Raw genomic sequence first — 72,089 nt, 5'->3', positions numbered from 1 at the left:
TCTCTTGCCTTGATAGAAGAACTCAGAGCTTCCATACATGGGAAACTTTATTTCTTTGTGAACAAGATTTTATTTTCTTTATTAAGGCATAAAGGATAATTAGAGATGTCTTATTTACTAAACTGATATCAAGCTTTTAAATTTTATTGGGATAATCCCTATGAGTAAACCTGTTTTTACTTTCACAATCTAAGGATTACATTGATGCTAATCTATTGAAAAGATCATTATAACAATTTTGGCCTTTACAATTCTTCAGAAAGCTTAACTTAAAAAAGTGAGAATAGCCACTGACCATATAACAAAATAGGTATAAATTTAAATACAAATAAGGCAGACCACAATGGTAAGAAACATTGCTACTTACTATATGGCTGAAAAGCACTCTCAAATGATTATATTATTTAAAGATGTAAATCTTAAAATGAACCAGTATCACTTTAACTTTTTAATGCTATGAAGAGAAAGTTGTTGAGAGAGGGGATACAGCTTTGCAAAAAATAACAAATGAGAATGTTATTAACTCTTGGTAAAAGTCAAGGACAAATCATGTGACAATCATGGCTAACTGGCTGAAAGTGAAAGTTGCTCAGTCGTGTGTGACTCTTTGTGATCCCATGGACTATACAGTCCATGGAACTCTCCAGACCAGAATACTGGAGTGGGTAGCCTTCTCCAGGGGATCTTCCCAACCCAGGGATCGAACCCAAGTCTCCCATGTTGCAGGCAGATTCTTTACCAGCTGAGCCACAAGGGAAGCCCAAGAATACTGGAGTGGGTAGCTATCCCTTCTCCAGGGGATCTTCCTGATCCACTGGGGTCTCCTGCATTGCAGGTGGATTCTTTATGAACTGAAATACCAGGGAAACCCTGGTTAATTGGCTAGTTACCTCCATATCCTCAGATGATCTGCTCCTGAATGTGCAGATAATTGAATATTTTGTTTCTTATCTCTAACTTGTAATCATTACTCTGGGCATGTTAAGTTATTTGAATCCTTATTTTTAAAGTCTTTATTGAATTTGTTACAACATTGCTTCTGGTTTATGTTTTGGTTTTTTGGCCTTGAGGTATGTAGGATCTTAGCTCCTTGATCGGGGATGGAACCTACACCCCCTGCATTGGAAGGAGAAGTCTAAACCACTGAACCACCAGGGAAGTCCCCTGAATCCTTATTTAAAACAGTATAATTTCCCATCAATTTCTCTTCAGAACCCAAGTAATGCTTAAGGAACTTCTTACAGTGGGACATGGACCTGCTTCTTTTCCTAATAAGCAGGCACATGTCAGAAATTTCTGGCAATGTAGATTTAGCAGGAATCCTCAGGATTTTATTGCTCAACCTTAAATTTTTGAAAACCAATCTTTCTGTTGCCTCATATGCTCTTTTAAAAAAATAGTTGGTATAAATCATCGAGTTAAATTATCAAAGTTCATGAACCGTATGTGTACATAATGAATCTATAAAGTGAACTCTAATGCAACCATCATTCAGGTAAGGAAAAAAAGGCATGCAATTTTGGGTATGCAATTTTGATTTAGTTCATCTAGGCAGTCACTTCAATTTTTATGCTTTAAAATTGTATACATTTAGGTACTGTTCAGATAATAATCACGTTATAGAGTAATATTCAACCCAATATTTTTGACTAGAATTTAAATCTCACCAAATTCTTCATTTCTATTCATGTGTTGGGATCTCTTGTAAATTTTCTATCTTATCATTTTTATAGTTTCCAGTCAAATTTTAATCTAAATTTTATCTTTGATATCTTAAATAGCATAGTAATTTAATTATTTCAGATATTGCAATATGTGTAGTATCTTCATTCTATTTCTATTAGTTTCTGCTATTTTTGGCTACATATTCTTATCTCTTCCTGTTCTTACATATCTTGATTTTATATTAGTTATCTTATACAAATATTATTTAAAGAAATAATTTGATAACTAAGGTCCTAATATTTTAGTCACTCCATCACACTCAACCTCTGCCATTGACTAAAAGGGAAATATGATCTATCTAAAATATAAAGGTACTAAGGTGCTCATCAGGCTTAGAAGGTCATTCATCTTGCATCCAATTTACCAGTGAATCTGTCTAGTCCTGGGCTTTTCTTTTTTGTGCCCACTGTATTTAATTGTTTGCTTTACTCTTTTCCTCTTGAAATTGTGAATTCTTAACAAGCAAGCTATCAGATTGTTGTTGTCTTAACCTCCAGGACCCAGTACAGTCTGAAACATATAAGATCCTAAAAGTGTTATGTGAATATAGGAAGGGGATCTATCCTTATAAAATTAAACAGTAGGATACTCTCACAGAGGTGACAAGCAGAGCACTGATTTTCATAGAAGGAATTAGAAAGTCAAACTCTGGATGTAGAATAAGCCCAAGACCTTCAGTTTTACAAAATACGATGAAGATGTTGAGTTGCAACTCACAGATTCCTTATTGGTTAAGTACTTTCTCATACTCACAATTCTTTCAGAATCTCAAAAATTCCAGCTTAAAAACAGCAGTTTTCTTGAGAAAGAACTGAGTGAGGAGAATGTGAATGTTAGTGTGAACCAGGCTACCTTTCAGAACATGAAGTTCAGTTGCAAGGCAACTATGATATAATTCTAAAATATGAATTTGGGACAAGAGGGAATGAGGCATATTTCCTGCACAAAGGTGATGCCTTATAAAAGTGGTAAGAGTCCTTGGGCCCTAGACTAGTTAAGAAAAGCCTGCAACAGATTACCTCATTAACCTAATCTTCTGTAAATTCAATTACTCACCAATATGCAATGAATTTTATTGTGCTCCTATAACATGCCAGGAATTGTTAAGAATAAATTTTCCTCCTGAATAATCTTAAGTTCAAAAATTTTTAATTTAAACTTTTTAAAGTACATTGTTCTAAAACATAATTTTCACTGTTTTATTTTCTTCATATTTTATTCTCTAACATACTAATAGTTAAGCATTATGATAACGGATAGTAGAATATTAACTACTTAACTGTGTAAATATACTCTAGATACTAATATTATTACCACTATTATTCTATTTTTTCTTATTTATTAACAACTTTCAATTTCATTGCTCAAGTAGATCATATATGAAGCCTTCTCCATTCCAGTAGTAGCTTGCTAACTTTTCCAAATGCCAATCATAATATCTGCACTAGAAAATCCGACAGCTTGAGATGCTAAATTATTTATTCAAAAATCGTCTTAATGGTGGTTTCTAGCTCCTATCAAGTACCCTGCAGCAATGGCAGCTCTGGGAACCCTCTGTCATCCTGAGTTTATTACTTGAAAATTTCACAATCTAATTTATTTCAGTTTTATGAATAAGAAATACTTACCTTTTAAGGATTGTTTTAAGAATTAATATTACATGACAGATGTAGTTTGCCAAGAATGGTACCTTGTCATTTAGTAAAATATATTTAAGTTTTCAAATCTCTTCATGTATTTTAGTTTTTTTTTTTTCCCTCCCAAAGAAATGTTATAATTGAATGGTAATGGTTGTTAGAAGTCTAACTGATAATGTCGTGGGCTAAATCCTCCTTTCAGTCTTACTACATCCTAAATTTGTTTCTTAGCTGATAACTGTAAAAGAAATGTGAAAGAGCATACACTATGGAGAACTAACATGTTTAACTGACTTGAGAACAGATTGAAATAAGTTGGAGAACAGATTTAAGTGGGGTGGAGGAAGTTTTTGCTCTCATAGTGCTACCTTTTTACCCAGTTGTTGATGTTCTTGTCCCATTAGGTAGCCTTGGAGACTGGAAATATCGCTTGACCATGGAGCAAAATTGAAACATTTGACAGGGTATTCCAAAGGAAGATGAAAGATTTTCCCTTGAATTTCATCTGGGACATAAATGAGGAATAGAATCAATGGAAAATAATCATAACAGTCTACTAAATTAGTGGGCATATTTTAATATACATTTTAATATGTACTTCTCAAGCTAATGTTGATGATAAAACTTTACTATTAAATAAAATTAGTGAAGAGTGCTGACATTCATTACCATGAATTTGATGAACATTTTGAAATTTCAAACATTAAAATGATTTGGGAGATAACCTGCTTTGGTAACCTGTATGATACAGGGAAAAACAGAAATTATGCAAAGTTAATTGTAAATGCCTCAAGAGAGTTTCCAGTCCTGTGTACTTTATCTACAATTAAATTTTGGATCAAAGATTAAAAATCCTTTCAACTTTCTAAGTGTACTTTATGCTTCAAGTTTTAACCAATGTGAATTCAAAATAGAGAATTCACATGAAAGGCATGCATCATGCTTTCTTAATCTTGGCAAAACCATTGCATCTGAGAATTATGCTCAGCAAATCAATGAGATACACCAAAAACTGCAATGCCTGCAGCCCGCATTAGTCAACAGAAAGGGCCCAATTCTTCCCCAAGACAACGCCTGACTGCACATCGCACAACCAACGCTTTAAAAGTTGAATGAATTGGGCTACAAAATTTTGCCTCATCTGCCATATTTACCTGACCTCTTGACAACTGATTACCACTTCTTTGCATCTTGACAACTTTTGACAGGGAATACACTTCCACAACCAGCAGGAGGCAGAAAATGCTTTCCAAGAGTTTGCCACATCCCGAAGCACAGATTCTTATGCTACAGGAATAAACCAACGTATTTCTCATTGGCAAAAATCTGTTGATTGTAGTGGTTCCAATTTTGATTAATAAAGATGTGTTTGAGCCTACTATAATGATTTAAATACACAATCCGAAACCACAATTATGTTTGCACCAACCTAATATTTTTGTGGAAATTGAGATCAGTTCAAATCTTTAAAACTCTTTTGAAACAGAATCAAAATAATCATATTCTATGGTTTCTAGGAAACTTCTAAATTCCTATTCAACTAAATTAATTTTACACAATTTAAACGTTATCTTCATTACATTTACTTGTTAACTAACATGCTTCCATGCAATTGCCTTATTTTTATTGCACAAATGAAACATCTTTTTACATTTTGTGGAGAACATAAGGCTGCAGTTCTGTCTCATTTTAGAATCTTTCTGATGGCATCCTGGTCAAGCAAAAATTTTTTTTTTTTTTTAAAGAGTAACTTACTTGTAACTAATTTATGCAAAATAAGGTGATTCATCAAAATGATTCATAGAACACCAGAAAAAAAGAATTGTCATAAACTTCCTGAAGAACTAGAACTAAGAAGTATGAGACCATCAGGGATATGCATATGTTTTCATCTTTTTTTTTCTCTCTGTCTCCTCATCTTAGAGTTTTATGTTTCTCACCGTGAGCTTCAAGTGCGGGATTCATTTTTCCTTCCTTAGCCTCTGAAAACTGGATTTACTTTAACACTATGCCAGTCATACACTATGTCCAAGTGACCTCACTTCATACAACAAACAGAGATAGGTTGGTGTTGTGGAATTCAAATTTAAACTGTGAAAATAAAACCTTAATGGTGTAGGTTAGGTCTCTTCACTTCCTGGAGCAATCTACCTATTGTCAAGGCAAAAGAGTCATGGAGTACGAACACATTACCAGAACCTGGAGTATCTTTGAAATAATGGGATAAGCAGTGAAAAAATCTATTATTCTTGATTTTGCTTCAATTAACCCCAAAGGATATGTTGAACTGTAATTCTCATTACCTCAAAATGTGACAGTATTTGGAAATAGAGTTATTGCAGATGTAATTAGTTAGATTCAGGGACTGGAATAGCATGGGCCTTTAATCCAATAAAATTGGTGTCCTTAAAAAAGAAGAAAGAGATACAGAAAGAAAATGGCCATGTGACAATAGAGTCTGAGTTTGGAGTGATGGATTGATAAGCCAAAGAAAACCAAAGATAGTTGTGAAGGAGGAAACAGACAGAACAGGCTCCTTCTTGAAAGCATGACTCCATCTTGGGCGGGACTGTGAACTTTGAGCTATACGTCCAGTATCTATGGAAACGACATACCAACTGGAAAACCAGATCCCTGGTAGGAAGAGCCCCAAGGCTCGTACCTAGACTCTCCATCACCTAAAAGAATACCCTAGTTATCTGTGTAACCGAGTAGAATCATACATTCTATTATGCTTATTGGGGTATGACCACAGGCCTATTGATAATTGTCCTCTGTTAACTACCTAGGCTTAAGGATTATGAATCAAGGGTTAACTTTGTATCTTTCTTTTCCTTTGTTCAGATTAGTTTCAGGGAATTTGGGGAGGTGGGTTTGGGCCCATAAACCTAGGGTATATAAGGTTTTCACAAAAACTGGCCGGGGTCCTTGGCTAAGAGGAGACTCTGTCTTGGCTGTTCTGGTGTAATAAACTGCACTCCACTATCTGCATTGTCCTCTTAAGCGAGTTTGTTTCCTGGAATGTGTGGCTACAACACTTGGAAAACACCAGACCCTAGAAGATGGAAGTAAGGACTCTCTCCTACAGGTTTCAGAATCGGTATGGCCCTCCTGACATCTTGATTTTGAAATTCTAGCCTCCAAATGGTGAGACAATAAGTTTCTATTGCTTTAAGCAGCCTGCATAACAGTATTTTATTACAGCAACCGTAGCAATTGAATACAGTATTCTCCAACTCAATTGAAGAATTGCTATTCTAAATCACAACCAATAAGGCAGGTTCTGGAGCCAAACCAAAGAGGTCAGTAAGGTAGCATAATGCTGATTAGCTCTGACTGCATGACATAAATATTAAAAAACAAAAAACAAAACAAAAAAACCCCCAGCAAAACTGTAATAGTAACTGGAGATTTAGCTCTGTTCTCATCTCTCTCATTAAGCATAGTACTGAAGAAAGGTCACCTGAGACAATACGTCAAGAGGAAATAAAAGCCATGTAGTTTAGAAAGAAGAAACAAAACCATTTCTGTTTGCAAACAACTTGATATTCTATACAGACTATTTCAAGGGATAAGCAAAACAAAACAAAAATTACTAAAACTAATTAGTGAGTTTGCAAAGTTGTAAAATATAAGTTTGCAACACAAAAAACTCAGTTGTGTCTCTGTATGCTAGCAATGAACAATTGGAAAAAATTAAAAACATAATACCATTTACAATTGCTCCAAAAGGAATCAAATATTTAGGTACACATCTAAAAAATATGTATAGGGTCTGCATGCTGATGAACAACAACAACAAAATGTTAATGACAAAAATCAAGAAAAACTAAATGAGAAAATGTATGATGCTCAGTGATTGTAAGATTTATCATACTAAAGATGCTAGTTTTACCCATTTTAAACTTTGGGTTTTGAAGGAAAGCTACACGGCTCAAAATAGCTTGGAGTTAAAACTCCCCTCCAGGTCCTCCCCATCATTCTATAAAAAGTTCTATAATGAACTTTCTCCCCCAGAGAAAGGAATGGACGTTAAGATTGATTATGTTCAGCTCCCAGCCGATCCCAGTCTCTGGTTGGTCTCAGGAATTCTTTGCCCCGGTTGTTGAAAGATAACTAATAAAAAATAATCATGAGGAAAAACAGACGCCCTCAAAACGATGTATCTCTGCATATATATGTTTTCTATATATACTTACTCTCTTCTTGACTTAGCGCAGCAACTCACTAATCTGACTGCTGCCCCTTCTCGCCTCATTAAAGGTGATCTGTTCCTGTAAAGTGCTGGTCTTGTTTATTATTTTTTTTTCTCAAACGTTGCCTTCTCTGACTCATTTACCTTACAGGTTTAATTAAATTACTGCTGCTGCTAAGTCACTTCAGTTGTGTCCAGTCTGTGAGACTCCATAGACGGCAGCCCACCAGGCTCCCCCATCCCTGGGATTCTCCAGGCAAGAACACTGGAGTGGGTTGCCATTTCCTTCTCCAGTGCATGAAAGTGAAAAATGAAAGTGAAGTCGCTCAGTCATGTCTGACTCTTAGCAACCCCACGGGCTGCAGCCTACCAGGCTCCTCCGTCCACGGGATTTTCCAGGCAAGAGTACTGGGGTGGGGTGCCATTGCCTTCTCCGTAATTAAATTACTACCAATATCCAAATATAATTCTTCGTAGCTATAGAAAAGCTAATTATCAATTTTACAACTTACTAAAGATCAGCAGCTAATGAAGACAGCATGGTGTTGCAGAAAAACAGAATAGAGGTTCCACACACAGAGCTACACAGTACACCAGCTGAATTTTGATAATGGTTCAGAAGCAGTCCCATGGAGAAGGAGAAATTACAGCAAAAGATGTTGAAATAATTGGACATTAATATACAAAAACACTGACAGCTGATGTAAATATCATGCCTTTACAAAGGAACTCAAAATACTTCTTGGTTCTAAATATGAAACAGCAATCTGTAATACATTTAGAAGAAAACGTAGGAGAAAATATTCATGACCCTGATGTTGACAAGGAACTCCTAGACATAATGCAAAAGGCATTAAAGAAGATATCACAAATTAACTTTATCAACATTAAAAAAAAACATTTATCAAAATGTAAAAACAATCAAAATGTTTAAAAAAAATAACCACATAGTCCTTGTTTGGAGATTAAAAAGGAAATCTACAAAATGGGAGGAAATATTTGCAAATCCTATATTTGATAAAGGAATTACATCCAGAATTCCCTAAACTCAATAGTAAGTAAACCAGTAGTCCAATTAGGGGGAAAAAAAAGACACTTTACCAAAAGGAGGATAAAGGAATGGCAAATAAGCACTTGAAAAAATGTGTACTTCCATTAATCATCACAGATATGGAAATTAAAAGTGCTGTGAGATTCCTCTGCATGTTTATTATAATAGATGATCAACTAATTAGCAACATGATGTGTGACAAAGATGTGAGGCAAATGGATCTCTCCTACATGGCTGGTGACCATATAAAATGGCACAGCTAGTTTGGAAGGCAGTTTGTCAACTTCTTAAAAAATTAAACATGTATTTAACATAGGATTCAGTAATCCCTCTGTTGGGATTTATCCTAGAGAATGAAAACTTATATTCACACAGAAACTTGTACATAAAATTTCAAAGTATCTCTTTAACATCCCCAAATATGATGCATCCCAAGAGAATAAAAAAAAACAAACAAACACAAAACTATAGGATATCAATATGGTGGAATTCCACCCAGGAATTCATTGCAAGGGCATTAAACTAAGTGAGGAAAACCAAATGCAAAATATCTCAGTGTTTATGATCCTATTTTTATGAAATTCTCAATGTGACAACATTATGGTGATGAAGACCAGATTCATGGTAGCTAAGTGTTACAGTTGAGGGCTGCAGTGATGACTAAGATGAAACACAGGAAGTTCCTTTGTGGTGCTGGGAGTGTTTTGTGTCCCAGTTGTGCTGATGGTTACATAAATCTGCATGTGGTAAAGTTTCAGTGAAGTATAATCAACTTATGCCTTCAAAATGCGTGTGTGTAAAAACTAGTGAACTGAAATAATGTCTGTATTTGGGTTAATAGTCTTGTGCAATGTCAACTTCCTGCTTTTGATAAAGTATTCTGATTATGTAAGATACATATTAAATATCACCTTTGGGCATGCAGGGTAAAGGGAACCTCAGGATTCTGTATTATTTTGCATCTCTTATGGCTCTTAAACTATTTTTCAAACAAATCTATATCATAAAATAGAGTAGTCAATATAATCTTGAAGAAGAATAAAGCTGGGGAATTCATCCTAGAGAGTCACCAAAATATATTTTAATACTTTTTATTATTAAATAAGAGATTACAGAAGATTTCCAAAGGTAGTAAAAAGACTTTCGACATTCCTTCTATCTCTCACAGTAAGAAACTAGTATCTACAATAAACTTGCTTATTTGTTCAGCCCAAGTGTGAAAGTGAAAGTGTTAGTCACTTGGTCATTCATGTCAGACTCTTTGTGACCCCACAGACTGAAGCCCACCAGGCTCCTCTGTCCGTGGAATTCTCCAGGCAAAAATATTGAAGTGGGTTGCCATTCCCTCCTCCAGGGAATCTTCTTGACCTAGGGATCAAACCTGGGTCTCCTGCGTTGCAGCCTGATTCTTTACTACCTAAGCCCAGGAGTACATGTAAAGTAACTTAAGAATTACTAAATCATACCAACTGGATACAGAGTTGACATTCAGTTTTGTCTTTAGCCTAAGAGTACCTAGACAAAATGCCAGTATCTAAAGTTCTTTAGATCAGGTATTTTTCCTCCATCCAATTCAGTAAGGCTATATTATACATCTGAAATACAGTTAGATCCATTTTTCACGAGTTGAATTTCATTCTGCATTCCTCTGGCAACTTGGTAGCTTTTAAAATTTACATTTGGGAACATTTAAATGTACCCAAGTAAAAGCCTTTTTTTTTTTTCAGTATGAAATGATAGGTGAAGTCATGTAACCTCCACTTCGGTATTTCTAATGGACTGAATGATTGTGTTCCCCAAAATTCACTCTTCTTTTGTTATTGGGAGGGACTATTACATAGCTTTTATTAAACCAGAATGCCACATTATAAAAATTTGGAGTAACATCCCATATAGCTGGCATCTAGTGATTGAGATTTTGGAATAAACAAATTCTTCACACCTGGGTGCCCTTTCCCAATAAAATCGCTTGCTTTGTCAGCACATGTGTCTCCTCGGACAATTCATTTCTGAGTGTTAGACAAGAGCCCAGTTTCTGGCCCTGGAAGGGGTCCCTCTTCCTGCAACAAATGCCGACTCTGGCGGGGACTTTTCTTCACTGCGACTGACATCCTGACCACTTGGGGTACTCAGGGAACAGCTTGCCCACTGATGGACCAGACCCAGCAGCTGTAACTGGGACCCTTTTGTCTCTGGTCTCCTCCTGACGAGGACAACTGGCCAGACTGCCCCGACCCGGTAAGGAACAAGAGAGTTCATTGCCCTCTCTACCCTTCCCTCTCTCTTTCCTCTGCTTAACCCTTCCTATCCTTCCCCCTTTTTCTAGTCCCCCAGTCCTGGAGACAGGAATCTGGTCAAAGGGCCTCAGCGTGAGCTGAGGATGGGAGACTGATCATCTCCTCTTGGCAGAAAACTCTAACTCTAGGCTTCCCTGATAGTTCAGTTGTAAAGAATCCGCCTGCAATGGGGGAGATCTGGGTTCAATCCCTGGGTTGGGAAGATCCCTTGGAGAAGGGAAAGGCTACCCGCTCCAGTATTGTGGCTGGGAGAATTCCATGGACTGTATAGTCCACGGGGTCACAAAGTGTTGGACACGACTGAGCGAATTCCACTTCACTTGAAATATAAGGAGCACTGGTAACACAAAGGTAATGTGAAGAGGGCACATGTCTTTTACTCTTAGCCCCAGAGCATCCTATTGTGTTCCCATGCTAAGGCTGCTGTCAACAGCCACTATTGTTGCATTCTGTTTATTTTTTTGAAAAAAGAACGTGTTCTGTGTTCATATGTCTTTAATAAAACATGAACATGAGAGACTGAAATAGATAATAAAAAAATAGTAGTGATCAAAATTTTCTTATGGAAGTAAAGCATCTTCCTATGGTTTGATTTTGTACATATACAAAAACTTCTCTCTTTGATAAGTCATTTGCATTGACTTTTCCACCCCTGCACTAACTTTTTGTCTGTGTTCCTTGCTGGCTCAGTGATATCTGATTTTATTTTAAAAATGTAAATGCTTCTGTAAAATACAATGATATTAGCCTAGAACAAAATAGTGATCTAATTTGTAGTAATTTTCTTTTTTCCAGATGACTGACAGCTGAGAAGATGGGGCTAATTATATCTAATGATTGTATATTTGCAATGTTTGCTTAATAATTGTCATAACTGGGTGAGTGAAGAGTCATGACTATCTGGTGGAGTACGTAAATGGGGAGAAATATAATGAGAAAAATATTGTTTCTTCCAACACTGAGTTCCCAGGCCCTTTCCCACCCCCAAAACTACACTGAAGTAATTTCTTTGGTCTTCCTTCCAAATACCACTGGAGATTGGGAAAAACACACAATTGTGGAGCAAAGTAAGAAGTTTCACAATATTTTCCAAAAGATGAAAGGTTCTCTTTAGATGTTCATTTGGCATATAAATGAAGAATAGAATTCTAAACCCAGTGTAAGAAATCCTAAGAAAGCATTTTCAGAAAAGGAAAAAAAAAAATATATATATATATATATATATATATATGTATATGTACACTTTAATCTTTGACTGTCAATGTATAATTATTGATAAATGTTATTGATACTGTTATTGATAAATGTTAATATAATATCTTTACAGCATCTGCCATCTGTGCCTGTTTTCCATTTCTTGGGATTCCTCTTTTCTGGTCAAAAGAGGATTCCCCTTCTTTTCAGGCCTATCACTATGGAGTCATTTTTTAAATTAATTTTACTTTCAGAAATTCCTAAGTTGTCAAGCAAAAGAGGGAGATTGTAACAGCAGCTTAGACCTGGGAAGTGCACGCAACCCAGGGCCTACTTTAGACAGTTCCCCTGCAGAGCAGCCTGGAGCCTGAGCAGTGTGGACTGGGAAAGCACACGCTGTGAGAAGGGGCAAGCGCAGTGTGGCTGAGACACTGTGAGCACTCCCCACACACGCCAGTGATATTTGCAGTGTTCGTCCCTCCTCACAGCACAACTGAACAAGTGAGCCTAAAGAAGTGACCACCTTTGCACCCTGTGTCAGGGTGGAAATTAGACACTGAAGAGACTTGCAAACAGTAGAAGCCAAAATAAACAGAGTGAACCGCTTTGGAAGTGACAGGTGCAACAGATTAAAACCCTGTAGTTAGCACTGACTATATTGGAAGGGGCCTATAGATCTTGAGAAGTATAAGCTGGAACAAGGAACTATCTGAAACTGAACTGACCCCACGCTGTCCGCAACAGCTACAGAGAAATTCCTAGATATATTTTTACTATTGTCATTTTTTAAATTAAAAAAAATTTTTTTTTAAATTTTAAAGTCCTCTATTACTCCTTTAATTTTCATTTTTATAACCTACTATTACCTTGCAAAAAAATAAATACCCTGTTTTTAAAGCAAACTTCATATATATTTTTTATATTTTTTGTGATTTTTTTTTTTTTTTAATATTGTATTTTTGAGAGTCTAACCTCTACTCTAGATTTTTAATCTTTGCTTCTTGGTATTTGTTATCAATTTTGTACCTTTAAGAATCCAATCTTCAGTACCCAGTTTTACCTAGGAGTGTGATTACTGGATTGATTGCCCTCTCCCTCTTTGGACTCTCAATTTTCTCCCCTAGGTCACCTCTATCTCCTCCCTCCCCCTTCTCTTCTCTACCCAACTCTGTGAATCTCTTTGGGTATTCCGGGCTGTGGAGAACACTTAGGGAACTCATTACTGGCTAGATCTGTCTCTCTTCTTTTGAACCCCCCTCTTCTCCTCCTGGTCACCTCTATCTCCCTCCTCCCTCTTCTCTTCTCCATGTAACTCAGCGAACCTTTCTGGGTGTCCCTCATTGTGGAGAATCTTTTCTCCATTAACCTAGATGTTTTATAATCAGTGCTGTATGGATGGAGAAGTCTTGAGGCTACTGTAAGAATAAGACTGAAAACCAGAGGCAGGAGGCTTAAGTCCAAAACCTGAGAACACGAAAGAACTCCTGAATCCAGGAAACATTAATCGATAAGAGCTCATCCAAAAGCCTCCATACCTGCACTGAAACCAAGCTCCACCCAAGAGCCAACAAGTTTCAGAGCAAGACATACCACGCAAATTCTTCAGCAATGCAGGAACATAGCCCTGAGCTTTAAAACACAGGCTGCCCAAAGTCACACCAAACCCATAGACATCTCAAAAGTCACTACTAGACACTTCATTGCACTCCAGAGAGAAGAAATCCAGCTCTACCCACCAGAACACTGACACAAGCTTCCCTAACCAGGAAACCTTGACAAGCCACTCGTTCAACCTCACCCACAGGGAGGAACCTCCACAATAAAGAGGAACCACAAAATGCCAGAATACAGAAAGGCCACCCCAAACAAAGCAATCTAAACAAGTTGAAAAGGTGGAGAAATAGCAGGTAAAGGAACATGATAAATGCCCACCAAACCAAACAAAAGAGGAAGAGATAAGGGGTCTACCTGAAAAAGAATTCAGAATAATGATAGTAAGTAAAAAATGGTCCAAAATCTTGAAAACAAAATGGAGTTACAGATAAATAGCCTGGAGACAAGGATTGAGAAGATGCAAGAAATGTTTAACAAGTACCTAGAAGAAATAAAGAGTCAATCAATAATGAATAATGCAATAAATGAGATCAAAAACACTCTGGAGGGAACCAGAGTGGAATAACTGAGGCAGAAGATAGGATAGGTGAGGTAGAAGATAGAATGGTGGAAATAAATGAAGCAGAGAAGAAAAAAGAAAAAAGAAGTAAAAGAAATGAAGACAACCTCAGAGACCTCTGGGACAATGTCAAACGCCCCAACATTCGAATCATAGGAGTCCCAGAAGAAGAATAGAAAAAGAAAGGCCATGAGAAAATACTTGAGGAGATAATAGTTGAAAACTTCCCTAAAATGAGGAAGGAAATAGTCACCCAAGCCCAAGAAACCCAGAGAGTCCCAAACAGGATAAACCCAAGGTAAAACACCCCAAGACACACACTAATCAAATTAACAAAGATCAAACACAAAGAACAAATATTAAAAGTAGCAAGGGAAAAACAACAAATAACACCCAAGGGGATTCCCATAAGGATAACAGCTGATCTTTCAATAGAAACTCTTCAGGTCAGAAGGGAATGGCAGGACATACTTAAAGTGATGAAAGAGAAAAACCTACAACCCAGATTACTGTACCCAGCAAGAATCTCATTCAAATATGAAGGAGAAATCAAAAGCTTTACAGACAAGCAAAAGTTGAGAGAATTCAGCACCACCAAACCAGCTCTCCAACAAATGCTAAAGGATCTTCTCTAGACAGGAAAAGCAGAAAGGGTGTATAAACTCGAACCCAAAATAACAAAGTAAATGGCAATGGGATCATACTTATCAATAATTACCTTAAATGTAAATGGGTTGAATGCCCCAACCAAAAGACAAAGACTGGCTGAATGGATACAAAAACAAGACCCCTAAAAATATTGTCTACAAGAGACCCACCTAAAAACAAGGGACACATACAGACTGAAAGTGAAGGGCTGGAAAAAGATATTTCACGCAAATGGAGACCAAAATAAAGCAGGAGTAGCAATACTCATATCAGATAAAAATCAGATAAAAATTAGATAAAATAGACTTTGAAATAAAGACCATGAAAAGAGACAAAGAAGGACACTACATAATGATCAAAGGATTAATCTAAGAAGAAGATATAACAATTATAAATATATATGCACCCAACATAGGAGCATCACAATATGTGAGGCAAATGCTAACAAGTATGAAAAGGGAAATTAACTATAACACAATAATAGTGGGAGACTTTAATACCCCAATCACACCTATGGACAGATCAACTAAACAGAAAATTAGCAAAGAAACACAAACTTTAAATGATACAATGGACCAGTTAGACCTAATTGATATCTATAGGACATTTCACCCAAAAATGATGAATTTCACCTTTTCCTCAAGTGTACATGGAAACTTCTCCAGGATAGATCACATCCTGGGCCATAAATCTAGCCTTGGTACATTCAAAAAATTGAAATCTTTCCAAGCATCTTTTCTGATCACAATGCAGTAAGATTAGATGTCAACTACAGGGAAAAAAAGCTATTAAAAACTCCAACATATGGAGGCTAAACAACACACTTCTGAATAACCAACAAATCACAGAAGAAATCAAAAAAGAAATCAAAATATGCATAGAAACGAATGAAAATGAAAACACAACAACCCAAAACCTGATAAGAAAGCTGTGGTGCATATACACAATGGAATATTACTCAGACATTAAAAGGTATGCATTTGAATCAGTTCTAATGAGGCGGATGAAACTGGAGCCTATTATACGGAGTGAAGTAAGTTAGAAAGAAAAACACCAATACAGTATACTAACACATATATGTGGAATTTAGAAAGATGGTAATGATGACCCTATGTGCAAGACAGCAAAAGAGACACAGATGTATAGAACAGTCTTTTGGACTCTGTGGGAGAAGGTGAGGGTGGGATGATTTGAGACAATCGCATTGAAATGTGTATATTGTCATATGTGAAACAGATCGCCAGTCCAGGTTCAATGCATGAGACGGAGTGCTCACGGCTGGTGCACTGGGACAACCCTGAGGGATGGGATGGAGAGGGTGGTGGGTGGGGATTTCAGGATGGGGAACACATGTACACCCATGGCTGATTCATGTCAATGTATGGCAAAAACCACTACAATATTGTAAAGTAATTAGCCTCCAATTAAAATATACATTTTTAAAAAGTAAAAAAAAAAAAAAATAAATAAACCTGGCTGAGTGGAAAGCAATGCAGTTTTCCTGAGGCCCACAGTAGAGCAGATGCTGCCACCTCCAACCATCAGATTCTGCATCCATTGTTACCTCTCTCTTGATTCATGCCCAGTGTAAAGTTGCTGGCTACCTGACTTGCTTTCATTTCTAATTTATTCATCTCTCTCTTCATCTTTGCTAAGAAACAGGATCATTTCTTTCATAATTTGATCCTTTCCACAAGAATATAGTGGCTTCAGTTCTTGCATCCAGAGAGGATTTCTCATTCCCCATGCTCCCTTCTGGTTCACAACCTTCTGCCTTTCTGAACTCCTTTGCTTTCAGGAGCTCATAACTTCCATGAGGCTTGGGAGAGACAGTCAGAAGAGAAGTATTCCTTTTCTCCTTTCTTCTTTCTTCTCCAGCAAGGGCTTGGGTTACTAGTGGGAGAGAAATCTCACACTTTAAAAATGTAAATATTGGCACCTTATGCATACAAGAATTCAGTTTTAAACTGTATATGAATTATCTCTTCTATTAACAAAAACTTTATGAGGTAGGTACTGTTTCATAAGTGAGAGAACAACAAGTGTAGAGAGGTAAAATACATTTTAAAGTATAATATTTGGTGTTTGTTAGCTTGTTATAGTCACGCTTTCTGGGAAACAAACTCACTCAGAAGGACAATGCAGATAGTGGAGTGCAGTTTATTACGCCGGCGGGCCCAAGGCAGAGTCTCCTCTTAGCCAAGGACCCTGACCAGCATTTGTGAAAATGTTTTATACCCCATGTGTACGATGTGTACGTGTCCAAACCCACCACCCCAATTCCCTTGAGACTTACATAAACAAAGGAAGGGTAAATACAACTACAATAACCCCATCATTCACGTGTTATGTGTTCAAACAGTCAATAATCAATAAGCCCGCAGTTACATTCCAAATAGTTAATAACTGATAGGCCTGTGCTTACATTCTGACAGTGTCCGGAGGCAGGGGTGATTAGTGTCTGTTTTCTCTTAGGTGATGAGTAACCTGGATATGATCTTCAAGGTTCCCCTGTCCGGAGGGGGTCTTATCCTTCCATTGTCATTCCCACAGGCGCTAAGCAGAGAGTTCAGAATCCACTGGAGAGGTGGCCGAGCACGATCAGCACAGACAGGCCTGAGATGGAGTCCAGGCCCTATGAGTTCCTTCTTCATTCCCCCCTCTTGATGCTCTTAGTTTCCGTAACAAGCATCATTCATTGAGACATATTGTACCTTAACCCTCCTGCCACCCACATGAGAGAATGCTATCAACCGCTGCGTCACAAAATTCACAAGGCATTGTAAGAGGCAGGGCCCACAAAGCAGTATGATCAAGAACACTATAACAACAGTTACAATGGTTTTCCACCAGTCTCCCTTTACCCAGGAGAGGACTGAAGTCCAAAAGGGAATATTTTCATTAGACATGGCTTTCCCTTGATTTTGCATATCCTCCAAGGCAGTAGATACATTTCCAGACAGGTCAGGGATGTACACGCAACATTCGACTTTAATTATGGCGCAAGTCCCTCCTTGGGCTGCTGTGAATATGTCTAATGCCATCCTATTTTGAATTACTGCCTTCCTCATCTGAATTTGTTCCTCATTCAAAGCTTGAATGGCTTTTGTACTGTCTAAGAGGGCCTGTTTAGTGAAATTAGTTAAGGCCTCTACCTTAACCATGATATCCGTTGTCCCTACAGAGGGTACAAACAAGGGTACAAACAAGGCAGCAAGACAGTCATACCATTGGAACACAGATCGTGTCCATCTTGCATGCAGATAAGGCAGGTTTACTGGAGGCTGGGGTAGGCTAGGCTTAATTCTGCCATGGGTGAAAGCAAATCCTAATGTGCAACGCCGCACCCAGCCAACTGGTAACCATGGCCATAAGTTAAGCCCACAGAGCCACTGGGTCCCACTGGGGGCTACCCAGCGGATTCCAGGATTATATTTCCAGTCAGAACCGGGCCACTGAACAGACTGATTGGGGTGATAGGTAACTTCCAAGATTTGTTTACATTGTTCAAGGGACAAATAACCCATATATTTTAATTCTTTTGGGTCTAGGGGGTGGTCTCCAAATCCAACTTTCTGTTCTTTTTGTTCCCAGCAAATAGTAGCAGGGGTAATCAACTGTCCTTTCTCAGGAGTCATTCAGAAATATTCATCCCAGACCTGGTAGTATTGCTCAAGGTACCGGGAGGCCTGTCCCCCTTTTGTTAAGGGAGCCCTTTTCCTCTTTAATTTTCATATATGAGGTATAAGCCTTTGTTATCTCCATAAGGCTGGTGTTCATGTTAAATGTAACCCTATGTCCCTGGCCCATTGATGGCTTCTTCTTACACCAGGAGAGCAAAGAAAGGTTATGGTTGGTGAGAGAGAGGAACGGAGTGGCGATACCCAGCAGGGGAGTCTGTCCATGACTGACAGGGGCATAGCCCCACATACCCAACAGTTGGCAGAGTTGTGGCCCACGAGATGAAGACGTTGTCCTGTGCAGGAGCAGTGGTCAGGTTCAGAATTGCATTGGTGAGGCCGAGCAGCAGGAGTCGTTTACCCAGCTCCATCCGGTAGAGGGCTCGTCCAGGACCTCGTTTTCTTCTTCCTCCTCAGAATGATCTTGGTTTCCTGTGGGTCGGTGGGGTCCTTCTGGGTGGTCCATTTGGCGTCCTCCGGGTCAGCGTGGTATGGCTTCTTTGCTCTGGTGTGATGGATCAAGGGACAATACCTGCAACTTTAACTGCAGTAGGGGTAGTTAGAATAACATAAGGGCCCTTTCACCAAAGGGCTAGCAAATCATGTTCCCAACCTTTGACCCATACTTGGTCACCAAGTGTAAACTCATGAATCTGTTCCCCAAGGGGGAATGGCACCCTTTCTTGCACAAACTTAGTTACCCGATTTATTACCTTACCCAGTTCCATCTGCTGTGAAATTCTATCCCCCCTTACCTGAGGCAAATTTGTTGACATCTGTTTTATTATGGGAGGAGACCTCCCATACACAATTTCGTATGGAGAATAGCCTTGGGACTGTGGGGTCATCCTGAGTCTGAGCAGAGCCATCGGAAGCAAGTCCACTCAGGAGCAGTCAGTCTCTCTGATCCACTTGGAGAGTCTCTTTAAGTGTCCGGTTGGTTCATTCCACTATCTCAGAACTCTGGGCCTATATGCAGTGTGCAGTTTCCATTTGATGTTTAAAGTCTTGCTTACTTGTTGTACTAAATCAGCTGCAAAAGCCGGGCCATTGCCTGATCCAATGCTGGTAGGAAATCCAAATCTGGGAACCATTTCCCTAAGCAGGCACCAGGCTACTTCTGATGCTCTTTCAGTCCAGGTAGGAAAAGCTTTTACCTATCTCAAGAATGCACATATCATGACCAGCAGGTAATGGTAGTGTTGGTGAGGTTTCATTTCAGTGAAGTCTACTCCCAGGTGTTCAAGGGGCAGTGTGCCTTTCAGCTGAATACCCAGAGGTTTTTGTCTGAATACCCGAGAGGCAGCATTAACCTGTGAGCAGGCAGCATGGCCTAGGTGGGTCGCTTGGTGTGTTTGGCTTACCAGAGTGTGTGCCAGCTCCTCCGGTACCAATAATTTGTCACTTGACAATTCCCACCATCTCTTTTCGGTCTTGATGGCCCCTTCTGCTCTGGCTAACCCAACAGCTGTTGTCCTTGTTTTATCAGGCTAGTGCCATCAGTTTATAGGACCCAATTAGGGTCTGGAACCTTGAGCCCTTCTTTAAAACAAACCCCAGATACCTTACCTTCTCTTTGTAGATTGCGCCTTCTTTTTCAACACCTGGTAATCTGCTTCCATCAACAGCTGGAGCAGTGCATTTGTCCCTTTCCAGCATTTTTTCTTGGTCTCAGGCAGCCAGCAGCAGTTCATCCCCGTATTGTAGGAGCTGACATCCATACTCTTCCGGATGGAATGAGTCCAGTTCAGAAGCCAAGGCTTCCCCAAAGATGGCTGTGGAGTTGGCCTTTGTTATCTGGTGCTCCCGACTGAATCTTCCCATTCAAAGGCAATGATGGGCTGTGATGCTGGGGCGAGGTATATGCAGAAGAAGGCATCCTTGAGATCTAGGCAAGTGTAAACTTTAGTCCTTGGCAGGAGGAGGCTAAGCAAGGTATAGGGGTTTGGAACAGTGGGGTGTAGAGTCACAGTAGCCTGGTTGACTAGCCTGAGATCTTGTACAAGCCTATAGTCCTGTCCTCCTTCCCTTTTGACTGGCAGGATTGGCGTATTCCAAGCCGACTGGCACTCTACTAGAATGCCTGCTTGTTTCAATCTATTGATGTGGGGCAATATGCCGGTTCAGGCTCCATCCATAGCGGGTACCGGCGCCCTCTAACCGGGATGGTACCTGGTTTGAGTTCCATTATCACTGGGGCGTGATGTTCAGCCAGCCTGGGGGGAGGGGGGGTTGTCTTCCACTCAGACCTCAGGGAATAATTGAGTTAGCTCCCTCATGTTCTTCCGGCCCACCCGGCTCTGCCTTCAGGGGCTCATGCAACCTCCACTCATCTTGGGTTGGCACTGAGAGAGAGGGCAAATAAGTCATAGAGTCCGTCCAGAAGGTGGGCCTCTCCTCAGGGGAGAAAGTCACCTGTGCTCCTAGTTTGGAGAGCAAGTCTCCTCCCAACAGGGGTACTGGGCACTCAGGAATGTCACTTGGTGCCCCCCCCCGCCCCCCGCATCTGACATTTTCTGGGCTGGCAAAACGATTTAATCATCTCTTCTCCCGACACCCCAGTTACAGCGGTAGTCTTTTTGGACAGAGGTGCCACAGGTTTTGTTACTACCGACAGTTCTGCTCCTGTATCCACCATGAAGTCAATGTTTTGGTCCCCCCCTTTTACGGTTACCATGGACTCTCAGGGACCTGATATCTCTTAGCCCTGGCAGCCCTAGTTAATTTCCAAGTCAGCAAGCCCCAAAACTGCGGGAGCTTCCTCTTCTTTCCTTGCCTTAGGGCATTCATTCTTCCAGTGGCCAAAAGCTAGCACCTGGCACAATGGTTTGGCTGTAACGGGGCCCAGGGCCTCCCTTGGGACTGGTTGAAGGACTGTCCTGTCCCTGGGGCAGATGAGGTTTTCCGGAGGCCCTGAGATAGACTTTTTTTGTTTTTGTTTTTTCAATTATTTTTATTAGTTGGAGGCTAATTACTTCACAACATTGCAGTGGGTTTTGTCATACATTGACATGAATCAGCCATGGAGTTACATGTATTCCCCATCCCGATCCCCCCTCCCACTCCCCCCCCCCCGATTCCCCTGGGTCCTCCTAGTGCACCTGGCCCGAGCACCTGTCTCATGCATCCCACCTGGGCTGGTGGTCTGTTTCACCATAGATAATATACATGTTGTTCTCTCGAAACATCCCACCCTCGCCTTCTCTCACAGAGTCCAAAAGTCTGTTCTGTACATCTGTGTCTCTTTTTCTGTTTTGCATATAGGGTTATCATTACCATCTTTCTAAATTCCATATATATGTGTTAGTATGCTGTAATGTTCTTTATCTTTCTGGCTTACTTCCAGAGCAGCAGCTAGCACTGAAAGTCTCTTGCCTGTTCTCTTTTATTCCCTCCGGCTCTCTGGCAGAGCGCAGTCTCTGCTTAATTCCAACATCTCCCTCCCTCTCTTGTCAGTACTCACCGGGAGAGGCGGGTATAGCTTGGGCGGTTCGGGTGGAGCCGGATCCTGGAAGTGTTGGCCAGAGGTTTCTGTCACCGGGATCGGAGCCTGCCCAAACGGCGGCTCTACGAACTCCGGGAAAGCTGGCGGAGGAGCAGTGGCTGTTGCAGAAACTTCACCTGGCCCTGGATCGGGCATTAAGGCGGCCTCCGGTCCTGGTGAAGCACTGGGAGGCAGGCGTGTCATTATCCAGCATGGGGGAGGGGTCAGGTCATCCCCGTCCAAATCCTGTAGAATTTCCTTTTTTATCATCAGTCAATTTTTGTGCCATTAATATTTTCCCCTTTCCCTTCTGGATACAGAACCTTGTCCAAGTAGGAGGGTCTCAAGCTAATCCTAGCCATGAGTCAATAGATGGATATTGATCCAAGTGTCCTGGCTCTCCTGTGACTACTGTATAGATTGCTTCCACTGTTTTTAAGTTCACAGTGTTCTCTGGTGGCCATCCTGCTCCCATAGGGGTCCATTCGACCTCACAGAGTATGTGGAGGCAGTTAGGCTTCATCTTCACCCCATAGTCTCCTCCTAATCCCTTCTTTAAATTTTTAATCATGCACGCCAATACAGTTGCCTTAGATTCACTTTCCCCCATTTTGCTTACCTTCTCGGACCTTCTTCTACTTTTCCTTTTCGTTCTGTCTACGAAGTTCTCAGTACCCTATGTACTTCTGATATTTCCACTCAGTGACACTTAAATTGCCATTCTGCCTCCTTCCTAACTGGGGTGAGAAGAGCCTTACCTGCCAGACCCCAGAGGGAGAAGAGGGATCGGCATGTCTTCACCTGCCGGTCAGCACAGCTGAACCAGAACATCACATGGTCCGAGACTGTTTCTCCCTTAAAGTCCATTCTGCCTTGGTGGGTTTGATCAGGTGCGGATGAAAACACGGATGGGTTAAATATCTCATGTCCCAGGCCATCTCCGGAAAAGCCAATTCATACTCACTTCTGTATCCCCCTCCTTCTAGCCTAACAATTCCGAGGGGGTCAAGAATTTCACAGCAGACAGGACACCTCCTGGGGGAGGACAGAATACGAGCATACATGGACCAGTTTCTTATCCTAAAAATCCCCTGGCGATCGCTTGGTCATAATTTTCCCCGAGACGGCGTGGACACACCTCCTAAATGTCCTTCACAAATTTCCTTCCTAAACCCTAGCACGCTCGTCGACCTGTGTACCAAGCAATCGCCGCCTGCCTATTCCAGGCTCCTGTGGGTCCCTGCTCCTTCTAGTCCCTCCCAGGGGGGTGATCAGGCCCCCTCTTCCACCCTTCTGGGTGGGTTCCTCCTCACTGGAGCGCTCAGTTCCCCTGCTGCCGTCCACTACCTGCCAAAGCGAAGAAACCGGGCTTTGAAAGGCTGAATTCTTCCAGAGGGGCGAGGCGCCTTCCCCCCTCTAGGAGATTCAAGCTACAAAGCCTCGGGGTGGCCTCAAATGAGACCTGTCTCCTCAAAGCGAGGAGTTTCCCGGCCAATGCACCAAATGTTATAGCCACGCTTTCCAGGAAACAAACTCACTCAGAAGGACAATGCAGACAGTGGAGTGCAGTTTATTACTCCGGCGGGCCCAAGGCAGAGTCTCCTCTTAGCCAAGGACCCCGACCAGCATTTGTGAAAATCTTTTATACCCCATGTGTACGATGTGTACGTGTCCAAACCCACTACCCCAATTCCCTTGAGACTTACATAAACAAAGGAAGGGTAAATACAACTACAATAACCCCATCATTCACGTGTTATGTGTTCAAACAGTCAATAATCAATAAGCCCGCAGTTACATTCCAAATAGTTAATAACTGATAGGCCTGTGCTTACATTCTGATAGATAGTGTCCGGAGGCAGGGGTGATTAGTGTCTGTTTTCTCTTAGGTGATGAGTAACCTGGATATGATCTTCAAGGTTCCCCTGTCCGGAGGGGGTCTTATCCTTCCATTGTCGTTCCCACAGGCACTAAGCAGAGAGTTCAGAATCCACTGGAGAGGTGGCCGAGCACGATCAGCACAGACAGGCCTGAGATGGAGTCCAGGCCCTATGAATTCCTTCTTTAAGCTCAGTAATTCCAACCCTGTTCTGACTCTAAGACTGAAAACTCTTTAATACTTTTCACTGAGCTTTTGGTTTCCAATTAGGGATTGAGATGGTTTGGGACTAAGTTGTTATTTAATATAATTCAATTTCTATCTCTGGTTAATCCCCATTACACTGAGAACCCAGAAGATTTCCTTTTCTTTAGGCCTTGAAAGTTGAAGTATTTAGTTTTTTTCTTTGAGGTTGTTGATTTTAGTCCTATACTGCTTTGTCCTAAAGTTTTAAAATCTGGCCTAAACGGAGAATTGGCAAATGTACTCAGGGAAGGAAATAAAAAATAATTCAAGTTTTTAAAAAAAGACTATTTTCTTTTTTCCTCTGGAATTTTAGTTAACTTAGTCCTATTGTTCCCAGAGATCAAAGGTCTTTAAAAACGTGACTTTTGTATGTTAACTGCTTTTTAAGTGTTTTGCCATGGGAGCATTGATATCTCATGACCTACTATATCTTTTTTACTCAAGAGAGATGCTTGTAACCTAGTCCTTAATGATATTTTTTATTGGAGTTTCTTACCACAACTCCTCATTTAGCTGCTGCAATTGATCAATTATAGTGGCCACCTTCAAATTCTGAAGAGTTCATGAAAATATAGCTAATTAAAACTACTTTTGGTGAGACTGTTACTTAGTCTCCATCATTATATTAATACTGTTTTCTTCCCTTTATTCAAGGCATATAAGAGGCACATAAAAGGAAAGTCTATGAAAAATAAACAAAGATTTGTGACAAAATTGAATTCAATTATGTTAACTTTCAGAGTTACTGAGAATCCTGAACTGAGCTACAGAAATTTCTTCCATTATTCTATTAACCTTGCTCTTGGGGATAAAAGATAAAGAAAGGAGGAATTTACTTCAAAATTTGGAGCTTATTTAGGAACCATATTCACAGTGAAAATGGTTGTTATATTTTGAGTTGTATATCAGATGCATTTTCTCTGGATTCTTTTAATGGCTTTACTTGGAAATTATTTACATACCATAAAAATTAATCCATTTTTAGTCTGTGTTTCAGTGATTTTTAGTAACTTATAGAGTTGTGTAATCATCACCATAATTCAGTTTTCGAACAATTTTGTCAGCTCCAGAATTCCTTAAGGCTGATGATAGTTAATCCCCATTCCCCACACCCCATACCCAGGCTTATTTCTACTTATTTCCACACTAAGCTACTTACTGCATCTATTGAGTTGTCTCTTCTGGACTTTGCAGTTCGTGCTGTTGTAGCATGTATTTTGTTTATTTTATTTATATCCCCAAAGAATATATCATTGTATGAATATGCCACATTTTGTCTATTCACCAGGTGATAGACATTTGAATTAGCTCCACTTCTGACTGTTATAAGTAATGATGCTATGAACAATCATGCACAAGTATTTGAAAGGATCTGTATTTTAATTTCTTCTGGGTAGATATCTAAAAGAGTTAGATATCTTTCCAAAGATACTGTACCATTTCCAGCCCTTCTACATGTGAGTATTCCCATTTATTCACAGCTTTGCAAGTACCTTTTGACTGTGGTTTTATCATTTTCATAATAACAGAGTTCTGGGAACTTTCCTCATGGTCCAGTGGTTAAGACTCTGCCCCTTCCACTGGCAGAGGGGTGCAGGTTCAATCCCTGGTTAGAGAACTAATTTCTCACATGCCCCACTGTGCAGTAAAAAACAACCAAAAACTTTGCAGATGCATTTTCCTAACAGAATAACAGAATTTCTCTGATAACTGAGTAAGTGTTGCATGTGCTCATTAGTCATTTGTATGTTTTGTCATAAATGTCTATTTAAATCTTTTGCCCATTTGTTAATTGGGTTGCTTATGTTCTTACTATTGAATGTAATCATCTGGCTTTGTGTTTTTTTAATCAATACATGATTTGCAAATATTCTCTTAGTCTGTATCTCATCGTCCCATTTTCTTAACCATGTCTTTTGAAGGGCAAATTTTTTGAAATTTGTGGAGGTCCAAATTACCCATTTTTAATTTTATGGACCTTGCCTTTTCTGTCTTAAGAAATTCTCGCCTATCATAAGGCCAAGAAAATTCTTCCCAGGTTTATTTCATGGTTTTATCATTTTAGATCTTGAATTAGGATCTGTTCATTCTGAAGTAGTTTCTGTGTTTGTGATAAAGGTCTAAATTCATCTTTCTGAGGTGGATATCTAAGTTTCAAAGCACCATTTGTTGAAAAGACTTTCCTTTCTCTCATTGAATTACCTCAGCAGCTATGTAGGGAATAAATTCAGTATAAGTACAAAAGTTTATTTCTAAAGTCTCAATCCTATTCCATTTACATATATGTCTACCTTTACACTTGTACTACACTATCTTTATTACTGTTCTTTTATATAAAGGTTTGAATTCAGAATCCAGTTAGGAAGAGTATGTTTTCCTACTTTGCTGCTATTCTTCAAAGCTTTAAAAAATGAACTATTCTAGGTTCTGCTTATTTCCATAAAAATTTTGGTATAAATGTTAACAACAATAGTAATTTTTTCAGTCCCATGAACATGGAATGCTTCTTTTATTTAGGTTTTCTTTAATTTTCTTCAACAATGCTACAGTTTTATGTGTATGTCTTGCATTTCTCTTTTTAAAGTTGTACCCAAGTGTTTTAGTACTTTTGCTGATACTGTGAATGGAAGTATTTTTGTTGGATTGTTTATTGCTTGTATGGAGGCATGCAGCTGATTTTTGTGTACTGATTTTCTTTTCTGGTGAGAACCTCTAGTAACATATTGAACAGAAGTTGTGAGAGTGAACATCATCACTTTGTTCCTACACTTGGAAGCATTCAGTTTTTCATCATTATGCTTACCAGTAGATTTTTTTTTTTCAGTAGATTTTTTTTTATAGGTGCTTTTTATCAGGTTGAGGAAGTTCCCTTCTATTCCAAATTTGGTGAGAGTTTTGTTTGTTTTTGTTAATCATGAATGGGTGTTCAGTTTTGTCACATGCTTTTGTACTGCATCAATTGAGGTGTTCATGTGGCATTTCTCCTTTATTCTATTAGCATAATGTATTATATTGGTTGATTTTCACACACTTAATCAACATTTCATTTCTGGAATAAATTTCAGTGGGTTTTAAATTTATAATCCTTTTTGTTTGCTGCTGGATTCATTTGATGGTAATTGTTTAAGGATTTTGTGTCTTTAATTACTAGGGACATTGGTTTATAATTTCATTTCTTATACTGTCTTTGTCTAGCTTTGGTAACAGAGTAATATCACACTCAGAGAATGATTTGGATTAAGTTTCATCTTCTTTATTTCCTCAAAGAATGTGGAAATTCTTCTCCAAATGTCTAATACTGCACCAAGGATGCCATATTGGACTAAGCTTTTCTTTGAGGGAAAAGTTGCTTAATTGCTAATTAAGTTTATGTGTTAAAGTCTTGATTCTTTTACCTCCACATGCCCCCTACACTGGTTTATTTGTTTCTTGTTGTTATTTTTGGCTATTTTTTGTTTGGTGATACGCTTTGACTAATTTGAATCTTCTTTCCTGCAATGATCATTGATATCCCTTGTGTTTATTTATTTATTTTTAATTCTCATTTTTCTTTGTAAGTCTGGCTTCCTAGGTGTCAACCCTGGGTCAGCCTGGCTTAAAGATAAGGCAGTAAGTGTCATAAGTTGTATGTGAACACCTTGAGTTAGTAAGGTTTCTACCTTTTTGCTGAGGTATATGTGGGTTGGTGTGTACATTCAAAGTTAAGACAGTTTACAAATATTCCATGGTTTTTACCTTCTTCTAGCACAGGACATCATATTCATGAGGGAAAAGCTGATAGAGACTGCTCAATCTTTCCTGTGTGTGCATATGCCCGTATCCATGTGTCCAAACTCCCAAATTCCAAGGAATATATATTTGATTACCAAAGTCCACTATGGCTGTCTCATTCTTTAGATTTTTCTGTTATGTTTCTGGCTGTTCTGTTGCTTAACCAGCCAGTATCACAGCTGCAATACTGACCTTCCCTGAATGGTTGTGACCACTGAGATGATGACTGTTTGACTGTTTTCAACAAGGCCACCGACCATGGGGCTTTTTCAAGCTTTATTCCAAATCGGGTCAGCTCCCTCAAGTCAGTCAGTTTTATGGAACCTCCAAGTTACAAAATTTTCCAGAAGGAATGGATCATCACCATGTTAAAATGCTACTGAATCATTTAATGTTACTGAGATTCAGTAGTTTTCTTAAAGAAATACTTCACAATTTGTCCTAAGCCTTTTGCCAATTTCCAGATGCATGAAATGGTTTCTTTTTTGATAATTGTGCCTAGTGTTGCCATTTCTTTGAGGGAGAGAATTTTCTGAGGTCCTCATTCTGATATTTGGAAGTTCTGCCTCCCTTCTCTGAGCTTTTGGAGTGTATGCTTTTATCAACAGATCAGCCCTAAAAACTGAAAGAAAAATCACCCTGAGTATCCTTGAGGATTCCCTGCTATCAGCCCACATCAGTAGAAAGAGTCAGTGTTTATTCATCTGTTTGAGTGTGCCATCTAGTTCCTGGGGGCAAAGAATATATGTGCTAAAATGACTGCAATCAGAGAAGTATTATTTACAATTCTCATTAAGAAACTCAAGGACTAAGAATTGCACAAATTAGGACTACGCTACAGTGACTTGCAGAATTGAAATTCAAACAACCCTAATGCGTAACATTGATCAGTTCAGTTCGGTTCAGTTGCACAGTCGTGTCCAACTCTGTGACCCCGTGAACTGCAGCACGGCAGGCTTCCCTGTCTATCACCAACTCCCGGAACTTGCTCAAACTCATTTCCATTGAGTCAGTGACGCCATCTAACCATCTCATCCTCTGTTGTCCCCTTCTCCTCTTGCCTTCAATCTTTCCCAGCATCAGGGTCTTTTCCAATGAGCTAATTGTTCACATCAGGTGGCCAGAGTATTGGAATTTCAGCTTCAACATCAGTGCTTCCAAGGAATATTCAGGACTAATTTCCTTTATCATGGACTGGTTGAATCTCCTTACAGTCCAGGGGACTCTCAAGAGTCTTCTTCAACACCACAGTTCAAGAGCATTGATTCTTCTGTGCTCAGCTTTCTTTATAGTCCAACTCTCTCATCCATACATGACTACTGGAAAAACCATAGCTTTGACTAGATGGACCTTTGTTGGTAAAATAATGTTTCTGCTTTTTAATATGCTGTCTAGGTTGGTCATAGCTTTTATTCCAAGGAGCAAGCGTCTTTTAATTTCATGGCTGCAGTCACCATCTACAGTGATTTTGGACCCCAAGAAAATAAAGTCAGTCACTGTTTCCATTGTTTCCCCATCTATTTGCCATAAAGTGATGAGTCCGGGTGCCATGATCTTAGTTTTCTGAATGTTGACTTTTAAGCCAACTTTATCATACTCCTCTTTCACTTTCATCAAGAGGCTATTTAGTTCTTCTTCGCTTTCTGCCAGCAATCTTGATTCCAGCATGTGCTTCCTCCAGCCCAGCATTTCTCATGATGTACACTGCATATAAGTTAAATAAGCAGAGTGACAATATACAGCCTTGACGTATTCCTTTCCTGATTTGAAACCAGTCTGTTGTTCCAAGTCTGGTTCTAACTGTTGCTTCTTGACCTGCATACAGATTTCTCAGGAGGCAGGTAAGGTGATCTGGTATTCCTATCTCTTTAAGAATAATGTTCACACTGGTCAACAATATGGAATATGCCAGCAAAAGAGATGAATAATATGTGGTGAATTACATTAGCTGTAATCATTTTCAGGAAAAACACAGTGATGTATAGCACAGGGAACTCTACTCAGTATTCTATAATAACCTACATGGGAAAAGAATCCTACAAAAAAGAGTGGATACATGTACATGTAGAACTGATTTCACTTTGCTGTACATGTGAAACTAACACAACATTGTAAATCAACTATATGCTAAAAAAAATTTTTTTTAAAGGGCAGTGATGTAGAATCTTTGTTGGTAACTGTTTTATACATTTGCAATCCTGTGATCTTATTAGGAGGATATGATAAAGACAATTGAATTATTTATTTTCGTTGAATAAGTATTTACTGGCTGCTCACTCTGTTCCAGACCCTGAGGTCACATGGGAACAAAAAACTGGTCCCTGTCTTCAAGGAAATTGAAACCTACACCTAAATTTATTATGCAGTCATTGAAATGACTATAAATATATATGAGAGAATGTGACAAGTGGGAAACTTAAGTGATAATTAAGGTATCATATTATGACATCCCAAATTTTTTTTGGTAATAAAATTTGGAGACACAATTTTGCAGTTGTGCTTAGAACTGATTCCCAAGGATTCTTGCTTTAGAATAGTGGGAAAGTGAATGTCCTTCTGTTGTATCCGACTCTTTGCAACCCCATGAACTATAGCCTTCCAGGCTCCTCTGTCCATGGGATTTCCCAGGCAAATCTACTGGACTGACTTGCCATTTCCTTCTCCAGGGGATCTTCCCAACCCAGGGATCGAACCCAGGTCTCCTACACTGCCGGAGGATGCTTTACTATCTGAGCCACCAGGGAAATCTTTGAATGCTGTACCTGGCCTTAAAGTTTATTTTAATTCCCAATGTTTTACAACTGTGGAAACTGAAACTTAGACAGATTAAATAACCTGCCATACAATTAGTAATTCATAGAACTGCAATTAGACACCAGGGCTCCTCTTCACATGAAGCCTAAGTAGTTCTTATCTTTTAATACTACATAATCCCAGCTCCTGAACATTCACAGCTCAGCCTCATATCAGTTGTCCAACTGATAGTTAGTCTCTGGACACTGCGCTTTTAATGGTGACATTGACAATAACTAAATCATTGAAGTGTGTTGAATAATAAATATAATGGACTTTAGTTTTGTATAACTACATAACACATTATCACAAGCCTATGGTTTAAAATAGCACCCATTTATTATCTCAGAGTTCTGTAGACAAAAGGTCCAGCATGATGTCTGGGTTCTTTGTTTAAAATCACCAAGGCTAAAATCAAAGAGTTGGCCAATTTTTATTTCTTTTTGAATACTCTGGGGGGGCGGATCCCACTTCCAAGTGCATTCAGGTTGTTAGAAGAATTTAGTTAGTTGTGGTTGCAAAACTGAAGACCCTGTTTACTTGACAAGTAGCCCCTTCATCTTCTAGCAAGCCATGGCCTCTTGAATCCCTCCTGTTCTTCAAATCTTGCTGACTTTCCTTTCACCTTCCTCTTCTGCCCCACAGGTTCACTGGATCACATTGAGCCCAAATGGATAAGCCAGGATAGTCTCCCAACTTTAATTAAGGTCAGCTAATTAGTAACCTTAATTACATCTGCAAAGTCCTTTTTTGCCATGGAAGGCAAACACATGCATAGTTGTACAGAATGGCGGAACTTCTTGAGAGAAGATTCGTAACTCTGCCTATCCCAGAAGGTTGATTTGATTTAAGCCCCATAGCAAGGGCTCATCAATTTCTATGAGGATGATAGAAATACTAAGCTACCCCTTTGTTCACTTGTCCTCTGCCTTTTAAAGGGATGGTTAGAGAAGGAAATGGGGAGAATCCCCATCTTAAGCAAACTCTTTCTCTCCATTTAAAAACTTTGAACCTTGGAGTAGAGGCATCTATGAAGGCAGTAAAGGCTTTGTGGAAAAAGTAGTCCATAAGGACCACTTCCAGAAAGGGGGAACTTTGAAACTAAAAGTGGCATGTCCTCCTTTAATGGTGGACCTTAGTGACTTTTTATTGGTCCAGGCTGCACAGCATGCAAGCTGTATCTTAGTTCACCAACCAGGGATCAAACCTGTGCCCCAGAAGTAAAAGCACATTCTTAACCACTGGATGGCCAGAGAAGTCCCCCTTAGGGATTCTGTAACATGGACTTCAGTGAAGGATTTCTTTGCAATAAAGAACACACAAAAAAGAAGTACTTAAATGAAAAGTGGGAAACTAGTCAGATATGTGCAGTCTAACCAATGGAAAACAATGGTTTGTGTGCTCAGAGGACCAGTGACATTATCAATAATCTGGACTATTGCCCAAGTATTGCACCTCATACAATACAGTCCACACTCCCAAGTGAGAAATGGGCCTCTCACCTGCACCCTGAATTCGTATCAATGGGAAAGAACCCAGGAATCTGGGGGCATGCCAAGAAGTTGGGATAAAAATGGTAATATAGAATATTAGGTTGTCTTTTATTATTTTAGTATAAAGTACAAAAAAATTGGTAATTCTATAATTATAAATAAGTCTACAAACTTATTTCCAGTTTTAGAAATAAGGTATTATCTCACCACTGTGACTTAAGTGTCCGTTCAAAATATTAACTAAAGGCAAAATGGAAGAAAGGGTTTAAGATTCAAATTGTTCCAGAACTGGTCAGATGCAATATTTCAAGGCTGGTTCTGGTGTCCTTTTGACATGTCTCCAAGATTGTTTGTATACCTCCTTTCTTTCTAGCATAATAAGATGATCCAAACTCATTTGCATTTTCTTTGCCCCATCTCTGTAATCTGTTATTTCTCCTGATTTCTGTAAATACAGATTGGTATTGAGAAAACAAGATCTTGGTTTTATTTGCTCACTGCTCTGACTTCTCATAGCTTTTTATGTCCCCCAGCAGACAGACATAGGAAATATAAAATGGTACAGTCTGAGATGATATGAAATAATGTGCTCCCACTTACCTCAAGGGACATAGAAAGAAAAGATGAAGTGATTATTTGAAGTGAGGAAGGGAAACCAGTTACTATATCACAACTATACAGGACTTTCTAAATCCTTTCTTCCATTTTGCCTTTAGTTAATATTTTGAACAGACAATTATGGTACCATCCAAAACCTTAGAAAGCTAAGATTTCAGTAAGCCTTGGAAAGTTCCATGGAAAAAAAGATTACTAATATTCTCACTTGCTACATGAACCATATCATTGTTTGGTATAGAAATGAGACAACTAAAACAATGTTTTTGATCACTGATGCAGCACTATTTTTTTTTAAAACTTGTGTTACTGCAGACTAATCTAGAAAGAATGGGGGAAAGATCTCAGAGCATCTCAAAAGACACCTAAAGTATTTAGTTTAATGAAAATTCATGTTATACATTCAGAAATTCTTGACTGAAATATTAATTTTAATAACAATTCTTTTATCATTGATTTTTATTTTTAAGGCTATGCCACTCTCACAAAATGGATTAGTGTTTGGTTTACAAACATTGTAAGAAACCAGATAAATGGAACATTTAGAAGCTTAACTCCCCCTCATATTAAACACTAGCTCATACCAGTGAAGATTTGTACATTGAAAGGATTAAAAATCTCCTCTAGGATCAAATACTGGGCTTAGTGGAAACCTGAGAATCATTATTGAAGAGCAGCTTATGCAGGTTAGCTAACAGAAGAATGAGTGAAATCTCCAAAGAGATGCTAGCACAGATCTGAGACAAATGTTAATTATGTAGAATATAGAAAAGATGGGCTGAATCTTCCGTAACATTTAATAAAAAAATAAAGAGAGGTGAAATGCATCATTTAAGTGATGAACAAATCTGGACACTTTGAAAAATGGACTTAATACTCAGTGAGTTTATAAGGCTTTTTTTTATATTTTCATAGCCAGTTTTACATGGGGTGATATAAAGAAATGAAGAATGCACATCTGCCCTCTGAGATATATCTACAAGATTTTACTAACCACGCTTCAGGCCCAACAAAGTTGTTTCTATAGCTTTCAAATATTATACATCCTTTTGTGTGTTGTACAGTTGTTAAAGTTAAGTAAATATGACTTACTGGCTACATATATTTCTCTTTAATATCTCCGACAGTTTTGACTACTTTATTGTTTCTGAGAAACCTAATATCCTTTCCCTAATGTTAACAGAATTACTCAATCTGTTTATCCACACTGGGCTACTAGATGACATGCGAGAACACTACTCATTGGTCAAATCAAAATTTGCAAGGAGTATTTCTTCCTCAGCAACACGTCAATCCCTAACACCCCTAAGGCTGTATCAGAGGGAATCCTGCTTCATCAGTTCACCTCTAACAGTGAGTAGTAACAGGGAAGACTTAGGCTCTTTCAAGCCTTACCCTCTTTTCAGGACACAAACACATTTAATTTTTTCTCCTCAGTTTTCTGGGTATTTTCCCCTCTCCTTTTATTTTAAACTTCAGTGCAAGAATAAGGAGAAACAAGATGTCCTTTCTCTCTACTCTCACTTTTTCCTATATTCATCATGAAGGTATATACAAGTCTTGCCAATGCTGAGTTCCTGTATGAATCCACCCCATAACCAACTCTTCTCTTGCATCTGTGACAAACAACTCATGATTTTCTCTTAAAGCTGTGCAAAACAGACTGAACTATTAATAGCAAAGAAGTGGTATTCAGAAGGTTTGTGTGGACTGCCTGATATGCTTTCAACTTTTCTTAGCATTCAGTGCCTGGAATCTGTGTTTTCTAAGTGGTTGTTTGGGGCATTGTGGGGTGTCAGGTGGTTTGTGATATTGACTCATTATCATCTTTGCTTGCATTTCAACTATAGTTTCTATTTGTGAACTTCTGCATTTGTCCATGTTATACAGAAAAAATGCTGCCACACCACACTCCACAGTATGAATTCTCCAAGGTTTTTCATGGAAACTTTGTGATGCCATGTCAAAATAGCTCTACAGATATTGAAACCATTCTTTGCAGGTTATCATCTATTCTGTTCTTGGTCCTCAATAGCTGAGGTTCTGTGGACTGCAACTTGAGTGAGAACTACTAGCAGGTTGGTAAAACTCTAACTGAATCTTCAATTGAGAGGTAAATTGTTGCTGTTGTTTACTTACCAAGGCTTGTCCCACTCTTTTGTGACCCCATGGACTATAATGCACCAGGCTTCTCTTTCTATGGGATTTCCCAGGCAAGAATGCTGGAGTGGGTTGCCATTTCTTCTCCAGGTGATCTTCCCCACCCATTGTTTGAACAAACATCTCCTGCACTGCAGAACAGCATGCCCCAAAGGCTTCTCTGAAAGTTGAGATAAAACATCAATTGAAACAAAGATAGTGAATTAACATTATTTTGATTGTCATTTTTGGAAAGGCTAGTTTGTTAAAATGCAGATTTCCAAGTCACACTCCCCAGAAATTCTGATTCTGCCAGTCTGAAATAGGGCCTACAATATGAAAGCTTGTCCAGACTCCCAGGTGATTCTAATACTCTTCCTTAGAAAACTAAGCCTAACTTTTATCTCCCTTTAATGATAAGGCGGTCTTTCTCAGGTGGTTCAGTGTAAAGAATCTGCATGCAATGCAGGAGATGCAGGTTCAATCCCTGGGTTGGGAATATCCCTTGGAGAAGAAAATGGCCACACACTCCAGAATCCTTGCCTGAAAAACCTCATAGACAGAGGAGCCTGGCAGACTATAGTCCATTGGGTCACAAAAGAGTCAGATACCACTTAGTGACTAAACAACAACAGCAGTGATCAAATGAGTTTGATTGTCTGAACGGATTAAATGTTTCTTTGTGATTAAGTGATATTTGCAAAATTTTTAACAAATTCATTTTCTTGGTGTGCACAGAAATTTTTAAAAAGTACATAACTGAAATATATGCTGGCTCTAAATATAATATTATTAGAACTTCTTGGATTCCCTCATCTATTTAACAATTAGGAATAGATTTCTTCCTAATAAAGGGCCACTGGACAAGGGCCCTGTCCTTTCCTCACCCAGACCCATCAGCAAATCTTACTGTCTGACAAAAATAATTATTAATAGTAAAGTCTTAGATATGGATTTAAAAATAGAATAGATTTCTCTTTTGGAGCTAATGAAGAAATGTTTGGCAGGTATGATTTTTGAAGATGCATCTTTAGACTGCTTCCAATTTTTGCCATTTTCTTTTTTAGACTTATTTCAGAATTCTGATTCAAAAAGCAAAACAAAACTTCTGTTGGAAAATACAATAATTACCAAATAGTATCTTGCAACTATATGAAGGAATATTTCCAATGTAAATCCAATTGGTATTTCTCCCACAGAACATATACCACAATTCATTTGAAAGAGCATATCAGATCCAAGAACCTCAAAAGCTTCTTTCAGGCATAGCAGATTCTTCATGTTCCAGAAGAAAAAGAGAAGTTAAAAGTACATTCATTAAAGAAATGTCTACTTCGAAAACAATGAAAAGCATGTAAAGTGTAAACATATAAGATCATAGGAAACTGTATGATAAAATGTTTAAGACCATGGACTCTGTTGCCAAATTGTCTGGCATCAAATTGAAAGGTTGTTGCTGAGCTGTGAAAGACGCTGGGATTCTTGGCCTCCAGAGGAGAATTCAATCCGGGGCCAGCGACAAAGTTTGATTGTTCAGAACTTTTGTGTAATAATGTTTTATTAAAGTATAAAAGAGATAGAGAAAGCTTCTGACACAGACATCAGAAGGGGGCAGAAAGAGTGCCCCCCTGCTAGTCTTTAGCAGTATGTTTTATAGCTATTAGCAGTCAGCTAATTAAAAAAAGGAAGCGTCTCAAAACTCAGAGAATAGCACCAGGTCCCTCACCCACAACATGCATTCTGAGATAACATTGGCACAGTGTGAGTTGTCCTGGACCATAAAATGATTGCCATGAATCTTGAAGAAAGGCAGGTATCCAAGCAAATACAGTCTCATTAACATGGCTTAAGAGAACATTTGCTTGAGTAAAATATACTGGTTTGTCAAAGTCAGTTCTGAGTCTTAGGCAAGAACTGACTTGAAGACAGAGTCTAGGATAAATAGATAGTTCATTAACATAGCTTAAGATAAACATTTCCGTAAGAAAAATGCATTGGTTAGCTCAAGGTTTGAGAAAAGTTAAGTTCAGATGGAACCAGGTGTCCTCCTTATGTCAACACAGAATTTTAAAAGAAATCTCTTTTTAAAAGAAACTCCTTTTTGAATTTGGATAGAGAAGGGGGAAATATCTAACACTTGTAGTTTGTTTCCTCCTGCTGCTTAAGAGAGAGATTAAAAATGTCTGACACTTGCAGCCTATTTCCTCCATTTGGAGACCCTGGCCTTTCTGCCTGTTGCCCTCTCAACATCTTGCAGCTCTGGTAACTGGGCCACCTTGAGCCATTTGCTGATTTACTCACCTGTATGTTTGAAATCATGATAATATTGCCTTCAAGGCAAGCACTTTAACTTAGTATCTTCCTTACCCCATCTTTAACACAGTGGTAATAACAATATCTCTAGAAACAAAGGGTTCCTCTGAAATTAAATGATATACTGTATGTAAGCTGGTTTCTCTGGTAAACAAGTTGATCCATATTGAAAATTCAGGAAGTCTTATTCATTATTGTAAATACTAAGAATTTTAATTGCATTCTATCTGTTTTTACTTGTAGGTGATAATTATGGGTGATGAAGACACATATTTATTGAAATTTAAAGGCTATAATTTTGAACGTTCTTTGGTTGATATTGACTTTCTAGAAAATCTAGATGACTTTGAAATTAGAGATGATGATGTCTTCATCGTTACATACCCCAAATCTGGTAAGTCTGAGGAGTGGCCACCTGTTTCATTCTTCACTCTGGTTTGGTAATACATGTGGACAGATGTACTCTTATCCAGACTTTGACAGTAGCCCAGTCAACAATTAGGTAACCATTTAGGATCAGAAGAAAAGTTAAACAAATCTCATATCTCTATCTTATAAGGTCATTTGAAATGCTTATATTGTCATCTCTGTTAGCACATATGAAAAAACCAAATAGGAAGTCAATAGGAGATACTTAGTAAATGCTGCCCTTGGTCTGAGAATGAAAAATATACATTAAAAAAGAAAAAAAAAGCAGGATTTTTGTTAGGAGCGTATCTCAGTCAGAACTAATTCACGATTTCGAAGTTCTCTAATTGTTTTGTACTTCCATATAATAAGAAACCCCAGTAACTCAGATGGTAAAGAATCTGCTTGCAATGCAGGATACCTGGGTTCAGTCCCTGGGTTGGGTAAATTCTTTGGAGAAGGAAATGGCAACCTACTCCAGTATTCTTGTATGGAGAATTCCATCAACAGAGGAGCCAGGTGGGCTATAGTCCAGAGGGTCACAAAGAGTTGGACACAGTTGAGCAACTAACACTTTCCATATAACAAGAAAATAAATTTCTCTAGGACAAATTGTCCTCAACATGAAATTTTTACAACTTATTTTTTTTATATATATATTGGGCTTCCCTGATAGCTTAGATGGTACAGAATCTCCCTCAATGTAGGAGACCCAGGTTTGATTCTGGGGGTGGCAAGATCCCCTACAGAAAGGAATGACTACCCACTCCAGTATTCTTGCCTGGAGGATTCCATAGACAGAGGAGCCTAGTGGGCTACAGTCCATGGGGTCCTAAAGAGTCAGACACAATTTTTCATATCAGACAATTTTTTATATTACACTGTTTAGAACATAAGATGACCGGGGCCACTGAAACAATGTTGTATGAAGTGAATAATGTTCTCAAAGACACATTGGAATCTAAGTCAATGGAAATAAAAGCATTCCTGATTTTTATGAAAATACTCCAACTCTTCCCTTTACCGTCTACTTTGAAATTCATGACCTTGTTTACTTCCCTGAAATAGTAATACATCCATTTACTCCTGGTTTCTTCCACTCTGCACAACTATTAACACCTCTGATTGGTGATTATTTTTCCTCCCTTAGTTATCAGTGGCATCTCAGTTTGCCTAGCTTTAGTTCAAACACTGAAGTCTATATCTAGTTTTTCCTTTATCGTTAATTTTTCCCCAAGTATTTTGTCAAGAAATAATAAGTAAGCAAAAAAAAAGTGAAAGAGGTCTTGAGCTCTTAGTTTGTCTATTCTTTTAAATGACAAAGCTTCTATATGGAAGACAGCAAAAGAGATAGATATAAAGAACAGACTCTTTGGCTCTGTGGGAGAAGGCGAGGGTGGGATGCTTTGAGAGAATAGCATTGAAACATGTATATTACCATATGTGAAATAGATGACCAGTCCAAGTTCAATGCATGAAACGAGCACTCAAATCGGGTGCCCTGGGACAACCCTAAGGAGTAGGATGGGGAGGGAGGTGGGAGAGGGGGCTCAGGATGGGGGACACATGGACACGCATGGCTGACTCATGTCAATGTATGGCAAAAACCACTACAATATTGTAAAGTAATTAGCCTCCAATTAGAATAAATATATTAATTTTTTAAAAAAGATAAGAGACTAAGGAAAGGGAAACAGAGTTAGTCAGAGAAAATTTTGGAAACAGACTTTACTTGAAGTAGGGGAAACAGAAAGAGCCAAAGGATGAATCTGTTTCACTACTATTAGTTTCACTGCTATTACGGAATCAGAACCCCCACAGCTCTTCAGAGTGAAAAAGGAAGTAAAAGCCCTTGATATCATCTCTAATAATTTTAATGTAAAACACAAACAAACAGAAAACTTGGACGAGTTCACTGACATCTTTAGGGTGGTAAAAAGAAAGAAAAAGCTCCAAATAAATTTGAGATGGGTGGCATTATTATTGACATTTATTGTTCAAAATTAATTCAAGGTTGAAAACAAGATATATATTTTTACAGGTACCATCTGGACTCAGCAGATATTAAGCTTGATTTACTATGAGGGACATCGTAACAGAACTGAAACTGTGGAAACAATTGATAGAAGCCCCTTCTTGGAATACAATCTACACAAAATAGACTATGAGAAGAGACCATCCCCTCGCCTATTTACCTCGCACCTCCCATACTATTTAGCACCAAAAGGTCTCAAGAACAAAAAAGCTAAAGTAAGTCACACAAATAGCTCATGAACCTTTTGAACAAACAAAAATAGTTTCTTTACATAATGTCCTCCCAAACCCACTCATTCACATTCCTTCTAATATGATGATTACCATCTTTTTGATATTGTTCTTAGTTGCTCAGTCCTGTCTGACTCTTCACAACCCCATGGACTGTATTCCATCAGATTCTTCTGTCCATGGGGATTCTCCAGGCAAGAATACTGGAGTGAGTGGGTTGCCATGCTCTCCTCCAGAGGATCTTCCCAATCCAGAGATTGAACCCAGGTCTCCCATGTTGCAGGTGGATTCTTTAGAGTCTGAACCAACAGGGAAGCCCATGAATGCTGGAGAAGCCTATCCCTTCTCCAGGGGACTTTTCTGACCCAGGAATCAAACCAGGGTCTCCTGCACTGCAGGTGGATTCTTTACCACCTGACCTACCAGGGAAGACCTGGTACCTGCTACACCCCACCAAATAAAAATATTACTTAACACATTAAAGCTGTATTTGAAATTGTAACTATATACATGGATTGGGATCTCACACACATTGTGTGCTGTGTAATTACAAAACATAGCAAAAATTATTTTGCCATCACATAAAATTCTATTGTCTTTAACAATTTAGTAGGATTTTATTCTATGACTATATATACAATATGTATGATTGTGAATTGATGAACAGGTTAAGTTTTAGAAAATGTCTGTACCGTATTGCAATAAGCAGTCTTGTAGATCTTCACACTTTTTTTGTTCTGATGGAGTGTTTCCCTAAAAGTGAAAATTTCAGCTTTAGATGCCCAAATTTTTAAATGTTGGTAGGTATTATCTACTTGCCTTATAAAATCTATCACTGACACTTCATCAAATAGCATATAAGAATGTTTTTTTCTTTACACACTCACCAAAGAATGAAATTATAAATCTTTGCTAATGTGTTAGGTAAGAACGATCTTATTCTTGAGTAACTGTAGTCCTTTTTTTAAAAATAAATTTGAGCCCCTTTCTGTTTATTTCTAGGCCTTGAAATATCCTTCATATCCTTTGCCTATCTTTCTTAAAATTTGTCTTTATTTACTGTTTGCTTGAAGCATTTATATGGGGTAAAAATTGTTCTACTTAAGAGTTTACCTTTTAAACTTGTTGAATGATTTTAATTTCATGTAACCAACTAACAGTCTTTCCTTCATAGTATCTTGCTGTTGAGTTTTGTTAATAAACACTTCCCAGCCAGAAAGATTGTGCAAATACTTTCCAGTTTTCCTCTCTGTTTTTATTTTTTATATTTAATTATAAATTATATTGGATATCACAGGTGATTTAAAATATGCTTATTGCATAATAATTGCAATGGGATTGGCCAATTGATCCAATATGCTTTTAGCATTTAGTCTTTCCCTACTGTTTTCAAGTCTACATTTTGATATACTATTTCTATATTTCCATCTTCTGATTATTCATTCTTCATTCCCAAAATTAATAGATATATTTAACATGTGCCCATTCTTCACTGTTTTTTTTTTTTTCAAACAGATATCATTCTATCATTTTTTTTTTAAATTTTTTTATTAGTTGGAGGCTAATTACTTCACAACATTTCAGTGGGTTTTGTCATACATTGATATGAATCAGCCATAGATTTACACTTATTCCCCATCCCGATACCCCCTCCCACCTCCCTCTCCACCCGATTCCTCTGGGTCTTCCCAGTGCACCAGGCCGGAGCACTTGTCTCATGCATCCCACCTGGGCTGGTGATCTGTTTCACCATAGATAGTATACATGCTGTTCTTTTGAAACATCCCACCCTCACCTTCTCCCACAGAGTTCAAAAGTCTGTTCTGTATTTCTGTGTCTCTTTTCCTGTTTTGCATATAGGGTTATCGTTACCATCTTTCTAAATTCCATATATATGTGTTAGTATGCTGTAATGTTCTTTATCTTTCTGGCTTACTTCACTCTGTATAAGGGGCTCCAGTTTCATCCATCTCATTAGGACTGGTTCAAATGAATTCTTTTTGACGGCTGAGTAAAATTCCATGGTGTATATGTACCACAGCTTCCTTATCCATTCATCTGCTGATGGGCATCTAGGTTGCTTCCATGTCCTGGCTATTATAAACAGTGCTGCGATGAACATTGGGGTGCATGTGTCTCTTTCAGATCTGGTTTCCTCAGTGTGTATGCCCAGAAGTGGTATTGCTGGGTCATATGACAGTTCTATTTCCAGTTTTTTAAGGAATCTCCACACTGTTTTCCATAGTGGCTGTACTAGTTTGCATTCCCACCAACAGTGTAAGAGGGTTCCCTTTTCTCCACAGCCTCTCCAGCATTTATTGCTTGTAGACTTTTGGATAGCAGCCATCCTGACTGGTGTGTAATGGTACCTCATTGTGGTTTTGATTTGCATTTCTCTAATAATGAGTGATGTTGAGCACCTTTTCATGTGTTTGTTAGCCATCTGTATGTCTTCTTTGGAGAAATGTCTGTTTAGTTCTTTGGCCCACTTTTTGATTGGGTCATTTATTTTTCTGGAATTGAGCTGCAGGAGTTGCTTGTATATTTTTGAGATTAATCCTTTGTCTGTTTCTTCATTTGCTATTATTTTCTCCCAATCTGACGGCTGTCTTTTCACCTTACTTATAGTTTCTTTTGTAGTGCAAAAGCTTTTAAGTTTCATTAGATCCCATTTGTTTAGTTTTGCTTTTATTTCCAATATTCTGGGAGGTGGGTCATAGAGGATCTTGCTGTGATTTATGTCGGAGAGTGTTTTGCCTATGTTCTCCTCTAGGAGTTTTATAGTTTCTGGTCTTACATTTAGATCTTTAATCCATTTTGAGTTTATTTTTGTGTATGGTGTTAGAAAGTGTTCTAGTTTCATTCTTTTGCAAGTGGTTGACCAGTTTTCCCAGCACCACTTGTTAAAGAGGTTGTCTTTTTTCCATTGTATATCCTTGCCTCCTTTGTCAAAGATAAGGTGTCCATAGGTTCGTGGATTTATCTCTGGGCTTTCTATTCTGTTCCATTGGTCTATATTTCTGTCTTTGTGCCAGTACCACACTGTCTTGATGACTGTGGCTTTGTAGTAGAGTCTGAAGTCAGGCAGGTTGATTCCTCCAGTTCCATTCTTCTTTTTCAAGATTACTTTGGCTATTCGAGGTTTTTTGTATTTCCATACAGATTGTGAAATTCTTTGGTCTAGTTCTGTGAAAAATACCGTTGGTAGCTTGATAGGGATTGCATTGAATCTATAGATTGCTTTGGGTAGAATAGCCATTTTGACAATATTGATTCTTCCAATCCATGAACACGGTATGTTTCTCCATCTGTTTGTGTCCTCTTTGATTTCTTTCATCAGTGTTTTATAGTTTTCTATGTATAGGTCTTTTGTTTCTTTAGGTAGATATACTCCTAAGTATTTTATTCTTTTTGTTGCAATGGTGAATGGTATTGTTTCCTTAATTTCTCTTTCTGTTTTTTCATTGTTAGTATATAGGAATGCAAGGGATTTCTGTGTGTTAATTTTATATCCTGCAACTTTACTATATTCATTGATTAGTTCTAGTAATTTTCTCGTAGAGTCTTTAGGGTTTTCTATATAGAAGATCATGTCATCTGCAAACAGTGAGAGTTTCACTTCTTCTTTTCCTATCTGGATTCCTTTTACTTCTTTTTCTGCTCTGATTGCTGTGGCCAAAACTTCCAACACTATGTTGAACAGTAGTGGTGAGAGTGGGCACCCTTGTCTTGTTCCTGATTTCAGGGGAAATGCTTTCAATTTTTCACCATTGAGGGTGATGCTTGCTGTGGGTTTGTCATATATAGCTTTTATTATGTTGAGGTATGTTCCTTCTATTCCTGCTTTTTGGAGAGTTTTAATCATAAATGAGTGTTGAATTTTGTCAAAGGCTTTCTCTGCATCTATTGAGATAATCATATGGTTTTTATCTTTCAATTTGTTAATGTGGTGTATTACATTGATTGATTTGCGGATATTGAAGAATCCTTGCATTCCTGGGATAAAGCCCACTTGATCGTGGTGTATGATTTTTTTAATATGTTGTTGGATTCTGTTTGCTAGAATTTTGTTAAGGATTTTTGCATCTATGTTCATCAGTGATATTGGCCTGTAGTTTTCTTTTTTTGTGGCATCTTTGTCAGGTTTTGGAATTAGGGTGATGGTGGCCTCATAGAATGAGTTTGGAAGTTTACCTTCTTCTGCAATTTTCTGGAAGAGTTTGAGTAAGGTAGGTGTTAGCTCTTCTCTAAATTCATTCTTCACTGTTTTGAATGATGTAACTGATAAGGACAATCCCATGAAGTATATTCTTTAATACGTTAATTTCCCAATAATATTTAGATACTGATTAGCATTAATAAAATAAGATTAAGTCTGAGAAAACCATTATCATTGCTCTTTTCCAACAACTGCTGTTTTCCATCCAGCAATATTCTATTGCTCTTTATTTATCAGATGTCTGGGCTTCTCAGGCAGCTCAATGGTAGAGAATCTGCCAGCGAAATAGCAGATGAGGGTTATATACCTGGGTTGGGAAGATCCCCTGGAAAAGGAAATGACAAACCTCTCCAGTATTCTTGCCTGGAGAATCCCCATGGACAGAGAAGCCTGGCAGGCTGCAGTCCCTCGGATCACAAAAGTGCTGGACATGACTAGGCAACTAAACAAAAACATTTCTGTCCACCACGAGTGTTGTAATGCTCTTTGTATACTTCCTACATTTTTTTCCCCTGGATTACCAGTTTTTGGTTTAAATTTTACATATGTAATTAATTGGTTTTCATTATTGCCTTCTCTATTTAGCTATTACTGTTATAAAGTAAATGATACTGATCTTGTTACACTATTATATTTGGCTCCACAAATCTCTTCATTTGTTCTATTAATTTTCCCTATATTCTCTGAAATACATTTTATTTTAAAATCATAATATATTCTATGTTTCTCTGCTTTTCAATATTTGCACCTCCTTCTTTTCTGTTTCAGGACTTAAAAATCTGTAGAAGAAAAATAGCATATTGAGATGATGAGAAATATTATGTCCTTGACTGACATTTTTTAGTGTACTTTTCTTGACTTTGTTTTCTGTTGCAATGATTTTGAGGTACACAATGCTGAGAAATACTTTCCCCCCCTTTCTCAGTACTCTTGAAATTTGAATTTTGTTCTTCAAACAGTTCTAATCACTTAAAAGTCCTTTTTTGGCACCCTATAAGTACAACATTCCCTCTTTCCCACCTTTAAACTAAAGCAAAAAGAAATTGGTTAGATATTTATGAATTTATTTCTGAGATAAATCTACATTTTTATATTATTGTATTTTATTAACATTCTGCTAGAAGAGTTTTATTTATTTTTTCAGGAAATTTTTTCTGTAATTATTTTTAAAATAGACAATTTTCTATGATATTGAAAGATATTTGATTTTAATATCACTGTAAGTCAGTTTGTAAGACAAATTTTGAAGCTTTTAAAATTTGGTTAGTTTTTCAAGTATTTTAAAATTACAAATAAGAAGAATATTTTGAAGATTTAATTAAATTCCACTACAATATGTCTCATACTCATAGCTCTATAGTTCTAAAACATTTTCCCTTTTTCAGTTTAATTTATTTATTTACCTTTCCCTAAATCATTAGTATAATTTTACTTTCAAAATAAATTATCATCCTTTCATCTATATTTCAAAACTTGGAAAAAACTGCAGCATATACTTTCATAAACTAATGAATATTTATCTAATTCTATGGTTACATCTTATCATTCATTAGTAACAGTGAAAATTTTTAGGTTCTTTCCTTTGTACATTTTTCAGTCTATGGACATTTTCTTATTATATATATATATTTTTTGCTGCAAAGAAAGAACTAAAATTTTTAAACATAATTTAATATTCTCCACTTCATTGATTTTTGCTTTGATTTTAACTTTTTCTCATATTTTGTTTGAAAATATTTTTGTCATGTGGTATCCAATATTTATTTGTTAAATATGGACATTTTAAAATGATGAATATCGATTTCAGCATTGCTATGGGTATAATGTTGTTAGCATCAAAGTAACCTATCTTTTCATTTTTATTTTCTCATTGGTTCAAATTATTCTGAAGAATTTTTATTTTCAAATAAAATGTTTATAAATATTTATAAAACTAAAATTGTTTTTCAGTGTTGATAATTAATATTATGGAAGAGTAATTATGGAATCAGGTAATGGTATAGTAAGAATTCTAAGTTTTGAAATTCATTAAGAAGTTTTATGGCCAATTACATGTAGATCAATTTTTCAATACATTCCATGACTACATGAGAAAATAATGTATATTCTCTGCTTCGGGCACCAGAAATTGAAAGTGTTAGTCATTCAGCTGTGTCCAACTCTTTGTGGCCTCATGGACTGTAGCGTGCCAGGCTCCTCTGTTCCTGGAATTCTCCAGGCACGAATACTAGAATGGGTAGCCATTCCTTGTCCAGGGGATCTTCCTGGCCTAGGGATCAAACCCAGGTATCTTGCCTTGCAGGCAGATTCTTTATCATCTGAACTACCTTGGGATACTAACACAAACATATAAAATAAATTTTTCTAAATAATTTTATAAATTTTTTATGTTAATCCTTTATGCTTATGTCTGAAGATAAGTGTGTAAATTTTCATGATTGTTACTAAATTGAAATCTTTACAGAGTTTCTAGACATTGTGCTATTAACATTTTTCTATTAATGCAGTATACAGATTCCTATTCTATTGGTCATTAGAACCAATTTTTTTATCATCCTATTAAAATATTTGGCTTTAAATTCTACTTAGCTATACATTATCAATTGTTTTCCCTTTCCCTGAGGATTTGACATGTGTCTTTTCTTGTTCTTTATTTTCAATATTATTTTTGACTGCTGTATAATTTTGTATGTTATGTAAGTAATTCTATGAGACCCACACTCTTCCTTCATTGAATACTTAGGTTATTCCATTATTCTGTTATTAGAACTTGCCATGTTACATTACATTCTTGAGCATGTCCTGTGGTGCACGTCAGCATGAGCTTCCCTAAGCACCCAAGAATAGAATTGCAAAGCCACAAAGGACAAAAATATTCAACTTCATAAAATGATGCTATTTTTCTCAAACAAAGTTATTGCAGCATAAACAGTGAAAACTACAAAATATGAGTTTTTATTTTTCTTTTAGTATTTTTTTTCTATTGGATTTCCTAATTTTATCAATTTGGTGATTATAAGATGCTATCTAAAATTGATCTTAATTTCCATTTATTTAATCAATAATGAAATTAAGCGGGTTTTGAAAAGTTTATTGCCCACAGTTATTTCTTATTCAGTGAAATTATTATAATTTTTGTCAGGTTTTTTATGTTACCTTTTTCATAGAGATTTGTATACATATCTTTTGTTTTATTTTGTTGTTGTTGTTGTTATTCAGTCTATAAGTCATGTCCGACTCTGTGGGACCCCATGAACTGCAGCATGCCAGGCTTCTCTGTCCTATACTATCTCCTGGAGGTTACTCAAACTCATGTCCATTGAGTCAGTGATGCTGGCCAATCATCTTCTCCTCTGTCGCCTCCTTCCTCTTTTGCCTTGAATCTTTCTCAGTATCGGGGTCTTTCACAATGAGTAGGCTCTTTGCATCAAGTGGCCAACATATTGTACCTTCAGCTTCAGCATCAGTGCTTCTGATGAGTTCAGAGTTTATTTCCTCTAGAATTGATTGGCTTGATCTCCTTGCAGTCCAAGGGACTCTCAAGGGTCTTCTCCGGCACCACAATTGGAAAGCATCAATTCTTTGGTGCTCAGCCTTCTTTATGGTCCAACTCTCCCATCCATACATGACTACTGGGAAAAACACAGCTTTGACTATAAGGACCTTTGTCAGCAACGTGAACTCTCTGCTTTCTACACTGTCTAGGTTTGTCACAGCTTTCTTTCCAAGGAGCAAGCATATTTTAATTTCATGGCTGCAGACACCATCCACAGTGATTCTGGAGCCCAAGAAAATAAGATCTGTCACTGTTTGCACTTCTTCCCCGCTATTTGCTGTGAAGTGATGGTACTAGATGTCATGATTTTAGTTTTTGAATGTTGAGTTTTAAGCTAGCATTTTCACTCTCCTCTTTCACCCTCATCAAGAAGGCTCTTTAGTTCCTCTTTGCTTGCTGCCATTAGAGTGGTATCATCTGCATATTTGAAGTTGTTGATATTTCTCCCAGCAATCTTGATTCCAGTTTGTGATTCATCCAGCCTGGCATTTTGTATGATGTACTCTGCATAGAGGGCTTCCTAGGTAGCGCTAGTGGTAAAGAACCCACCTGCCAATGCAGGAGACATAAGAAGAGTGGGTTCGATCCCTGAGTCGGGACGATCCCCTGGAGGAGGGCTCACAACCCACTCCAGTATTCTTGCCTGGAGAATCCCATGAACAGAGGAGTCTGGTGAGCTACAGTCCATGGGTTGCAGTGAGACAGACATGACTGAAGTGACTTAGCACACAAGCACTCTGCATAGAGGTTAAATAAGCAGGGTAACAACACACAGCCTTGATGTACTGCTTTTCAATTTTGAACAATCTATCGTTCCATGTATGGTTCTCTGCCTTTTCTGAATCCAGCTTGTACATCTGGAAGTTCTTGGTTCACATACTGCTGAACCCTAATTGCAGGATTTTGAGCATTACCTTGGTAGCATGTGAAATGAATGCAATTGTATGACAGTTTGAACATAATTCTAGATACTAATCTGTTATTGGTATCTGTGCTGCACTTATATTTTCTTGCTTTTTGTAAAGCTTTGGTACATTTTGATGAACAGCATTCTTATTTTAATTGAGTCTGATTGATCCATTTTTATGTATTTCTGTATGGGAATATTTTCCTGTTTGAAAAATAGTTTCTTTACACAAGGTCAGTAATACGTTCTTTATCTTTTTAGATTCTAAAAATTTGCTTTCAAAGTTAAATCGTTTATCCTTTGGTAAATATGTTTCTATACATTGTGTGAAGTAGAAATCCATTTTTTAAACATGCATTATTATTTACCCAACATCATCTGTTAGGTAGATTTTCCTTTTCTCACTGATCTCCAATGCTACCTTGTCTGTATATCAAATATCACTTAATGCTCACAGAGGGTAAATGGAACATCTTTTACAGATGGTAATTTGCAAACTTAATCAACCTTACAATAAATAATTTCAGTTTTAGAAATTAGTCCTATATGCTCACACAAGTGAAAATTCATAAGAATTAAGATTTTATTGCCATGATCCTTTTGATAGAAAAAACCTTGAGAACAAGTTAATTTCTGTCAGTAGTAGCCTGGATAAAATAAATTACTTTGCATTCACATAATGAAATACTAAGTAGGTATTAAAAAATCTGTAAAGATAACCCAGAATTGTTCAAATTCTTCATTATTCCCTCTGCAGATAATTTACGTCTACAGGAACCCCAAGGATGTTTTGACCTCATATTTTCATTTTTCTAATTTGGTGATTAAATTAGAAGCTTCAAATAGCATAGGACATTTCATGGAAAAGTTTCTAGATGGAAAAGGTAACTATGAATTTATTTATCAATCAACATGTTTATGAGGCCACGTTGTCATTTAGCCAAATTCTCAAACCAAGAGAACATATTTAGTGAGAAGAGAAGGCTAATCATAATATGCTCAATATACACAAGTGGTTGGTATTGGATATCTACTTGCCACCCTATAGGTTTTTTTTTTTTTTAACTAGGACCACCTAAACTGAGAATTGTCAAGACTATACAGTGTATAAGAGAAACTTTGACCAGGGAATAATAGAACCAGAAAAGGTCATTCCAGATCCAAAGCTCATTCCAGAGTAGCTAATCTAGATGTTGTTTTGTGCTCTGTGATGGTCCTGGGGTAGACCTTATCTGGCAGCTGTGGGATTCTCATTCCAGCACTGAGAAAGACTGATGCAAGCGATTTGTGGAATGTGGGAACCGGGATTTCTCACATTAGAAGTTTATATTCATGTGCTGGTTTGTAGGTAAATAAAGTTGTTATCCACAGATCTTTAAATCGACAATAATAGGAGAAATAAAAATGTATGTTTTCAGGTGAAGGAGGAAGAAGAAGGAAGGGAGTGATGTTAACAGAATCTTAGTTCTTAAACTAATCTTAATTCTTACCTAAGAATTTAGTTCTTCAAGATTCTTTTCTCTGCATTGCTGCTTTCCTACAAACATAGAATAACTTGCAAAAGCAGTTTTCTATTAAAATGGTGCAACTGTTTCCCACAACTCCACTTTTTAAAAGATAGCATAGATGTCCTGTGGTTTGGAGCTTGGTTTGACTTTTGAGGATTCTTGAACAGAAAAGACAGACTATAGCTTGTTATGTAATAAGTGTGACATCTTTACCTGCTAACTTATTAATTTTCCCACAGTGGTAGGAAGCCTTTGGTTTGATCACATCAGAGGCTGGTATGAGCATAGACATGACTTCAATATCCTGTTCATGATGTATGAGGAGATGAAGAAGGTAAGAGAAGAAAGTTATTCTTAAATTCTTTCTTAGAAATTCCTTCTTAAGGTTTCAATGAACCACGTTCTCCTACTTATCTTTGTGTGGTTGACTTAAAAAATGCACTATGAAAAAGCTGTGAGTTAAGTTTTATTTGGGGCAAAATGAGGGCTGCAGCCCAGAAGACAGCACCTCAGACAGCTCTTAGAAACTGCTCCAAAGACTCAGGAGGGAAGGTTGGTATATGTGTGATTTTGGTGAAGGGGGATACATGCAATCGAGCACATGTTTTCCCAGAAGGTTTCTTCTAGTCTTGTGGAGCTTTTTCTATCCACTGGAACAGTCGTCGTCATGCAGGATTTTTAGTGCTTTTCTAGATATGAGAAGATATAAGAACTGGGCTCATAAAATCAGCTCCTGAAAATATCTAACTACCTGAAGACCTATCCTGCCAGTTTTCCCCCGAGCACAGAGTGCCTCATTTCTGGTCTCCAACTGAACTCTTTTCAGGGGGTGTTGAAGGTCAGCAGCTGCAGCAGCTCATGATTTAATCCTTGTAGAAGTAGATGGCAAGTGTCAATTTGTAGTTGACAGTATCTAACTACTTTTCAGGGTTACTTTTTTCTTGGAGGGGAGGGGTTTAATTTTCTGCAGCTCATTCATTACTGGCCTTCAATGCTCTCTTCTCACTGTACCCGCTCCTCATTTTTGATTCCTCTTCATATAACCATCTGTCACAATAAAGGCATACTCAACTGTGTAGAGCACTCATACTTTAAAATAGAGAAAGGGCAGTAGGCACCACAGAGGTGAAGAGCTACCAAAACAGGGCTAATTAACTGAGGTGAATGTGTGCTCTGTGATGCAAGCGCTTCCTGTTTTGTTTTTTAAGAAAACTTTGAAACCAGCTTTCCTGCATAATCTCATAATGTTTATTCTTTGTCATTCAATTAAAGGTGTCTTAAAATATTGCAAAAACCAAACAGAAAATGTTTAAGTTCACTATTTTGTAATCTGTGATTGATATGTTCATTCACTAAGACATCATTTCTTCACTCATTTCATCAAAAATTATTGAATGCCTAAAATGTGACAGACAGTAAATTATGAGAAAAAGAGAAGTGAACCTTTTATTTGCACAGTTTGTCATTTAACAGGAAAGACAGGTATTCCCAAGCAAATATAAATAATTAAAAACTATGATAAGTAATATTAAGAAAAACCGCTGATTTCATATAAGTATATAGAAGAGGATCTGGTATCATCAAAGGTGATAGGCAGTGTTTTCTGAAAAAAAGTAACCTGAAAACTGCAAGCTAATAAATATGTATTAACAAAAAAGAGAGGTGGAAAAAGGAAGCCAGAGAAAGAGAATGTGCAAATTTTCTGACGCATTAAAGTGGATGAAAAATGAAGGAAGAAGAACAGGCAAAGTGAAAGTATTAAAAGATTAAGAGAGGTCAGTAAGAGTCAAGCTGCTTAAAGACTGTAATAAATGATGGTGATTTCTTTCACCTTAAAGGCAGTAAGAAGTCTTTTAAAAATCACAAGAAGGAGCGTTATGTAGTGCAATTAATATTTTTAGAATATCATTCCCTTTTGTGGATTGAAAAAGATGGTAGTGAATACAGGCAAATTAGTTAGATACTAGCGTGATAACCCACTGAACACCAGCAACGCTTTGGGTTAGAATGGTCACTCTGAGACTGGAGAAACTGCGGAGTTTTAACACATGTGTTTACAGTCAAAAGGAAAGGGATTATATACAGGAAAAAAGAAAAAGGGAGAAATATTAAGATGCTTTCTATATTCTGGCTCATATACCTGTGTTGACAATGATGTAATTCATTTACTGTTTAAGGAACACCGAAGCAGGGTAAAGCTAAGAGAAGATTGTGAGATTTGTTTTAACATATGGAGTTTAAGATGATTTAGAAGTATCCAAGAAGATATTTGAAAATTAGGGGAACATACAGGTCTACATTTCAAAGAGGTTTGCTCTAAAATTATCAATGATATTAATTTGGACATCACTATATAGACTACAGTTGAAACCATGATTATGCTTAAAATTGAGAGTGAAGAGGAAAAGGTCAGAAAAAGAGGAGGAAAAGAGAAACAAAGAAAGAGAGTGTATGGGAGAAAAACAAGGGGGACGAATACTATTTCTGAGAGAATTTAAAACATAACTTTTGGGTAGAAAAGGTGAGCCCACGAAGGACACTGAAAAGAAACTCTCAGAGAGGAAGGGAGAAAAAAGTTGTGTGTGCTGACAGAAGCCAAGCAGGTGTGTCAAGAAACCTTTTTAAGGCTTTTTAACCTGTCAGGGCTGAGAAGTCAAGTGAAAATGAAAGTTTAAAATATCCATCAAATCTAATTACATGAAGTATAGAGTGCAGTAGAGTAAACTGGGTTGGAGGGGTTGGGGTGAAATTGATGAATCCCAGATGTATAACACTGGCACAGACACATGTATTAATATATTGCAACTGTCTTCTATATACCTATTTTTATAGCTAATATTTGAACTTCCAAAAAATCCTGCCCCCAGTAGAATTATCATCTCCCAACAGAAGTTGCCTGTTCTCTCATGAAATATACGTTATCTCGTGATCAAAGTCAGAAACTAGCCTTCATGCTTGATATCTCCTTCTCCCTTGCCTCTTAATTTCACTAGTTAATGTCTGAATTCTGTCTCTGATTCCTTTGTGGAAAACGCAAACATACCAACCTATATTGCCCCTTCCATGGTCCAGATCACCATTATCTTTGCTTAGCTTCTATAGCAACTCATCTAACTGATTTGTCTACTTGCAATTCTCAGCCCATCTCCATTTATTCTCTATTCTTCAACCTGTGTTATCATCTTAAAATGCAAATGTGTTCCCTTCCTTATGTTTATATTTGAGCTGTTCCATGAGAATGTGATCACAAAAATATATTCATAAACAACAGATTTTGCTGAAAATGTGGATATAGAAGACACGGAGTAAGCTACGCAAAATCCTGGAGTATTTGTCTGTTCTGTCATCAGTATACTGTCACCAGGTATCAATTTTATCTTACCTTCCACCAAGCTGCCCATTGTTCATATATTTTTGGTCTAGTTTTTTCATCAGCCTTTCAAACAAATATTTTTTTCACCATATCTTGGGGAGAAACTCTTAACTTTCTCTCTTCAGGAAAATAGAATTTGGTCAACTCAAGTTTCTGCCTTAAAGCCGTTTCTAAAACAGAATCCCTATGTAGCTCAGTACCATCAATATTGATGTAGATTTTGAGGTCTTCTTTGTCTACTACTTCCCTTGAATATTTTTTGATAATTTGAGCTAATACAATTTATGCCTATTCTTTGATTGGAATTGACAAGTCCATATAGATGATCACAAAGCACTTTGAAGATTTCTCACAGAGTGAAGGTGGTATTCTTAACTATATAGTGTCTATACAACTGTAGAAAATGTTGAAACATTTTCTAGATACTCGTGAAGTGTATCGAAGTATGTAGTTTAAATGAAGGCAGAAGTAGCTATGTTGTTTGGAGATTCATAACTAAATTATAAAATTATAAGCAAAATCAAAGAAGTAGTTATATAAATAAGGATAGTGGTTATTTGGGGGCAGTAACTGCTATCCTTATTTATATAACTACTTCTTTTCTGCCCCTACTCCCATATCACTGTCACTCTATTCTTCTGCCTATAATATGTGAGTAAACTTAATCACCAAGGTCTTCATTTCTATTCATGAATTGGGATCTACTAATTTATTCATATAGCAAAATATATCAGAATTGCCTTTCTTTTGAAGGGTGAATGATATTTCATTGCATCTATGTATTTTGTTTGTACATTCATCCATTGACAGACACATGGATGACTTCCACTTCCTGGCAATTGTAAATAATGCAATAATGCTATTACCATGAGTGTACATATCTGATCCTCATCTTCATTTCTTTGCATGTATGCCCACAAGTGGACTTGTTGGATATGGACTTTAATTTTTTGAGGACTTTGAAAGAGTAGTAAACTTTGAAAGAGGAAGTCTAATGCCTTTATATGTGATATTCTCATTCAAGACTCTATTGGATATCTAATGCCCCTTGAGATTCCATTTGAATTTTACAATGAATTTTTTAATGTGTAAAAATATCATGGGATATTGATAGGGATTGCACTGAATCTGTGGATCACTTTTGGTGGTATTAACATCTTGACATTATTAAATTTTCCAGTTCATGACCATGAGATGTTGTTCTAGTCAACTTTCTAAAATATTTTCCAGAACACAAATATTTCATCACATTGATTAAGCTTATTCCTAGTATCTTATCAGTTTTGAAACAATTGAAATTAGAATTATTTTGCTATAATTTAGCCTTTTGGAGAAGGAAATGGCAACCCACCCCAGTATTATTGCCTGGAAAATCCCATGGACGGAGGAGCCTGGTAGGCTACAGTTCATGGGGTTGCAAAGAGTCGGACTGAGCAACTTCACTTTCACTTTTAGCCTTTGGATTGTTCATTGTTAGTGTATAGAAATATGAGTTTTGCATGTTGGCTTTGTATCCTGCAACTTTGCTCAAATTGTTTATTAGTTCTAGCAAGGTTTTGTGTGTGTGTGTGTGTAGAATCTTTAGGATTTTTCTAGGTATGAAATCATGTTCCTGTGAACAATTTTCCTTTCCAATTTAGATGCCTTTTATTAATATTTGTTTATTTTTTCCTAATTGTTCTGGCTAGGACTTCCAGTACTATGTTGAAAAGTGGGGAGAAGTGTTGAAGTGGACAGAACAGGAATCTTTGCCTTGTTCCTGATTTTAGTAGAAAATCTTTGAGTCTTTCACCATTAAGTGTGATGTTATCAGTAGGTACTTTATATAGAGCTTTTTCTTGTTGAGATAGTTTCCTTTAATTCTTCATTTGTTGAGTGTTTTTGAATCATGAAAACATGTTGGATATTGTCAAATGCTATTTTTGCAATAAGTGATGTGATCATGTGGTCTTTCCCTTCATTCTGTTTATGTGATATTACACTAAAGAATTTTCTTAGTTTGAACTACCTTGCATGCCAGGAGTAAATCCAATTTTATTATGGTTTTTAATCTTTTCAATATGTTGTTGAATTTGTTATTAATTTGTTGAGGAATTTTGCACCCTATGTTTCATAAGTGTTTTTGGTCTTTAGCTTTTTCTTACACCGTTTTTCTGGCTTTTGTACCAAAGTAATTCTTGCTTAAATGAATGCTTTTGGAAATCTTTCATACTCTTCAATTTTTTGGAAGAATATGAAGAGAATTGGTGTTAATACTTTGTTAAATATTTGGTAGAAGTCACCAGGAAAGCCATCAAAATGGGTTTTTCTTTGTATTCAGTTAGTTGCTTTATTCATTCCCTTATGAATTATGGACTCCCGGGGGCTTCCCAGATGGTGACAGCAATAGAGAATCTCCCTGCCAATGTAAGAGAAGCAAGATATGCGATTTTGATCCCTGCGTCAGGAAGATCCCCTGAAGTAGGTAATGGCAACCCACTCTGCTATTCTTGTCTGGAAAATCCCCTGAACAGAGGAGCTGGTGGGTTGCAATCCATGGGGGTGCAAAGAGCTGGACATGACTGAGAGGCTGAGCACACACACCACAAACACAGAGAGAATGTTCTGACCTGATAACACACTGCAGAACTTGGTCGTTTCTGAAATACATGCATGTGTGCACGCCGTCACTTCAGTCGTGTTGGACTCTTTGCAACCCTCTGGGCTATAGCCCACCAGGCTCCTCTGTCTGTGGGGTTCTCCAGACAAGAATACCTGAGTGGGTTGCCATGCCCTCCTCCAGGGGATCTTCCCCACCCAGGGATTGAACCCCTGTCTCACACGTCTCCTGCACTGGCAGGCAGGTTCTTTACCACTAGTTTCACCTGGGGAGCCCTCTGAAGTGTATATAATAAGTCTCAAAGTGTTGCTTGAATGAGTGACTGAAGTTGAGCTCTCCTTAGAAAATCAAATGATAGGAAACTCTAACAAAGCTGACAACATCACTCAGTTTAAAAGATTGAATGTTACAGATCTTAGCCAAACTTTGGACTTGGAAAAAGCCCAAGCACTCTCAGTTTTCTAAAATGTGGTAAAGATGGTGGGCTATAACTCAGGTGTTCCTTATAGAATGAACAGTGTCTCATACGATTCTTTCAGGATCTCAGAAGTTCTGTGCTGAAAATCAGCAGTTTTCTTGAGAAAGAACTGAGTGAAGAGGATCTGGATGCTGTTGTGAATCAGGCTACATTTCAGAACATGAAGCTTGATCCTCAAGCTAATTATGATAGTATTCTGAAAAATGAAGTCGGGACGAGAATAAACGAGGGACACTTCCTGCGCAAAGGTGGGTTAAGTGGGTAATAGAAGCAAAAGTGTTGAGACTTGTCTTGAGTCCTTGGCTGCTAGATTAAGTTAGAAGTGGCCTGCAACATGTCTCTCCAAGAATCACCACTGAAGCCAAACAGAGAATCAATGATCCTAACTAAGATGAACCTGAAAATTATCCCAGGAAACAGAACAGAACTTCAGTACCTGACTAATAAATATTAGGTTCCTTCTTTCTAGACCATATGACCCTATTTTTTAAAATTTGTTTAAAAGTCTTACCGAAAGGCAAAAGATATGTGTCCGGGAGAGCTCCAATTCTTGGTTTACCTTATTGCTCTTTAGAACATTCTAGACAGAAGGTTACTATGTATTTTGTTTGGAGAAGGATTTTTATATCATTACTTTTCCCTCAAGTTCATTATTCTTCATTGTAAAAAGTGGATTAATACCTCATTAACCCAATCTGCTATGAATTCTATCATCCAACAATATGAATAAATTTTTTTTATGCTCCATTAAGTTGCCTAGGGTTGCCAAGAATAAATATATTTTCTCCTGATACTCCTTAATTTCAATTTTTTCATCTTTTTAATGTACATTATTCTAAAGCATAATTTGCACTTATCTACATCACTAGACTCATATTTTATCCTAATATATTCATTACAGCACTAAGACAATAGACTGATTAAATTTTAATTATGTAAAGATCTTATTAAAATTACCATGGATACCAACATTTTAAAAAGTCATTGCTTCCTCTTTGTCCCATTTATTATCAGTTTTCACTTCTCATTGCTCACCTAGATCTGATATAAAGCATTTCTCATGCCCATGTAACTAACTTACTGCCAAATGACCATAATATTTACAAAATAAATTCTGATAACTAAAGATGCCAGTTTATTCATCTTTATTACATAATTGAATTAGTGTTGGTTTCAAACTTCTATCAAGTGAAACTTTTGTATTAATGACAGCCCTTGGCACCCTCTTTTCCTTGAATTTATGACTTGAAAATCTATTTGTAATGGTTCCTCTTTCCATGGGATGCTCCAGGCAAAAATACTAGAGTGGCTTGCCATGCCCTCCTCCAGGGGATCTTGCTGACCCAGGGATCAAACCCCAGTCTCTGTGTCTCCTACACTGGCAGGCGGGGTACAGTTTATTTACAATATTATATTAGTTTCAGTTGTACAGCACAGTTCAGTTCAGTTGCTCAGTTGTGTCTGACTCTTTGTGACCCACAGACTGCCCACGCCAGGCTTTCCTGTCCATCAACAACTCCTGGAGTTTACTCAGACCCCCTGTCCATTGAGTCAGTGATGCCATCCAATCATCTCATTCTCTGCTATCCCCTTCTCCTCCTGCCTTCATCTTTCCCAGCATCAGGGTCTTTTGTAATGAGTTGGTTCTTCGCATCAGGTGGCCAAAGTATTGAAGTTTCAGCTTCAACATCAGTTCTTCCAATGAATATTCAGGACTGATTTCCTCTAGGATGGACTGGATAGATCTCTGTGCCATCCAAGGGACTCTCAAGAGTCTTCTCCAACACCACAGTTCAAAAGCATCAATTCTTTGTCTCTCAGCTTTCTTTATAGTCCAACTAGATGGACCTTTGTTGGCAAAGTAATGTCTCTGCTTTTTAAAATGCTGTCTAGGCTGGTCATAACTTTTCTTCCAAGGAGAAAGTATCTTAATTTTATGGTTGCACGCACGACCTGAAGTGATTTTGGAGCCCAAAAAAATAAAGTCTGACACTGTTTCCACTGTTTCCCCATCTATTTGCCATGAAGTGATGGGACCAGATGCCATGATCTTAGTTTTCTGAATGTTGAGTTTGAAGCCAACTTTTTCACTCTTCTCTTTCACCCTCAAGAGGCTCTTTAGTTCTTCTTTGCTATCTGCCATAAGGGTTGTGTCATCTGCGTATCTGAGGTTATTGATATTTCTCCCAGCAATCTTGATTCCAGCTTGTGCTTCCTCCAGCCCAGAATTCCCGCATGATATACTCTGCATATAAGTTAAATAAGCAGAGTGACAGTATACAGCCTTGATATACTTCTTCCCAATTTGAAACCAGTCTGTTGTTCCATGTCTAGTTCTAATTGCTGCTTCCTGACTCACATACAGATTTCTCAAGAGACAGGTCAGTTGGTCTGGTATTCTCATCTCTTTTAAGATTTTCCAGTTTGTTGTGATCCACATAGTAAAAGGCTTTGGCATAGTCAATAAAACAGAAGTACATGTTTTTCTGGAACTCTCTTACTTTTTTGGTGATGCAACGGATTTTGGCAATTTGATCTCTGGTTCCTCTCCTTTTCTAAATCCAGCTTGAACATTTGGAAGTTCATAGTTCACATACTGTTGAAGTCTAGCTTGGAGAATTTTGAGCATTACTTTACTAGCGTGTGAGATGAATGCAATTCTGTGGTAGGTTGAGCATTCTTTGGCATTGCCTTTCTTTGGGATTAGAATAAAAACTGACCATTTCCAGTCCTGTGGCCACTGCTGAGTTTTCCCAGTTTGCTGGCCTATTGAGTGCAGCACTTTCACAGCACCATCTTTTAGGATTTGAAATAGCTCAACTGGAATTCCATCATCTCCACTAGCTTTGTTCACAGTGATGTTTCCTAAGGCCCACTTGACTTCACATTCTAGGATGTCTGGCTCTAGGTGAGTGATCACACCATTGTGATTACCTGGATCATGAAGATAGTTTTTGTCTTGTTCTTCTGTGTATTCTTGCCACCTCTTCTTAATATCTTCTGCTTCTGTTAGGTCCATACCAGTTGTGTCCTTCATCGATCCCATCTTTGCATGAAATATTCCCTTGATATCTCTAATTTTCTTGAAGAGATCTCTAGTGTTTCCTATTCTATTGTTTTCGTCTCTTTCTCTGTATTGATCACTGAGGGAGAAGGCTTTCTTATCTCTCCTTGCTATTCTATGGAACTCTGCATTTTCAAATAGGTATATCTGTCCTTTTCTCCTTTGCCTTTCGCATCTCTTTTTCACAGCTATTTGTAAGGCCTCCTCAGACAGCCATTTTGCTTTTTTGCATTTCTTTTTCTTGGGGATGGTCTTGATTCCTGTCTCCTGTACAAGTCACGAACCTCCATCCATAGTTCTTCAGGCACTCTGTCTATCAGATCTAATCTCTTGAATCTCTTTGTCCCTTCCACTATATAACACAAGGGATTTTATTTAGGTCATACCTGAATCATCTAGTGGTTTTCCCTACTTTCCTCAATTTTAGTCTGAATTTGGCAATAAGGAGTTCATGATCTGAGCCAGAGTCAGCTCCCGGTCTTGTTTTTGCTGACTGTATAAAGCTCCTCCATCTTTGACTGCAAAAATATAATCAATCTGATTTCAGTGTCGACCATCTGCTGATGTCCATGTGTAGAGTCTTCTCTTCTGTTGTTGGAAGAGGGTGTTTGCCATGACCAGTGTGTTCTCTCGGCAAAACTCTATTAGCTTTTGCTCTGCTTCATTATGTACTCCAAGGCCAAATTTGCCTGTTACTCCAGGTATTTCTTGACTTCCTACTTTTTACATTCCAGTCCCCTATAATGCAAAAGACATCTTATTTTGGGTGTTAGTTCTAGAAGGTCTTGTAAGTCTTCATAGAACCGTTCAGCTTCAGCTTCTTTAGCATTACTGGTCAGGGCATAGACTTGGATTACTGTGATATTGAATGGTTTGCATTGGAAATAAACAGAGATCATTCTGTTGTTTTTGAGATTGTATCCAAGTACTGCATTTCAGACTCTTTTTCTGACTATGATGGCTACTCAATCATACATGTACAGCACAGTGATTCACAATTTTTGGAGGTTATACTCCATTATAAATTATTGCAAGGTAATTGCTATAATTCCCTGTGCCATACAATGTATCCTTGTTGTTTATCTACTTTATGCTGGAATCCTGGGGCCCAGAGTTCTCCAGCCTCTCTAACTGTCCCAATGGTTTTCCAACCAGCCCATCTGAGACGCCCAGATCATGTCTCAATCTGTTCACTCCCCCGTATCTTCTCACGTGATCTCCCTTTTCCTCTGAGTCTCTCCCAAGGGTCAGAGGTCCTGACCTCATCACCCTTCTTCCCTTCATCCATGTGCTACATGTGTACCTTTCTGATAGTCCTGGTTTTCCAGGAGCCTGACTGCCTGTTTCTAGGTAGAATTCTTTCTGTGAGAAAGAATCAGTGAGAAGCAATGTTTCAATGAGAATTCTTCCACACGAAGGTGGATTTTTGATATGTTCTCGGGGAGAGGTGAAGTTCAACTCTTTTTGCTCACCATCTTGATCTCTCTTCTACTTAAAAATCTTTGGGTCTCTCTCTTTTTTTTTTTCTGCAACTTTAAAGATGAAGAAAATACTTACTTTGAAGGGTATCATTAAGAACTACATTATGTGATATAATAGATGTGGTTTGCCAAGTATGGTGTGTGGAACTTTGTAAGATACATTTAAATATTCTAATCTCTTTGCATATTTAGCTTTATTTTTCCTTCTTAAGAAAGTTCTATATTACTGGTAGTGGATAATGAAAGTATAAGATAAGGAAGTGGATTATAGCTCTATTTTCTGTGTTACCGTGTCTTAAGTGTGTTTTTAGCTCAGCCATGTATAAGAAAAAGTGAGGCATCAAATTCCATGGAAAACAAATAGATATTTATCTCCTTGTGAAGATAATAAAGTGGATTGAAGGAAGCTTTTGCCCCAACAGTACTACCTCCTCACCCAGGGCTGTCCATGTGTTTGTCCCACCAGGTACCATTGGAGACTGGAAACATAACTTGACAGTGGAGCAAAATGAACGATTTGACAGAATATTCCAAAGGAAGATGAAAGATTTTCCCTTGAAGTTCATCTGGGAAATAGATGAGGAGTAGGATCAGTGCAAAGTACAATAATATTGTAAAAATCTAACAACTGGAAAGCATATTTTAATATACACATTAATTTGTGCTTCTCATACAAATGTTAATTATAGAACTTTCTTAATTAACAAAATAAGTAAACTGCTTAGATTCATTTCCATGCCTTAATGAAACTTTGCGATTTCATTCATTAAAATGATTTGGATAATCTGCATTGTTGGCCTATATGATAAAGTGAAAGAAAGAAAGCATGCAACATGAATATTTTGAGAGTGTTTTCCATAGCAGGCATTCATTATTTATCTATAATTTTCTAACTGAAATTTGATATTTTGGCTTAAAACCAATGTGAATATTGAGTAAATAGAGAAATCATATGCACCTGAGAAGCAGATGCATCTGTTTAATGATTTACCAGATCACAAAGTTTACACTAAGGAATTAAGGTTCAAAGATAGATTGATCATCTAATGGTCCAATTATTTAACTATTTGAATGGAAAGAAATATTTGTATCTTTATCACTCACTAAAATAATTCTATGTGTATTTAAGAGTTGAATATTTAGAATAAAATTACTTTGAACAACAAGAAAAATATAGATAAATATGTCTTTTAATTACTAAATGGAGAAAACCTTGTGATGAATAAAAGTGTTGTAACAAAACTAATAAAGTTTATAAATTCACAATCAAACACTTCAAGGTATCACCCTTCATAACAGTCAATAAATAAAAACAATTCGATACTTAAGTATAGTAAAAATAAGTAAGTACATTGTAGTATTTCATATAAGAAAACTCTATACATCAGTAAGGATGCAAGAATTGTCATTACATGGTAAACGTATGTTAACCCCAGGAACACGGTATGCACTGGAAGAAAATCTGTATGTTTGTTTCAGAATTCATTATACAAGACAGGAAAATTGATACATTTAAACTATAGATTTAGAAAGGGTGTGGTGAGCTTTGCAGAGGGAGGAGTATAGTAACTGGTCAGGCAAATGAGATCAGTCATTCCTGGGTATTCAGTCAATTCAGTTGCTCAGCCATGTCCAACTCTCTGCGACCCCATGGACTGCAGCATGCCAGTTTTCCTGTCCATCACCAACTCCCAGAGCCTGCTTAAACTCAAGTCCATCGAGTCAGTGATGCCTTCCAACCATCTCATCTTCGGTCATCCCCTTCACCTCCTGCCTTCAATCTTTTCCAGCATCAGGGCCTTTTGCAGTGAGTCAGTTCTTCACATCAGGTGGCCAAAGTATTGCATGTTGGTATTGGATCCTGGGGGTTGGTAATACTCTGTTTTTTTTATCTTAGTACTGGTTCCATAGGTGTGGTCACTTTTTCAATATTACGAAGCTGTACTTGTGAAATTTTGTGCATTTTGTCAAATGTTAATAAAGTATGAAATAACTAATAAACATGAAATCATTCTGTTAGAGCAGATCTCTCCCCACAAACTGTTGAAGTTTATAGAAAAGACAAAACATTGATTCAAAATAAGCAAAAGTTTAAAAACTAAGTAATGCTCAATGTTAAGAGAGAGTAAGGTAAAATAAATGTTCTCTTAAATAAACTGTGGAAATGGAAATCAGTTCAAATATGCTTCGTAACTATTTGAAACAAATTTTTAAAATCCTAAAAAATAGTCACATTCTATAATCCTGTAATTTTACTTTAAAAATTTCTGATTACTTCAATGAACTCAATTTTCTGCAATTAAAATTTTACCTTTACTACATTTCTTTTTTAACCAACAAACATTTCCATTTCCATGAAATTGGTGTATTTTTACTGCACAGATATACACACATTCATCTCTTTGTGAAGAACAGGAATCTGGAGTTTTCTCTCATTTTTTAAACTCTTTCCCCTTGCATCTTGGTTAAACACTTTGTTACACATAAGAATAATCTACTTCTAACCAGATTATGCAAAACAGGGTTCATGTGTGCGTGCTAAATCACTTCAGTTTTATCTGTCTCTTTGCAACCCTAGGGACTGCAGCCCGCCAGGCTCCTTTGCTTATGGAATTCTCCAGGCAAGAATACTGGAGTGAGTTGCCATGCCCTTCTCCAGGGGATCTTCCCAACCCAGGGGTTGAACCCGTGTCTCTTATATCTCCTTCATTGGCAGGTGGGTTCTTTACCACTAGCGCCACCTGGGAAGCAAAACAGAGTGGTTCATCAAAATGATTAATCCCCATTCTTATATCCAAGACCCAGGCACATACAAAGGAAGTAAACAGCATAATTTCTGCCTCTATGACTTGACTTTTCTGGACATTGAAGTTCATTCATGTTGTACCATTGTATTAACATTTTTTTCCAGTTTTATTCCTAATAGTGTGCATTTTTATGGGTATACAATAAACATATTTTACAAAATTTACCAACTATATAAATAACATACATTAATTTTGTGCAATGTTAATTATAGTTCAGTTTTAGCAAAGAGCATTGTGGGAAAGAAAAGAAAGAAAAATAGAAGAGGAGGGGTATGGTAAGGTGCAGAATTGCTTTCCTAGAGCATAGAGAAGTCCCATCAAGCTCTATGAAAGATGAAGAAGTGATAATAGAACCTACATAAATATTTATGAATTTTGTAGAATGTAAATTATCTGCATAATAAGAGGCAATCTGTGGCATCAAAATACAAAAGGTAAGGAGAAAAGGGTAAATTCAATAAAGGCAAATAAAGATAAGTTTTTATCAGCAGAAAAAAAGACTATTTTAAACTATTCGATGTTTTATGTAAGCTTCTAGACTAAAGATATGAAACATAAAATAAAGGGAGACCTAGAACATTACTATGGAAAAACCACCAATTCATAAAGAAAGAAAGAGAAAAAATAGAGTTACAAAATATCTAGAAGTCTGCTGCAGTCCATGGGGTCACAAAGAGTCAGACAGGACTGAGCGACTGAACTGAGCTTTAAGAAACAGGGTAAGCAACATGAAAGTGTGTAGTTGCTCAGTCGTGTCCAACTCTTTGCAACCCTGTGGACTGTAGCCCACCAGGCTCCTCTGTCCATGCGATTCTCCAGGCAAGAATACTGGAGTGGGTTGCCATTTCCTTCTCCAAGGGATCTTCCCGACCCAGGGATCGAACCCGGGTCTCCTGCATCACAGGCAGATGCTTTACCCTCTGAGCCACTAGGGAAGCACAAGGAACATGAGATGGTACATACTGAGTGTGAAGCAGGATCAATAAAACCTTTGAATGCTACGACTTGGGCAGCTCGTTGAGGACAGCAAATGGTAAACAAAGACAGGCATTTTGCGGAGGAGAGATAAAAGTTGAAGAAGTATCCAGAATAGGACCGGGAATAAGTTTTTGGATTTTGTTTGTTAGGTTTTTATTTTTGTCCTCTCTCTTCCTGGAGTCGGCCTCAGCGGTCCAGCAGTGTTGTTCTCAGTCACTTCAGTTGTGCCTGACTCTTTGTATCCCTTGGACCAGAGCCCTCCAGGCCCCTCTGTCAGGCCATGAGCACTGTAGTGGCATGCTCTCCTTCAGGAGATCTTTCAACCTAGGGGTCAAACCTTAGTCTCCTGCATTGCACAGGGATTCTTTTACCTCTGAGCCACTGGGGAAATTGGCAACTGAAAACACGATAGACTCTTTAATCACTAGATGGCACTTGAGAACCTAACATTTTTCAAGACCATGGTCTTGATCTGGTTGATAGGTGTTAGAGGATTTGGGAAGGGTCAAAAAAGACCAACAAAGGTCCGTCTAGTCAGAGCTATGGTTCTTCCAATAGTCATGTATGGATGTGAGAGTTGGACTGTAAAGAAAGTTCAGAGCTGGAGAATTCATGCTTTTGAGCTGTGGTGTTGGAGAAGACTCTTGAGAGTCCCTTGGACTGCAAGGAGATCCAACTGGTCCATCCTAAAGGAAATCAGTCTTGAATATTCACTGGAAGGACTGATGCTGAAGATGAAACTCCAATACTTTGGCCACCTGATCCGAAGAACTACTTATTTGAGAAGACCTTGATGCTGGGAAAGATTGAAGGCGGGAGGAAAGGGGATGACAGAGGACGAGATGGTTGGCTGGCATCACCGACTCAATGGAATGAGTTTGAGTAAACTCCATGAATTGGCGATGGACAGGGAGGCCTGGCAAGGTGCAGTCCATGGGCTGGCAAAGAGTAGAACACGACTAAGTGACTGATCTGAACTAAACTGAAAGAGGATCCTCCCTTGTGCATCTCCGTTCTTGGGAGTGACACAAAGAAAAAATCTGAAGTCTTACCCATGGCAAAAACAAGTATATTAAGGAAAGAACAGAAAGAACATGTGAAGGAAGAGGTGGACAAAGCCAAGAGAGGCACTGGCCCCGGATTTCGAGAAGAAAGAACAGAAAGAACACCTGAAGGGAGAGTTGGGCCAAGCCAAGAGAAGCTCTGTCCTCGGGCTTATTGAAGAAAGAACAGAAAGAACACCTCAAGGGAGAGATGAGCCAAGCCACGAGAGGCTTTGGCTCCAGGTTTACAGAAAAAAGAACAGGAAGATCTCAGGGGAGAGATGGGCCAAGCCCAGAGACGCACTGGGACTGGAATGATCAGGTATGGCTGTGTGCAAGACAGGGCTCTTACATGTACATCTAGGTGGTCATGGACAGACAGATTTGACGGACAGTTGCAAGTTACGTAACAACAGGCTTGAATGCACATGCCTTTCCCATAATTCAGTCTGTTATAATCAGATGTATGTGTGTATAGAGTATTTGTGAACCGTCAATGGGCTCCTGGCTGCCTAAGGTCACCTGGATACAAAGCTGTGCATCAAGGATGCATGTGCCTGAGTTGGAGAAGCCACTGTGGTTAGTCTTCTCCACTGTGTGGTGCCTGGGCTGCACAGGCGAAGTTGGAACAGTCTTTCTGGTTATTTTGTAGCATATGTGTGAGCTCTCTTCTGCCACATTGGAGTGTGTGTGGGGTGGGGTCTAGAGAGCAGCTTGAATCTCTTTCGGCTAGGCCAACCCCTGTGGCTCATGCCTAACTTATTACCTAACAGGTGACAGTGGTGTACTTTTCTTTATCAAAAGAGATATTTAAATTTATCATCATTTAAATATTCACTAGGATAAGCATCAGGATTACACTCTGTGTTTTGCAAAATGAACTCGATTATGAAGAAAAAGTTTCTTATGAAACTGTATTGATGCATTTGTATCATATGGCAGTTCCCAAGAAATTTTACATATATTAGTAATAAAATTGACATGTCAGATAAGCTTGACACATGCTTATTTTTTGCTTCTTTTTTCACTATGAAATGATAAACCATCAATAGTAAAGAAACTCATCTCACTTGCTCCAGAACAAGCTCTGCTGTCTTTTGAAATAGCTGACCCAAAATTCTTGAAGTGTATCTATAGGACCTTCATGATTTCATATTCACAGGGATCTTTAACAGATACTCTGCTTATTCACTGGCAAAGCTGGCTCCCTGGAAGCCAGGTCCTAGGACTGAATCAAATTCAAGACAATTTAATTGTATTTAATTCTCCCACAATCAAGTAAGTGGATTACACTCTGTGACATGTGTGCAAAAATAAATTATTTTGTTTTTTATTACCAATTCATCTTATTCTCGAATTCCCTCCCGCTCATAAATAAATAAGTAAATTACTAATTGAATAAGTGAAACTTTGAGATTAAAGGTCACCTTTCTTTTCATAGTTCTCCTATTGATTCACATGCAGCTTCAATTGTTTTTGAAGATGCACTTGTTTTCAGCTGTGCTGAGTCCTGGTTGCTTCTCCAATTGTGGTACACAGGCTTCTCACTGGGGTGGCTTCTCCTGTTGTGGAGCATGGGCTGTGGGTGCCCAGGCTTCAGGAGCTGCTGCACGTGGGCGCAGAAGTTGCAGCTTGCAGGCTCCAGAGCACTGGCTCAGTAGTCGTGGTGAAGGGGCTTCTTTGCTCTGAGGCATGTGGGATCCTGGACCACGGATTGAACTGGTGTCCCATGCGTTGCAAGGCGGACTCTTAACCACTGGACCACCAGGGAAGTCCCCTCATGCGGTTTAATTTACATTGTAAAATAGGTAGTTATACATGTTTTTCACAGCCATGATGGTCCAGTGGAGTGTGAGGAATTTGTGCAGGATTCAGAAACAGTTTTTCGTGTTGTGATGTTGTTCTTCTATCAGAAAAAAGCGAGTGTCTCTGACTCCTAGAGACCCTGCTATTTACTGTGAGAGCCACAACACGCCGCCCACACTTTAACAACCCCCACCCAGAACCACTTCCAAGCACCACTTAGAGTCTGTGGGCAACCAAGGGCAATGTCTCAAGATTCGTCCCACCAAAATGCCTTCACAGGTTCTGCTCTCTCATTGTTCTGTCTTTGGTTCACCCTTAAATTATGTTGTAAGACTTTTTAGGTTGGGTTCCCCAGGAAGCAGACTGAGACGTGCGTATAGCTTGGAAAATACCCTCAGGGACAATATCTCTGAGTAAATGAAGGAAGCAAGAAAGGGCACAGGGAGAAGTTAAACTGCAGCGTGGTGCAACAGAATCCACAGGGGACCATAAACACGGGCTCAGGAGCTGGGCCCTGAGCTCAGAGCTGTTTTCACTTGAGGCAGTTTTGCTGCTACAGGTGCGAATGCAGAGCAACACTTCTGCATCTGTAACTGAAGGAGTTGCTACCTGTGCTGCAAATGAATCTTTTGTTTTTTTCGGAATTTGATTTTTTGATGAAACACCAGCAAAGGAATATGGAGGAGTATTTGTTTTAGTCCATTTGGGCTGACACGACAAAACAGAACACTCTAAGTATTTGAATTTATTTCTTACAGTTCTGGAGGCTGGGAAGTCATGGTTGTGACACCTACGTTTTATTGTTTGGTGAGAATCTGCTTCCTAAGCTGTCCTCTCACTGTAACTCCACATGGCAGAAGGAGCAGGCAGCTTACAAGGGCCTCTTGTACAAGGGCACTAACCCCCATTCATACTTCCTAAAGAACTCACCTCCCAACATCATCAGCTTGGGAGTTATAATAACATTATATGAATTTTGGAAGGACACAAGTACTCCATTCATAGCCATAGACTTCATTCTGGTATTTCGTTTGGGTAGTACAGTTAGAATAAGATTATGAGGGCAATGTGGAGATTTGTAAATAAAACCCTAGGTAGAAATTCATTGGGAATGGACTCTTTTTGGCCATTTTTAATATATATATATATATTCCCTTTTAAATTTATTTTTTTTAATATATAAATTAAGGAAGAGTGGTCGCTCAGCTGGTAAAGATTCTGCCTGCAATGCAGGAGACCTGGGTTCAATCTCTGGATTGAGAAGATCCCCTAGAGAAGGGAAAGGCAACTGACTCCAGTATTCTTACCAAGAAAATTCCATGCACTGGGAAGACCCAGAGGGATCGGGTGGAGAGGGAGGTGGGAGGGGGGATCGGGATGGGGAATACATGTAAATCCATGGCTGATTCATGTCAATATATGGCCAAAACCACTACAATATTGTAAAGTAATTAGCCTCCAACTAATAAAAATAAATGGAAAAAAAATAATAAAAATAAAAAAAAATAAAAACATGCTCCATGAAAATTCCATGGAAAGAGGAACCTGACAGGCTACAGTCCCTGGGATCAAAAAGAGTCCGTCAAGACTGAGCAAATTTCACTCACTTATTCATTATAAATCTCACTGTACAGAAGAGAAAATTGAAGATCAGATGTCATATGATTTTTGTCTAGCTCCCAGTTAGTAGAAGAGCCTATTACTGCAATTCTCACACTTTTTTCACCAGAATCATCTCAATTATTTGTATACCAAATAGTGTGTTAAATTTTAGTGTGATCTACATTATTAGGTACTAAATATTAAATCTTCATTTTATTTCCCCATTTGCTCAAGCACCCAGGGGCTGGATCATAGTTGTTGTTCAGTCACTCAGTTGTGTCTCATTCTTTGTAACCCCATGGTCTGCAGCACACCAGCCTTCCCTGTCCTTCAGCATCTTCTGGAGTTTGCTCAAAATCATGTCCACCGAGTGGTGATGCCATCCCACCATCTCATCCTCTATTGTCCCGTTCTCCTCTGGCCTCTATCTTTCCCAGCATCAGGGGCTTTGGCTAATGAGTGGGCTCTTTGCATCAGTTTACCAAAGTCTTAGAGCTTCAGCTTCAGCTGCAGTCCTCCCAATGAATATTCAGGGTTGATTTCCTTTAGGATTGACTGGTTGGATCTCCTTGCAGTCCAAGGGACTGTCAAGAGTCTTCTCCAACATCACAGTTCAAATGCTCAATTCTTCGGCACTCAACCTTCTTTATGGGCCAACTATCACATCCATACATGACTACTGGAAAACCCATAGCTTTGACTAGATGGACTTCTGTTGGCAAAGTAATGTCTCTGCTTTCTAATACACTGTCTAGGTTTGCTGCAACTTTTCTTCCAAGGAGCAGGCATCTTTTAATTTCATGGCTGTGGTCACCACCTGCAGTGATTTTGAGCCCAAGATGGTAAAAATTCTGCTTCTGTTTCCTGTGTTTCCCCATCTATTTACCATGATGTGATTGGACCAGATGCCATGGTCTTAGTTTTCTGAATGTTGAGTTTTAAGACAGATTTTTCACTCTCCTCTTTCACCTTCGACAAGAGCTTCTGTAGTTCTTCCCTTTCTGCCATTAGGGTGGTGTCATCTGAATATCTGAAGTTACTGATATTTCGCTGGCAATCTTGTTCCTGTTTGTGCTTCCTCCAGCCCAGCATTTCGCCTGATGTTCTGCATATAAGTTAAACAAGCAGGGTGACAATATACACCATTGACGTACTCCTTTCCCAACTTTAAACCAGCCCATTCTTCCATCTCTGGTTCTGACTGTTGCTCTTGACCTCATACACATTTCTCAGGAAGCAGGTCAGGTGGTCTGATATTCCCATCTCTTAAATAATTTCCCACAGTTTGTTGTGATCCACACAATCAAAGTCTTTAGCATAGTCAGTGAAGCAGAAGTAGATGTTTTTCTCGATTCTCTTGCTTTTTGTATGATCCAGCACTAATCGTGATTTGACCTCTGGTTCCTCTGCCTTTTCTAAATCCAGCTTGTCAGTGTGGAGGTTCTCAGTTCATCTACTGTTGAAGCCCAGCTTGAAGCATTATCTGGCTAGCATGTGAAATGAGTGTGATTGTGTGGTAGTTTGAACATTCTTTGACATAGTGTGGTGGTTGTTAATAATGGAGCATCAATGTCAGAAAGAGAGAAATCCCAGTCTCCCTGAGTAAAAATTACACGTGCACCAAGAGACACTCTGTATCTCAAGCTGAATCCCATAAAACTAGTTCATAATTGCAGGGAAGACATTAAGTGCCTAATATTGATGGCCTCCGTGTCAATATTTACCTTTTAATACCAACTCCGTCAGTAACACTTGTTCATGTCTTAAGGGCTTTTACACAAAGATGGAACATTCTGATACTTTAATGAATAAATTGAAAGACTAAGTTAGAAGTTACATCCAAATAAACATTAAGAAGTTTCTTAAATAAAACTTTATGTCAAAATTATAGTTGGAAAATGTTCTAAATCCATATTTTCAAAAGTCTCACTTCCTCAAGAATCAAACCACTAAAAATACTACCAAATTTGAAGTATAATTTATTTAAATACAGTGACTATAGCACATTGAGATATGTTTGGACTGATCTGGTCAAATCCAATAATCTATGCTTTAATGTCTTGGGCGCTTGTCAGCAGCTCTCCTCCCAGTGATTCCCACATCTCTAATGGCTCATCTTGACTATCTACTTGGGGGTGGTAATACTATGTCTTCATTTTCTTTGTCCACTAAACACTTTGATTTATGCACTGTATCCTCCCTTACCTGAAGGCTCACTGTGATTGCACCTCCCTGTCTTTCTACCTAATGTCCTTGGGAATAGAAACCAGAAAAACCTGAGTGTCTTTTGAACCACCAAGGATGATGAGGAATGAATGAGGCACTTGACTTGGGTGCAAAATTGAAGGTGGTATGCAAAAGCCAGTAATAAAGATGAAAGTATTTGAGCTCAATATTTTAAAGATGAAAACTGATATAAGGTCATTGATTAAAACATTCAAATTTAAAATAATTACTGATCTTTCCTCTGCCTCAGGTGCCAATATGGCTATACATAGTTCTATTATTTGAAATTTTTACTTATTAACCTACTATAATATTATTAAAGTCTCTTCAGTATAAATATGGAGAAGGAAATGGCAACCCACTCCAGTATTCTTGCCTGGAGAATCCCATGGACAGAGAAGCCTGGCAGGCCACAGTCCACGGGATCACAAGAGTT

At 38.1% G+C, this 72,089-nt stretch overlaps 1 protein-coding gene across 2 annotated transcripts; it reads left to right on the top strand.

Annotated features, from left to right (window-relative positions):
• Positions 1-34,170: 34,170 nt before the first annotated feature.
• LOC122685595 (amine sulfotransferase-like) lies at positions 34,171-61,977 on the top strand. 2 transcript variants are annotated; one of them, XM_043890503.1, is made up of 8 exons: positions 34,184-34,234; positions 34,884-34,959; positions 37,577-37,727; positions 39,783-39,991; positions 49,446-49,572; positions 50,436-50,530; positions 56,708-56,894; positions 61,658-61,977. In XM_043890503.1, exons 3-8 carry the CDS (start codon positions 37,586-37,588, stop codon positions 61,777-61,779), a joined length of 882 nt encoding a protein of 293 aa, XP_043746438.1. In that variant the 5' UTR covers positions 34,184-34,234; positions 34,884-34,959; positions 37,577-37,585; the 3' UTR covers positions 61,780-61,977. The 2 variants fall into 2 exon arrangements, with proteins under 2 accessions (XP_043746439.1, XP_043746438.1); XM_043890504.1 differs by lacking the exon at positions 34,884-34,959 and having other exon boundaries at positions 34,171-34,234.
• The last annotated feature ends 10,112 nt before the right edge of the window (positions 61,978-72,089 follow it).

This window comes from Cervus elaphus, chromosome 28 (assembly GCF_910594005.1).
Source record: "Cervus elaphus chromosome 28, mCerEla1.1, whole genome shotgun sequence".
Classification (NCBI taxonomy): domain Eukaryota; kingdom Metazoa; phylum Chordata; class Mammalia; order Artiodactyla; family Cervidae; genus Cervus; species Cervus elaphus.
Note: the sequence above shows the minus strand (reverse complement) of the source record. Positions and strands in the feature narration are given on the sequence as shown.

Coding starts and splice junctions, on each gene's coding strand:
- LOC122685595 (XM_043890504.1), top strand. CDS start 37,586: ATGGGTGATGAAGACACATATTTATTGAAATTTAAAGGCTATAATTTT. Junction 39,992..49,445: donor TCAAGAACAAAAAAGCTAAA/GTAAGTCACACA, acceptor TTCCCTCTGCAG/ATAATTTACGTCTACAGGAA. Junction 56,895..61,657: donor GGGACACTTCCTGCGCAAAG/GTGGGTTAAGTG, acceptor TTGTCCCACCAG/GTACCATTGGAGACTGGAAA.